Source organism: Alosa sapidissima, chromosome 1, assembly GCF_018492685.1.
Source record: "Alosa sapidissima isolate fAloSap1 chromosome 1, fAloSap1.pri, whole genome shotgun sequence".
NCBI classification, from domain to species: Eukaryota; Metazoa; Chordata; class Actinopteri; order Clupeiformes; family Clupeidae; genus Alosa; species Alosa sapidissima.
In genome coordinates, this window is record NC_055957.1 from 44,800,659 (window position 1) to 44,865,316 (window position 64,658).

At 41.3% G+C, this 64,658-nt stretch overlaps 4 protein-coding genes and 1 long non-coding RNA gene across 11 annotated transcripts in view; 4 read left to right on the top strand and 1 right to left on the bottom strand.

Moving 5' to 3' along the window:
- The window catches only part of LOC121721873 (zonadhesin-like), a 15,395-nt gene extending 4,318 nt beyond the window's left edge, over window positions 1-11,077 (top strand). Inside the window, exons 8-26 of the mRNA XM_042108592.1 lie at window positions 175-374; window positions 639-1,019; window positions 1,364-1,650; window positions 2,562-2,827; window positions 3,453-3,506; window positions 3,607-3,744; window positions 4,152-4,408; window positions 4,936-5,020; window positions 5,148-5,222; window positions 5,340-5,477; window positions 5,719-5,975; window positions 6,067-6,151; window positions 6,378-7,403; window positions 7,598-7,806; window positions 8,160-8,313; window positions 8,575-8,912; window positions 9,636-9,765; window positions 9,978-10,146; window positions 10,700-11,077. Of these exons, the coding sequence (XP_041964526.1) occupies window positions 175-374; window positions 639-1,019; window positions 1,364-1,650; window positions 2,562-2,827; window positions 3,453-3,506; window positions 3,607-3,744; window positions 4,152-4,408; window positions 4,936-5,020; window positions 5,148-5,222; window positions 5,340-5,477; window positions 5,719-5,975; window positions 6,067-6,151; window positions 6,378-7,403; window positions 7,598-7,806; window positions 8,160-8,313; window positions 8,575-8,912; window positions 9,636-9,765; window positions 9,978-10,146; window positions 10,700-10,733 (4,283 nt within the window). The 3' untranslated portion in view covers window positions 10,734-11,077. The remainder of the gene's footprint in view (window positions 1-174; window positions 375-638; window positions 1,020-1,363; window positions 1,651-2,561; window positions 2,828-3,452; window positions 3,507-3,606; window positions 3,745-4,151; window positions 4,409-4,935; window positions 5,021-5,147; window positions 5,223-5,339; window positions 5,478-5,718; window positions 5,976-6,066; window positions 6,152-6,377; window positions 7,404-7,597; window positions 7,807-8,159; window positions 8,314-8,574; window positions 8,913-9,635; window positions 9,766-9,977; window positions 10,147-10,699) is intronic.
- Window positions 11,078-24,042: 12,965 nt separating this feature from the next.
- LOC121710014 lies at window positions 24,043-38,665 on the top strand. Of its 3 annotated transcripts, none has more exons than XM_042093826.1 (10): window positions 24,043-24,404; window positions 28,227-28,277; window positions 28,439-28,620; window positions 28,708-28,772; window positions 28,873-29,030; window positions 35,283-35,474; window positions 36,176-36,307; window positions 36,575-36,645; window positions 36,895-37,185; window positions 37,310-38,665. In XM_042093826.1, exons 1-9 carry the CDS (start codon window positions 24,365-24,367, stop codon window positions 36,982-36,984), a joined length of 981 nt encoding a protein of 326 aa, XP_041949760.1. In that variant the 5' UTR covers window positions 24,043-24,364; the 3' UTR covers window positions 36,985-37,185; window positions 37,310-38,665. The 3 variants fall into 3 exon arrangements, 2 of the variants coding, with proteins under 2 accessions (XP_041949760.1, XP_041949771.1); XM_042093837.1 differs by having other exon boundaries at window positions 24,053-24,404; window positions 35,295-35,474; XR_006032079.1 differs by lacking the exon at window positions 37,310-38,665 and having other exon boundaries at window positions 24,052-24,404; window positions 28,856-29,030; window positions 35,295-35,474; window positions 36,895-37,303.
- A 1,332-nt stretch (window positions 38,666-39,997) lies between these two features.
- On the top strand, window positions 39,998-57,021 carry LOC121710024. The gene is made up of 3 exons (XR_006032081.1): window positions 39,998-40,129; window positions 56,677-56,794; window positions 56,946-57,021. It is a non-coding gene; the product is annotated as an uncharacterized LOC121710024 (long non-coding RNA).
- On the top strand, window positions 41,138-43,731 carry LOC121709990. Of its 2 annotated transcripts, XM_042093763.1 has the most exons (4): window positions 41,138-41,496; window positions 41,722-41,916; window positions 42,027-42,140; window positions 42,575-43,731. In XM_042093763.1, the coding sequence occupies exons 1-4, from the start codon at window positions 41,466-41,468 to the stop codon at window positions 43,714-43,716; spliced, it is 1,482 nt and encodes a 493-aa protein (XP_041949697.1). In that variant the 5' UTR covers window positions 41,138-41,465; the 3' UTR covers window positions 43,717-43,731. The 2 variants fall into 2 exon arrangements, with proteins under 2 accessions (XP_041949697.1, XP_041949707.1); XM_042093773.1 differs by lacking the exon at window positions 41,138-41,496 and having other exon boundaries at window positions 41,877-41,912; window positions 42,024-42,140.
- Window positions 57,022-64,216: 7,195 nt separating the features above from the next.
- LOC121709997 (paired box protein Pax-3-like) overlaps window positions 64,217-64,658 on the bottom strand; it is a 23,873-nt gene continuing 23,431 nt past the window's right edge. For all 4 annotated transcript variants that reach the window (XM_042093795.1, XM_042093814.1, XM_042093786.1 and 1 more), the window contains exon 9: window positions 64,217-64,340. In XM_042093795.1, the coding sequence (XP_041949729.1) occupies window positions 64,306-64,340 (35 nt within the window). In that variant the 3' untranslated portion in view covers window positions 64,217-64,305. The remainder of the gene's footprint in view (window positions 64,341-64,658) is intronic.

The window sequence follows — 64,658 nt, forward strand, 5'->3', positions numbered from 1 at the left end:
GAATTCATCTTTAGTGAGAAATATAACCAAAACATGTGATGACTCTAACAGCTGTGCAGGAACACCTGGCGCTGCATCCTATGCCTCTTCTTCCCTTTGATTATGCATTGATTATGTGTCGACTATACTAAAACCACCCAAGTGAAGGTCCATCTCTCTCCTGTCCCTGTCCAGCTCTGGTGTGTGCTGAGAACAGCCACTATAACGCCTGTGCTAGTGGCTGCCCCGAGGTCTGCTCCAGCATGGACGTGGCAGAGTCCTGCGGAGGGCAGTGTGAGGAGAGGTGCGAGTGTGACCCTGGCTTCATGCTGAGCGCAGGGAGCTGTGTGCCCGCCCAGGACTGTGGCTGCTGGGTGGACGGGGAACACTACGAGGTGAGCCACTGGTCTTTAACACACATGGCTATTGCCAAGACACAGATCATTAACAATCATACGCACAACATCAGTGAGGCTCACTTGTGGTGATGTTGAAAGAAATTGATAGCATGTTCACTGATAGTGATAATAATTAGATGGAGTGATATGGTGAAGGCATCCAGATGAAGACCAACATGGAAAAAAACAAAGCTGAATTGGAAGTTCAAAGGATGTGTTACCGTTGGGTTTATATCTGCCATATCTTATCTTTGTTATTAGAAAGGCATGACGTTCATGGCAGGGCAGTGTGACAGGCTTTGCCAGTGCATGGGCCAGGACAATGTCCTGTGCTCTGCCTCATCCTGCTCCGCCGACCAAGTCTGCAAGGTCAGGTACGGGGTCATGGGCTGCGAGCCATCTGAGCTGGTCACCTGTTACGTCTACGGTGACCCCCATTACATCACCTTCGACGGCAAGGCCTACAACTTCCAGGGCGGCTGCAACTACACGCTGGCAAAGACGTGCGGCCCCACGCCTGTTCAATTTACTGTGACGACCCGCAACCAGAACTCTGTGCGTTCCACCTGGTCAGCACTGGAGTCTGTGGCCCTCGAGTTGGACGGCCTCCACATCGCCATGAGGATGGGCAAAAGAGTTTATGTGAGTCGGCCTTGCAACTCACTATTAAGTGGTTTTATATTGAGACTGTCACAGTGAAACACTAGAAAGTGCTTTTAGAATCTCATAAAAAAGTTTTTTTTGTCTCAAAGTATCATTATTCATTTATGTCTGTGTCAGAGACACTTGAATGTCCTTCAAAAGCCAATAAGGTGGTTAACATCAGCATGAAATATTTTGCCAAGCAGTAGGTCCATGAATATAGCAAGATTGTGTTTCATAGAACTACAAAATTATTTTATAGGTTAAAGTTATTGTAGCACGACTTGCCTCGTCTTTACCTGTTCATCTCTCTCACCTGCTTCTGTGTTGTGTCTGAATGACAGGTAAACGGAGCTGAGGTTTTCCCACCTATGGCACCTAGCGCTGCCATCGACATATCCTTTAATGGAACCTATGTTCACCTGCACACTGACTTTGGACTGTCCCTCCTCTTTGACGGCGAGAACCGTCTCTTCCTCCAAGTGGATGAACGCTACAAGGGGCAGATATGTGGCCTATGTGGCACGTACTCTGGCAGCCAGTTTGATGATTTTGTGACCCCCGACGGAGAGCTCCTCGGCAGGCCAGGCCCGTTTGGGAACAGCTGGAAGGTGGCAGACACCGACTGGACGTGAGTTACTTTATCTGTGTGCATCTCTTCCCTCTTCTACTGTAGCTTGTAAGTTGTTCACAACGGCCATCTAAGGGTATACTTATTGTCAGCGTGCACTTTACTATACTATAGCGTGCACTATACTATATTGCTAAAAAAAAATAAGGGAACACTTCAATCATACCATCCAGTGGATCGGTACTCTGACACTGTTTGGTTCTTAGCATGTGAAACTTTTGAGGTGAGTGTTTTATTTTGCAATAACCGTCAGACATTATGTGAATGTAGTTGGAGAATGGAGAAAAGGGTGGAAGGTTTCAAAAAATGTGTTTTAACAATTGTGGAAAACTGTAAGTGTTCCCTTAATTTTTTTGAGCAGTATATTATAGATGTAACATACCATTATATCTATTCATCTGTATGAAGGTAAACTTATTTTGTATGGTTTAAAAAAAAAAAAAAAAAAAACATTATTTGTTTTCTGGCTGACACTTTTTTTTACTGTATATGATAAGCTGATGTGTTAGGTTTAAAGGTTGTATCAGCGATTTCAGGCCCAAAAAAGGCCCAAACATAAATGATCACATTCATCTAATCTTTACTAACGATCCGCTAGCTGCCCCATAAGCAGGCCTTCAAAAAAACGTGTCTCTGTAGGCAGCCTAGGCTCCGAGATCTGTACACAAAAACAATTGCTAGAAGGGTTGGCAACCTACTTAAAGGCAAAATAAAGTGTTTCAACCAATAACCGATGAGATGCGCGCTTAGGAGAGTTTTAATTGCACGGGAGGGAGGGGTAGGGGAGGGAGTAGCGAGCTAGCTCTCTGTTTTGTTTGAACATCAACAGAAGTGACGTATCCCCGCTATCGCTGATACAACCTTTAACCAAGTGCTCACTTGTACTGGCTGTTTGTTTGTCCATCAAACAGTTGCACAGACGAATCCGCCGTGCAGCCAACCTGCCCCCCCGAGCTGCAGCAGCAGGGTTTCCAGGAGTGTCGTAAGATGTTCGGGGACACTTTCATGGCCTGCCACATGTTCGTGCCCCCACAGATTTATGTGGACAGCTGTGTGTACGACCACTGTGCCACCATCGGGGACCTGGACAAGCTCTGTGCCTCGCTGGAGTCCTATGTGAGAGCCTGCGAGATAAACGGGGTGGCGCTGGGGGACTGGAGTAAAGACACCATCTGTGGTGAGCTGCTACTTCAACTGCATTCAACTTCCATATCGTCACCTTCCTAATAATGGCATAAGTCATTTTTTTTTCAGGTTTTTTGGAAAACACAAAGAAGTTGAATGATGATTTAGGCAAAAAAAAAGTTAAAAAATGACTAAATGCCATTATTTTAGGAAGGTGACGATATTTGGTAACACTTTACTTGACAGTATCGACATAAGCGTGACATGACACTGTCATGAACACATGACACTCTTATTACACATGAACCCTAACCCTAACCCTAACCCTAATCCTAACCTCTAACCCTAACCCTAATCCTAACCCTAACTCTAACTCTAACCCTAACCTCATTCCTAACCTAACTTGTTAACCCGAGACAAAAACCGAATGACACTTAATGACAGAAGCGTTATGTCATAAACGTTCATGACTTGTTTATGACACGTTCATGCCACTGTCGTGTCACTCTTATGTCGAAACTCTCAAGTAAAGTGTAACCCTATATTTTACTGACTTGCCATGAGTATCTCAACATTGTATTAGTCAGAATTCATTCCATTGTACTAACCACTCCTCATTCTTGTCATTATGTGTATAAAAATGATTGACCGCTGTTTTGCTGTGGCTTTCTTTACAGCCACAGCCACAACCATACCAATTACAACAACTCCAACCACCCCATCTCCAGCTCGTAAGCACTCTCACATTTCAATACAACTATTCAAATGATCATGACTGTGAGAAAAGACAGGACTACCCACTCAACTATATTATTTCTGTTTTAATTACAGATTGCCCATTAAACTGCAATTTTGACATTGATGAATGTGGATGGCATCAGCTTGTGCAGGACAGTTTTGATTGGACCAGACACTCAGGCTCCACCCATTCGGACCTCACCGGACCATCCAGTGATCACACAACAGGAAGTAAGCCCCCCATGTGCTATCAACGGCATCCTATGGAAGTTTTTACCTTAATACAAGAGCTTCAAAGTCATTTTGATAGTAAACTAACTTGTAATAGGGAGAATGGTGCCTTTCCAGCACCATTTAAAAATTATCCACAACTGTAGGGTAAACATCATTTGCACTGGATTACTTTAAAAGAGAATTCTGGCATTTTTCACATATCTCTGTTTCTCGAGGTCACCGAATGCTGTCGGTACGAAAACAAATAAATAATAATAATCATAATCATGCCCCCGTGTAGCACTGTAGCTGCCTGGCTGCTCTAGGAGTTGGCTGCAGCAACTCAAGCTTTTCGTGCCCTCAATGACATGCATTCTCCTTTGCTCAATTGTAGTTCAGTTCCTAATTACCTCCTCGCTTCGCAGGTGGCTACTACATGCACCTGGAAGGTGACGACGGGGTCCATGGCGACTCGGCCCGTATGATGAGCCCGGCGTGCACCGTGCCAGGCGACCACTGCCTGCGCTTCTGGTACCACATGTACGGCACGTCCTTCCTTATGGCGCTCAACGTCTACCAGCTGGTTGACAACAAGGCCACAAAGGTCTGGTCCAAACTCAACAACCAGGGCAACTACTGGCAAGAGGCGAAGGTGAACATTAAGGTGTCCGGGCCGTTTCAGGTGAGAGTCCACTCTGAAGAAGTATATGGGAACTGATGACACACTGGCAGGTTACACTTACTGTATCTAGTAGATATGCAAAAGGATAGGATAACAGTCTCCTGTCCTGTACAGCTTATTCTCATCAGTCTGCATTGATTTTGCCAGTCAGTAGTCTGAATGTCTATATTGTTCTTGATATTCTTTATTGCCAAATACTAACATGAATAAACATAGCTTTTTAGATATATCAAAGAATAAACAGTGGTGGTGTTGTTGCTGCTAACACACCAGTTATTTTGCACCATGCCTGATTCCTCTGAGTCAGTCATCTGATGTCTGCCTTGAAATGATTGGTTCTATATTATAATAATGCTCTGTTGGATTGAAAAGGTTCTTCCACATCAGCAGTCTAAAGATAAGATTATCTGTTCCAAACTGCTGCTAGCACTGTTGTCAAGGATTACATTTCATTACATTCCAGCACTGTTTTGTCCAGCAAGAGTTCAAAACCTTATTTTCACAAGGTGCATGTCTGTGCCCTGTAGATCATTGTGGAAGCAATCAGAGGTTCCACTGAGTTGTCTGACGTGGCACTGGATGATGTCTCGATAACATATGGAGGATGTGGAGGTGAGGTCAGAGGTTATGAATGAAACACTCTTCACTAATTTCGATCTCAGTGTAGTTATACTGTAGTTTTTTCTTTACATTTCAGAAAAAATGACCCGTATTTGTAATTTTTTATCTCCAAAAAAAGATTCATCGAGCACAGACATAAACCCTACCACACTGCCCCCTGTGACAAATGGAAACTCAGGAAATCCCCACCCAGGTAAGTTTTGCACATCAGGAATCCTTATGTAGGCTTAATAAGCCATCAGAGTATAGAACATGCCCTCAGCAACATGCAGTACTCATTCAATTCAAATGTGTTTCACGTCTCCCACAGTCTGTGACATCGCCTGTAATTTCGACAATAGCCTCTGTTCATGGCACCAGCTGCCCACTGACAGTTTTGATTGGACATGGCAGAGTGGCTCCACCCCTACTCTGATGACAGGTCCCTCCTCAGATCACACCAGTGGAGGTAACAACATTTACTCACAACTATATTCTACTTTACATAACTTGAATAACACAATCTCATGATTGTCTATGCATATCAATCATGTAAGTATACTATCCCTGTAACCACAGCAAATGAGACCCAGTCACCTTGTCCATTTGAAACAATTCAAATGTCAAAGTGGTTCCAATTCTGGATATGAAGACATGATATGGACTTGCTCTTTAAAGTCATTCCTAAAGGTCAATCATATGCTTTCCAGGTGGCCATTACCTATATGTTGAAGGAGACGGAGTGCATAACGGTGACACAGCTCGCATCCTGAGTGGAGAATGTTCTGATCCGGGTCCCCAGTGTCTTCAGTTCTGGTACCACATGTATGGCACAGCAGACACCATGGGCCTAAGCGTGCATCTTTTGGAGGACCGACTGACACAAGGAGTTTGGACCAAGAGGAACAACCAAGGAGATAAATGGCATAAAGCAGAGATTGACCTGATGACTACGGGCCCATTTCAGGTGACTAAAGCTTTCATGGTCACTACCATGTACAATTGATAATACATAAAAGGTCAAAATATGTTACATATCATTACTTTGTTCACTCTAGATAATTTTAGAGGGACGCAGAGGAACAACCGAACTCTCTGATGTGGCCGTGGACGATATCTCACTTTATCGTGGTTCCTGCGCAGGTATTTAACACCTTACAGAATAAAATTGACAGGGTTCCCATGGGTCATGGAATGTCTGGAATATCATGGAATTTTAATAATGTCTCTTCCACATTTATTCATTGGCAGAAGCATTTATCCAAAGCGACTTACACATCTCAGTTAATGACTGTCAAAAGGAATTATTCAGATCCTTTAATAATCTTGTGTTGCTTCTGTCTGTCTCCTTTTTCATTTCATCACAAAGACTTAGTGAAACCAGTTTCCCCTTCTCCCACTTCAAGTGTAAATATCTCAGCAACTACAGTCATGCTAGAGACAACAGCACCTCCAGTTAATCCAGAAACACCAGCACCACCAGTTAATCCAGAAACGCCAGCACCTCCAGTAAACCCAGAGACACCAGCACCTCCAGTAAATCCAGAAACGGCAGCACCTCCAGTTAACCCAGAAACACCAGCACCTTCAGTTAATCCAGAAACACCAGCACCTCCAGTTAATCCAGAAACACCAGCACCTCCAGTAAATCCAGAAACACCAGCACCTCCAGTTAACCCAGAAACACCAGCACCTCCAGTTAATCCAGAAACACCAGCACCACCAGTTAATCCTGAAACACCAGCACCTCCAGTTAACCCGGAAACACCAGCACCTCCAGTAAATCCAGAAACACCAGCACCTCCAGTTAACCCAGAGACACCAGCACCTCCAGTTAACCCAGAGACACCAGCACCTCCAGTAAATCCAGAGACACCAGCACCTCCAGTTAATCCAGAGACACCAGCACCTCCTACAAGTAATCCAGAAACGCCAGCACCACCAGTTAATCCAGAGACACCAGCACCTCCAGTAAATCCAGAGACACCAGCACCACCAGTTAATCCAGAGACACCAGCACCTCCAATTAACCCAGAGACACCAGCACCTCCAGTAAATCCAGAGACACCAGCACCACCAGTTAATCCAGAGACACCAGCACCTCCAGTAAATCCAGAGACACCAGCACCACCAGTTAATCCAGAGACACCAGCACCACCAGTTAATCCAGAGACACCAGCACCTCCAATTAACCCAGAGACACCAGCACCTCCAGTAAATCCAGAGACACCAGCACCACCAGTTAATCCAGAGACACCAGCACCTCCAGTAAATCCAGAGACACCAGCACCACCAGTTAATCCAGAGACACCAGCACCTCCTCCAGTAAACCCAGAAACCCCAGCTCCCCCAACAGTCAAACCCACCACATCTGCACCAACCACTCCAGAGCCAAGTACGTCTTAACTTCCTGAAATCACGTTCACCCTACCCTTTGCAAATTATACAATGTCGTTCAACTATTTTTTATCATGGCTTGTTTCTGAAAATCTCTTAATGTCACAAACAATTTGACTACAAGCACTAGTTTCTACACAGATCTGTGGATATCAGAGCACACTAATGTCCTTGTGTCCTTATTCTGTGCAGCCCCATCGTGTCCAAAGAATAGCCACTTCACTGACTGCATGCCTGCCTGCCAGCCCACCTGTAAGCACCTGCACGGCTCTCCCCACTGCGACACAAATGAACCATGTGTGGGGGGCTGTGTGTGCAATGACGGCTTTGTGCTCAAGGACAGAGTGTGTGTGCCCATCCGAAAGTGTGGCTGCCAGGACAACAAAGGACAGAACCATTATGTAAGTGACAAATTAGTGATAATTATCCACAATGTGTGTGTTTGTGTGTGTGTGTGTGTGTGTGTGTGTGTGTGTGTGTGTGTGTGTGTGTGTGTGTGTGTGTGTGTCTGTGTGTTTGGACAAAACATTCAGGAGAATGAGGAGACAGGCATAAACAAAATATTACATACAACACATTTTGTTCCATTAGTTGGGATTGCTTTGCCAGCTAAATATGTCTGGGGCTACAAACATTATCATTTTGAGAACTTAGCCATAACTAAATTAATTCACTAAAAAGTCTTAGCTGAACTTATCTTAAATGTCACAATGCTAAGCAGTCACAGCAAACTTGTATTCTGTTGTCATTCCAGTTTGATGAGGTCTGGTACACAGATCACTGTGAGAAGAGGTGTGAGTGTGAGGAGGATGATGGTGAAGGACACATTGAGTGTGACGATGATGAGTGTGACGGAGATGACATCTGCTATATGGATGGAGAGGGAGAATACACGTGCAAGTCCACAGGTAAACATGGGAGGGCAAAGACTGATAGAATACTGATTACAAGTAGCACACATACTGATAGAAATACATGCCTCACTTGTCATCGTGTCTGCATAAACGAATCTGCTGTAAACACATGCATTCAACACATTTTGTGGACTCTTCTGCACTTTATAGGTTAGATAGCTTTTTCAGAGTACATGTTATGGATGAAGCCTGTAGAATCTTTAACCACACAAATGCCACGTTCTCAAAACAACTGTTTGCCATATTTTCTGACAGACTTCAGTGAGTGCACTATTGAGGAAGACCCCGAGTACAGAACGTTCGACGACATGAAGCATGACTTTGAGGGGACCCACTCTTATGTCCTGGTCCAATCAATTGGTCTGCCAAAGAACCTCCCCGACGTCTATGTTGAGGGCATCAACCGAATAAAGAATGATCAGCATGGGGACAGCAGCGAGGAAGACCATGATGATGACCATGACAGCAGAGGAAGAGACGACAGCAGTGAGGAGGATGGCAGCAATGAACATGGAGACAGTGGCTTCCCAAGGGAGCTAAAGATCAGAGTCTACAACCACACTGTGGAGTTTAAGAAGAACAGGAAACTTTATGTAAGTCATACAACATTGGACTGTGCCTTTGGAATGGTCTCAGTGCAGCACTGTTTTGTCTTGACAGATTTTTCACACCAACTACATGTTTTTTACCTAGTGCATGGTTGGGTCATAGGTCACACTGTTCTTGGCGAAGTAATATATTTTTATTTTCCGGTCTTTGTCGGGAATGTTCTTCCGTGAACAGTACTTTCGTGTGTCTGTGATCAAACTTGTGATCTGTGACCTGAATGCCATCGTCTATGTGACTCAGATAAGTGAGATAAGAAGTGTTAGAATGATGCGGTAGTGTTGCAGCAGCAGTTGTGAGGTGATTCTCTGTTAAACTGCAATCACTGCTTACCTGGTACATTGGCCTTCAGTCAACTCTCCAGGTTCTGCCAGGTGTCAATAAAACATGGTACTCTGGACTTTTCTTCACCAGGTGTTACCTTCTAAATATAATTTACTTCTAATACACGTTTGACTAAACTTCAAAATGCAGCTGCAGACAAATAAATGTTACAGGGTCATTCATAAAGTACCTTTAAATAGGCATCTAGAATAAATTACATTCAAACATGGAAAGGTAAAGGAAGCATACTGCCCTCTGCTGGTCTTTCTGATTAACTGTTGTTTTATATGTACATCACCATGCATGAAAAATGCTGTGAGATAAGCACACATAAGCAACTGTGATACTGAATGTGAAGTCTCTCTCTCTCTTTCTCTCTCGTGCAGGTGGATGGTATGAGGTCTCAACCACCAGTATCACCAACCACAGGTCTCAAGGTCCTTCAGCGATCCTCTCGCATCTACCTTAAAACAGACTTTGGATTCTCTGTAGAGTTTAATGGAATTGGCAAAACTGGTAAATAAGATCACAACATTCATATCAGCTATCCATATATAAAGTTATTAGTAATAAAGAAACCTTTCTTGAATTTCCAACAGTGATGCCTTCAAGGGTTAATTCCAAACCACTCACTCTAGTGTATTATAACAACCATTTTTACGCCCTTGAGCTCATTCAGTTTGGACAAAACCGATTGATTGTTTTGTGCTGTCATTGTAATGCTGCAGAGATCATCCTGCCACACACATACAAGAGGAGAGTGGGAGGACTGTGTGGGAACTTTGACGGCAAGAAGAAGAACGACATGATGAAGCCAGATGGCAGCCAGGCCAAACGTGTTAAGGAATTTGGAGAGAGTTGGAGAGTGACAGAGGAGAGGCTGAATATAAGATGGAGGTAAACGGGGCAAATATGCACGCAGACACACACACACACACATGTACACAAAAACATGTCCACAAACACATGTATAAACATAAACATACACAAACTCATGTACACAAACAGAGATGCACGCACGCATGCACGCGCACACACACACACATACACCTGCACATGTGTACACACCTGTCACATTATTCAGACTTGCAACAGGTGCTTAATTTATGGTTTAAATGCTATAATCATTAATAATGTAAGAAAAACCTTTAAGAAATACATATATGTTTATAACTGTACTGATATTAGGCTTCATATCACGGATGTGTAAAACATCTTAACTAACAGCATTGGAAAGCAAATTCAAACACAATCCAAACAAACAAACTTCAGATTCATTTGTTCAAATCCAAATGGTCCACTCCTCACTAGAAGTCCAAATGCAGTGCACAAAGCAAGCTGAGTCATGGTCTTGTGATGCTCCTTCCCTTGTGACCTGAGGAGAGTAGAAATGTGAGGCCATTTTCTGATGCTATTAGTCTTTGATCATATGGGTTTTCTCTTTATCCAGGCGATCAGCAAGGCGTGGTTTGTCTCGACCCTGAGAGAACATCTACAGGCCAATGGCATGGATTTCATACTTCTTTTTCCTTTAACATAAATATAACTTAAGTGTGTCACATATACACTAGTGCTTTCAGTTAAAAATCCAGTTTATTTTTGTTTGTAATATTTCCTTTTAAGATTTCCTTATGTTCCATAGTCTATTGTACATTAGAGTCATTATATACCTTACATTATAGTAGATGTGAGATGCTTTGTATACATTATAAGTATTTTCATCAAATAAAGTGATAATGTCACATGTCTTTACATTTAGTTTCTTAAATGGTGTCTGTATGACTGTTATGTGAACTATTTAACATCATGAATACCAGTGTTTCCCATACATTGACTTATTTGTGGCGGCCCACCACAATATCAACACTGACCACCACACAATGATTTTCCAGGTTGTACTAAATTGTGCTTAAATTTGGTTAGCATCATAACCACGCTGTGCTAATTTGTTAAAAACTGTCGCATTCAAGTTAATTCTGCAAACCAACCACCACAAATGGAATTCCATTCTCTAGGAAATACTTTCTCTAGGAAACACTTGCAGTAGAAAACAATAAACATTAAACAATAAGGGACTGTGAAAATCCGTTGTAATGTGATCCGACCGCAGATGGGTTGACAACAACCCACTGTTGTTTGTGTAAGGCAGACAAGGCTGAGGTGCATGGTGTGCTTACCCACACACTTAACCTCTTGTGTCCTGTTCCGAGTGCAGATAAAGTGGTGATAGCCATCTGCAGAGTGCTGATAATCTGAGCTCCTCTTCATATGCTTACCTCCAATATGTTTTCCAAAGGCAGGGGGGGCGTGGCCTACTGGCTAGCGCTTCAGACTTGTAACTGGAGAGTTGCCGGTTCGAACCCCGACCAGCAGGAAGTGACCGAAGTGCCCTTGAGCAAGGCACCTAACCCTTCACTGCTCCCCGAGCGCCGCTGTTGCAGCAGGCAGCTCACTGCATCGGGATTAGTGTGTGCTTCACCTCACTGTGTGTTCACTGTAGGAACACGGATTGGGATAAATGCAGAGACTAAATTTCCTTCACGGGATCAAAAAAGTATATATACTTATACTTATACTTATACTTAGGTCATCCACAGTGATGAACACTTCAGACATAAGCAATTCACCTTCAAAGCCTTAAAAACGTAAAAAAGTTGCAGTGACTTAAAACACATGTGTTTTGCATGGACGTAAAACTTAAAACCAATCTGCATGAGCTTTCAACTAAGAAAAACAACTAAATAAAACTAAAATAGTTTTTTTTTTTTATCTTGAGTTGTGTGCATTGGCAAAGAAAATGATGAAAAATGATTTCGCAGTGAAATGAGGAGTACCTAGCCACAGGAGTCTTGCTGGTAGAGTTATGCAGCCTGGCCATGCCTACTAGATCTCCTTTCAGGAACATGATAGTCTGGAATATGATAGTTCACCAGCGTTTCCATCGATCGGCAGACTACCTCTCAAATCAGCAACGAGAGGGGATGACGAACCCGAAAGGGCAGAAAATGCAGAAATTGTGCAATTAAAATAAAATTTACAGCATAGCTAGGGCCACATACATTGTTTATTGACTGGCCATGCTGTTTATTGTCAGTTTGTAAAGTTTAGGCGAGGTAGGAAGTAACGTTAGGAATCTCTGATCAATGTGATTGGTTTGGCTGAAGAAATGGTTTCAAAGTTGTATGCCCATCACCATGATAGCTTGTAAACGAATCCCAATCATAAGGGACCACTCTATTAATTTGTGAATGAGTTTGGTTTTCCAGGCTAAACTTTATATGAATAGCTATGGTAAAACAACTTTTTACCATCACTACATGATCTCAACACGGTTACTGTGTGCGATGAAGACCTGCGCGGCCTGCACTGTTCTACTGATGCTGCTCATCCGACAAACTGCACAATGGAACACAGGTAAACACTGCACAACTGCTCTGGCATGTGCACTGTCTTTCTGTAGCCTACAGTCAATACGGTATTATAGCATGAAGATATTTACTTTGGCTTGACAACATCGCAACAGGGTGTTGCTAGCTTGGTGGATGGAATGGGTCTTTTTTCCCAAGTTGTGGACCTTTTTAGTATATATATGTGTGCAACCACTGTCAGACGATCATATTGAGCCAAACATGTAATTCGCTAACAAGATCTTACCCTCTTAACACGGACTCACACCTACAAAACACAATTGGCCAAATGGATCATTTTCTTCTCAAAAACACATTTTGTTAAATATATACTAACTCTTCATTTCAAAACAGAACACATCTTTCTCTGCACACACTAACTTTACCAAAACACTGGAAATCTGACTCAAAATGAAATTATTCTGTCCAAGAATAACACTTGTTTTCACTTGACAAGGTACATGCAGTCAATCAAAGTACACCAGGTTTCAAAATACTGGCTATTGTTAACATTACAAAAACTGCATAGACTTTTATGTTTCAGTTTTACAGGTATTTGCATGCAAAACATGCTATCCACCATTTTTACACTAAATTTCTTGGTTGGGAACTGTATGTCCACATGTAATGTTCACATTCAAAAGCATTCCAGTAAAAAGCAAATCAGTTTTTTTTCCCTATGTAGAAATACTGTTTACAGTATGATAGAACAGAAAAAGTTTTACAGTATTGCTTACAGTGAACAAAATATCCATACAACACACAAGAGCATTCTGAACAAAAAACAACAGCAAAAAGCCCAGATAAAAAGGGGGGAACTAAAAAAAACACAAAATTACTGTATCTAATCTCTGTGATCTTCAGAGTTAGGCCACATGTTTTCATCAACATCGCATCTGATGGGATAAAACCATTTGGTAGCAGAAGCAGAGGTTTTTATACTGTATCTAAGGTTTGGAATATTGTGTTTGCTATTGTGGGATGTTGTGTGTTACAGTAACATTCGTAAATACTACAAAAACAATCCATAGTTTTGTTGGGAGGTATAGCTTGTCTGTTAAGAAAATGTAAGCAGTGTGGAAATGTGTTCACTGACTGCATATTGTGTGAAAATGACATGAAATGTGTGAATGGTACGGCCACAAAAGACTGATGATGTGCTAATTGTGTTTAGAGTTTTGAAAATGTGACAACTGGTTAGACAAATGCTTGTTAGCGACTGAAAAAAACTGTAACTATTGGAGTACCAAAGAGACTGACATACCAGAAGTGTAATTATATTCTGAGCATTGTCAGTGGTATAAAATAATTTTTTGATGTGCTAGTTTGCCCCCTTAGCTTTCACTATAAGCCTATTCAATGTTAATGCAAAAAAACGTCTTGCACAAAACTCCACCAATTAATGTAATTTTGCAAAAGTCTGAACTTGCCGTAAATAAACCCTAGGTTGTTTTTACTCCGGAGTTACACTTTAACCCTTGTAAGGTGTTCGGGTCTGTGGGACCCGTTTTCAATGTTTGCTAAAAGAATGAATGAGCCAATTACAGTGGGGGATGATTAGGGGGCCAGATTGAATTAGCCAGGTTGGAAATTTAGCCAGAACACCAGGGAATCTCCTACTCTTTGCAATAAGTGCCATGGGATCTTTAATGACCACAGTGAGTCAGGACCTCAGTTTAACGTCTCATCTGCAGGACGGCATCTCCTACAGTACAGCGTCCCCGTCACTGCACTGGTAGTCAACAACACTAATAACAAACAAACTGCAAAACAACTGGAATAGGCAAAGTCCCCTGTACAATCTTAGTGACATTGGCCTTTTTTTAGAAAGCTGCTTGTTCCCAACAGTGCTCTGCTGTCCGGGCCGCAACGACTCATGCTTCCGTGCCTCCTGCTATTGTGATGAGCACCGCCTCATTACTAAAGACTGCTGTCCTGACCGCAATCAGACTTGTAATTTCTCTCGTAAGAATACAATATGCACTTCAATATATTGTGGGAATGTCTGTGAGAGTTTCATTAGGAATCTTTAATTATATTAGGATATTATTTAATCATCACTATTCATCATTACTATTTTATAAAATCCTTTCAAAAATTTCAATATAACCCTATATAGAAACTAAATGTATCGCAAAGTGGTACAAAATATGACCGCCGCTCAGTCCTACACATTCAGTCAATTTGTCTCCATCTCCTTCTCCATCACCTACTCTTGCAACTTTTGTGTATGTAAATGAGTATGCGCATGTGTGCGTTTGCTTTTGTGTATGTGTGCTTCTCTGTGTGTTAGTTTTCGCTTGTGAGTGTGTGTATGGGGGTAATGGTGTGTGTGAGTGTGTGTGTGTGTGTGTGTGTGTGTGTGTGTCTGTGTTTATGTGTGTGTGTGTCTGTGTTTATGTGTGTGTGTGTGTTTATGTGTGTGTGTGTGTCTGTGTTTATGTGTGTGTATGTGTGTGTGTGTGTGTCTGTGTTTATGTGTGTGTGTGTGTGTGTGTGTGTGTATGCCTGCATGTGTGTGCATGTATTTTTATGTGTATGAGTGTGTGTGTGGGTGCATGCGTAGTGTACAGTCACTAAATGTAGACACATATGAATTTATTGTACGGACCCCATGAACGGAATTCCACATAACTTGGCATGCATTCAGAGGGTGTCATAATGATCAGATCAAAACAATGGTTCCGTGTCATCTGTGTGGGGCTACATGCCCACCAGGTTTCGTGCACCCCGGACTTTCAGTGTCCCGGGAATCTTTGACACAAAATTACTGAAGAAATAAATCCGGAAGAAAAAAAACTCTGACTAAACCTATATGACCAGCATAAGCAAAAGTTGGTTGCTTTGAAGAGCCTAAAATATAAAACATGTAAACAAACAGCTTTGTTTACTCTTTTTTGTTTACTACATTACCTGTATCCCACGTCTGTTAATTTATAGTTTTCAGTTTTTCTCTACAAAAAAGCCATAGAAGAGTAAGTGTTTCAAAACTTTTGATCAGTACTGTAGTGTACATATACATGATGTACGGGAACTTTTTTGCTTACTACATAACAATTGAAAGAGTAGGTGTTTCAACATAATTCAGGGTTCCTACACATTTTGCATTTCAAAATTCCATACTTTTTCCATACTCAAATTTCCAAACTTCTCGGTAGATTTTTCTGACTATATTCTCGACATTGCGGCCACTTCTGGTTTGGGATAACTCGGTGAAAACAAAGGTATGGACAACTGAAGTGAATTAAAAAATGACACTTAATATTCGTCCATTTAGCTGGGTCATTTTTAGTTGTATCTTAGTTGTATCATAGTTGCATCTTGACGATGGGGACTGACAGTTAAGCTACACAACAGTAGGAATGGTTCATTATGACCTGAGTGAAGTGATTAGTACTGCAAATGCAATAGTCTGGAAACACAAATATTTCTCCATACCTTTGTTTCTTTTTTCCATACTTATCCAGACCTGGAAATTACTAAAATCAAATTCCATACTTTTCCAGGTTTTTTGCGTAGGAACCCTGATAATTGACTGTCGTGTATACTGTATAATACAATTTTATTTGTATAATATATTATTTCTGTTCACAATTTAATTTAAAAACTATACTTGTCCCTGCAGAGAACACTATAACCACTGAACAGCCTATGACTGCACTCACAACTGAAGATAGCACCTCAACAACTCCCCCCCCACACACAGACCCAACAGATGCCACAAGGCTGATCATGAGAGTAAGGGCTTCTACATACTCGACGCACCCGACCGGTAGCGCGACACCGTGACGTCAAAATGACGTAGATCTTGCTGGCACGCCAGGATTTTAGCCAGGTAGCGCGAGGTAGCGCACCACTTATTTTTTTTCAGACGAGCGCGACAAAGCGGAAACAGGAAGATGGACTAGTTCGAGGGCAAGCGAGAGTTGCAGTGTTTTGATACAGTCGTGAATTTTTAATAGTTTGCTGGATAAGTTAACAAAGTTACCAGCGAGAGTTGCAACACATGGAATTAAGAGGAAAGAATAGAAACAATTTATTTTCAAACAAAGGATATCTATTAAGGCCTGAACAAAATCTCTTTCCACTTCAGGAAATTACACAAACTCAGCCAGCTGCTAGCTAGCTAGCCAGCTAACTAAACTGTTTAAATTATTAAAATGTCCCTCGGGATGACTAAAGTATCTATCTATATATCCATCTATCTATCTACCTGTGCGCACACCTTGGAAACTAGATGATAATGATGGTGGTAGTTGTGAATAGTAGCAACCAAAGTCTGAAGTACCATCACAGAGGCTAGCTAATAGCAGAGCCCGTTTACATTCTCTGCAACTAGTGTTTCTTAATGCAGCTTCTTCTGCTGTGTAACGTAGTTAGCGTTAATCTTTTCACAACAGCGACACCTCTGTTCAGGAGAATATTGCAACTAGTGTCGTGACCACGACGCGCGAGTATAAATGGTTACGGCACTTCTGTGACGTCACATTGTCGCGCTACCGGTCGGGTGCATCGAGTATGTGGAACGTTTAAGGGGTGTCCTGCATGCCAACAACAACGAGGAGGCAATACAGAAGTGTGGGCAGCCGTGGCCTGCTGGTTAGCGCTTCGGATATGTAACCGGAGGGTTGCTGGTTCAAACCCCGACCAGTAGGCACGGCTGAAGTGCCCTTGAGCAAGGCACCTAACTGCTCCCCGAGCGCCGCTGTTGTTGCAGGCAGCTCACTGCGCCGGGATTAGTGTGTGCTTCACCTCACTCTGTGTTCACTGTGTGCTGAGTGTGTTTCACTAATTCACGGATTGGGATAAATGCAGAGACCAAATTTCCCTCACGGGATCAAAAGAGTATATAGCTACTACGCAACTTATTCGGTGCATACAGTATAAAGCACAGCTAAAGACACTCTGTCACGAGATGTAAGCAGCAACTCCTCTGCAGGATAAATATCCTTAGGATTTGTATTCAGTTATTAACACTTATTATGACCGCCGAAGCGGTCATATAGGGATTGTCAACGTTTTTTTTTTTTTTTTTTTTTTTTCCGTCATCTACTTCCTGAATTTTTGGTCAACGATACCCGGGACACCGAACCACGGGAGCACATGAAATTTGGTGGGTATGTAGCCCCACTAGACTTTTACGGAAAAATTTTGTTTCGTCCTCGGGGGCCACTCCCCCCCGTGCTGGGCCCCCCGAACCGCAAAAAAAGCAGTTTTTTCTTAATTACCACCTGAACCGTGGCACTGAGGATGAAGAACCTTTTATGGTATGTTGGTCTCAAGGGCCCATAATCACTCATTTGTGATTTGCACCCCCCCAGTAAAAAAATGAAAATGCAATATTATTCTGGTTTAATTGCCCCTATCTTCAGTTAAGATGTTCAGAACTGCACCAAATTTTATGTGTATGATTGACCTAGCATTCTCTGGGGGTATGCCAAGTTTCGTAGAATTTCATCCATGGGGGGGGTCTAAAAAAATTAGGTTATGTGTACATTTAGTGACTGTACACTCATTGGCCTGTAGATGGCAGTGCACACATATACACATGCACACACACACAGGCACCCACATACTATCGGTATTAGAACGGCCGATACATAATTACAAATTCAGTAGGATTAAAAGAAAGCCAAAATAAATATTCATCATCATCATCATGGCTGCATTTCCAGTATTGGCGATAAGTAGTCGTTTGTCCACTAGATGGCGCATCGTTGCAGTGAGACGTAATTTTGTTGGAAGTTAAAAGTGGGTTGGAAAAACAATGGACGCTTCCTACAAGGACTGTAGTTTACCGCAGATAACGTCTAATAAGGATAGGACGATGTTCACATGAAATGTAATTCCCATTTCTACTTGAAGCCGAAATAAATCTGAGGATGTTTATCGGACATGCTTGGTTTTTACTGCAGGTACGTTAATCTTATAATATCAATAAGGACCTAGGTAATGTTACCGTTAGCGTTGGTTGAGTGATGGAGGCCAATTTGATTGATTGCATTTGTAGAAAACTATAAATGCGGTTATACCAAGCAAATTGAAAGCAGCACTGTAATTGTATCTTTCGACTGTCACAAAAATCATTCTGTGCAATGGAAGATTTACCAACGTTACACCGGTCTGATACAGTTTTGCCTATACATGCGTGAGACTGAGACGCCTGTTTATTTTGTTTTAAGTGCGTGCAGGGTGTGAGAGGGGAATCGATGTGCTTTGATTCCAGCTTGGTAGTTGTAGTCTGTGAAATTAAAAAGCACGTGTGTGTGAAGTATCCAAACAATGACACCTTCATTTCATTACGGCTGCTTTAGCAACACACCTTAAGCTACTGTGTAGTGGGTCCCATTTAGAAGTGGCTACTTCATTCGCGCTTTCCTTGACTCATGGAGCTGCGTGAATTTTATTACAACTTTTCGCCACGATATGGCAGTTTAAGTCCGCTTGATACTGTAAGGCGTAAGCCATTGGTTTCCAAAGGAGATTTTATTTGTGTCGCCAGCATAGCCTATTGACAATTTATGTTGTAAATAGGCCTACCTTATAAGCCTACCTGTAGCTTAGGGAAGCTAACAGGCTTGAAGGGATCATCTGACGAAGACACCGATCAAGATTTGGAAGCAGAGATGCTGTTCACCCAAGACTCCCAGGGAAATCTGGTTATAAAGCACTGAGCAAGCTCCAAACAGAGCTGTATGAATAATCTGTGTATTTTAGTACTTGTTTGGATTTTTTAAACCTCTAACATCTAGTTTGTTAGTTACAGTTTTGTCATAGCTCCCTGATGCATTTTGGCATTTAGAATAGCCAGAGCGTGGATATCTCAATCGGAAAATTAAACAATATCGGATGCCTATGGACTAGGCTGGGTGAACCCAGCCTGATCTGCCCGCTATTTATTTTTTGATTTCTTAAAAGATTGAGCTTGGTCTGGTGAAAGCCAGACTAGCCATGGACCTCAGTTACACAATGCAAGGGAACATGAATCAGCCTATATTTGCACGAACAATAACGGACAACAGCTCTTCAACTTTGTCCCGTTAAAATGTGTATGAACAGTCTAGCGACGCATTTCATCAAGGCCCATTTGGACATGTCAGTTAATTGCACCACTGGTTAGATGTAAAACAGCATTTCGTTTCAGACTACTGTTACTTAATTTGTGCATTAATAATAACGTTTTAGACTACTGTTACTTAATTTGTGCATTGACAATAAAGTATTACATGAACTAAGAATGACTAAAATCTTAAGAAGATGAAACATTCACAAAAAATCCATCCATCCAAAAATGACCTTTGTTTTTGATAGCTGTTAAAAAAGGGCATGAGATGTTTTTGTTTATAAATAAGTAAATAAATGAATAAATAAATAAATAAATAAATAACATTATGCTGATACCTTTTGCTTTTCCCAAATACAATGTAGCCTAGGTGTAAGTGACCTTTCATCAATCCATTTGCAATGGATGAACTGTGATGAATTGCCCTACTTGTGATTGTTTAGAGATTTTAAAGGTTTTATAACAATGCTACATCTTCTTTGGCTATTCTACAATCTATTCACCTTTTCAGCATCAGTAGGCTACTTTCTGTGCAGCCGCACACACACACTAAGGCATGCCAAACAAGCATACACAAAAGTTTCAAGAGTGGGGGATGGAGTAAAATATGGAGACAAATTGAAGTGTGATTTATTTTCGCGGAACGGATGTACAGGACTGAGCGGCGGTCATATTTTGTACCGCTATGCGGTACATCTAGTTGGGGTAAGTATTGCTATTAGATTAGATTAGATAGATTGTTGCACACATATCAGGTCTTGTTTTCGATGGTAGCCCCTTGTCAGTCAATAGTGAAAGTAATGTGTACACATGTTTTATCATTGACTATGAGACCACGGTGAAGTTAGTTTCACTTTGCCTATGAGTTCAAATAATAGGTGAGTGCAGATGCATGTAGGCTATACTCTGCTAGTCACAAACAGGTTTTAGTAAAGCAAGGTTTAGTGGAATCCCTGTTCCATATGGTCTCGCGTACAAGCAGAATCCTTGAAATGCGCCGCTGAATATCAAAATACTGACGCGCTGTTTTTAGTTGCGCTGCTTGCTGTTAAAGGGAATGACAGATGTAATTTTCATTGATTTAAGCAATGTTACGCCCATCAGTGGCGTAATGCTTTTTAGATGGTGTAAGACAGCGACAGCCATCATGGGCCAGACCACACCTTATGTCGTTAATTGCCACACCCCTGGGTGCATTGTTTAATAAAAGTGAAGCGCATGGTGCATTTGAGTGTAAGATAGGAAAACGCTTTGCGTCGGGATAAAAATAAGCTTTGCGCTGCGCTTTTGATTGTCAAAATAGAGCCCTAAGGCTTCATCATGGCGCAATGGGGATACTCGCCAGGCAGACAGAGGGCTGCTTGAGCATGGACGATTCCCACACTGTGATGCAAGCTAGCCGCCTTAAAAAAAGGCATTGGTTGAAAAGGGTTCAGTAGGTATGTACACCCAGAGGCGATATCCCACTTGGTGACATCAAATTGCTTTGACTGAAAGAGAACAAAGCAAATCTAATAGACACATTAATGTTGATGGAGGTAGGGAACAAAGTCACACCAAATCGATTATGCAATATTTATTAAGAATCTACTTTGAGTGTTTGTTATGATTGGCTCCATCATGACATATTTTTTTCTATCTCTCAACAGCTGCTTCTTCTTTTAGAGAACACACTGAAGGATCAGTGTAATGACTGCATAGTACGGATTCTGAGGCACGTTTTCACAAATGTTCCTAAAAGTACCAGTTTGTAATTCTAGTCCAATACACTTGGTCAGACTCAGTGACTTGCTCTATACAGTCCACGTGCTGTTTGATCAGTGCAGCTCTGTAAACGGGAACGGAACATAGCTGCTTGACACACACACACACAAGCCAATCAAAGCATTGATTCAGGATCAAAAAAGGTAGAGGTATAATTTGATTGACTGAAGAGATCAAATATGAATAAACCTTCAGCATAGTCACAGGATGCAATGCCAAGTAAGCCCTTAATACACAGAGTATGAACTCATGATATAATTGTGAGATCTATAATGTGATATTTGTGATATCAGCTGTATTCTTAAAGAAGAATAGTCTATATCAGAAATGAATAGTATTGTGGTGTGATATTGTAGGTTTAGGGGGTAGCTGTGCAGCAAGGCATACATGGCCTCATTCTGAGCCATTTACTGATCACATTCACTCCCTCCTGTCTCTCTTCACTGTACTATTTGAACAAAAAATCCTATACATATAATGTACTATACAGCATAATTGCTTAATCTAAGTAAAAAATCATTGTGGCTCAGAAATTCATATTTTTGCCATTTATATTGTATAATTTGTGGCTTCAGAACACATTGCCATTGAACATAACTCTTTGCTGTTCAGACAAAAAACAATTACACAAGATACAGGTTCAGTTCCAATGACTGTAATTTCCGCATTCTTAAAACAGGTCTAAGCAGGTTTAAATTCCCCTGCCCATGTTGTTCATGTCAGTGCATCAATGCATTCATTATATCTCTCAGTGAAACTTAAATGGCAGAGCAAGTCACTCAAGTTTTAAAATAGCCCAAGTTGATTCATGTGATTACTCTTCATGAAGGGACATTGAGGATGGTGTTGCAATAGCAATCTCAGCTTTTCAATAAAACACATGTTTTTAAAAGCACTAACATCTGGATGTTAAAGTTTACTGATATTCAGCTGACACTTTTATCCATGATAAACTCGCAACAGCAGGAATCAAACCAGGATCGACCATGTCTCAGTTGTGTCGATGATGTTATCACTCCTCGACCACGCCCGCACACCCAACACCCAAGACACTCATACACACACACACACAAGGACAAGGATAACTAACAGGTAAGATGTCTTGAGTCTTTTCTATAGCCTGATATCCACTCTCACTACACTTTTGTAAGAGATTTACTTTCATGTATTATGTATTTTTCCAAGCAAAGGTTTTGTGATATTCAAACATTCAAATGAAATCTAATTTTCAAAAAGCATGTAAATATTTTCTCTATTTGCCTATGATACTTGCATGACGAAAACATGCAACCATGCTGAGTAATGTAATGAAAGCATTGTAATTGTGTTAGCAATTTTGCATAAGTGAAACAGTCCTCATATGCATGTTTTCACTGAACAATGTTTGCATTGAAAACATTGACTGCTTTACTAATGTCGTGTACATGTGTACAACAACAATAGCCTAAACTAGATGAAAAAGCTGAAGATCTGGAGAGCATTGAGGCCAAGACAGTGGTCTTTGGTGGAGGGGCCTAAACACTTAAGCAAAGAAACATCATACCAAAAATGTTAAAATGCCTTTATTTCACTGGGCAGAAGCATATTTAAAGGAACCGTATTTAAGAAAAATATTTCAATTAATCATAAAATGGCCCTGATATGTCACTAGACATTAAGAAATCATGTTCATTACAAATACTTATATAACTGACAACAGTAGTCCGGCCAGGATATTGTCATTTAAAAAGTGAAGTTGCAGCCCTCAACTGATGTTGGATGTTGTTTTGTCATGTCATGTTGTGTTTTGGCCTGATGCGCCACCCTCCACCTATCTACTAATCACGAAGTCAGTAGTGTTTCGCCATCCGGGTTGGCAACCTCGAGTCAGGGGGGAGGGGATACACCGCTCTTCAGTATTTTGAAAGTGATTGCAGTACCAGTTTTGGCCACAATCTTACATATAGTTCCTTTAAATCAGTCCCTCGCCCGCCCCTACTGCCTGTAGGAAGAATATCCCACTTGCAAGTTCGGTGTATCCTACCCGCCGACCGAAGCAGGATCAGTTTACAGCACAGAGGCAGGCTAACGAAACGCTAGAGATTGTTGCAAACGTGTGTATAATGGCAGAGCCGGCGAAGAAGCAACGAAAACCCTTGACAGAAGACGCAAAGAAAAGGAAAAGAGCTTCAGACCGAGTGAGGGGGAGTTTCGTAGAGAAAAAGCATCAGGCTTGCCTGGTGTCCCTTTAACAAAACAGGTATGTGATGAGTCAGGGTATATACAGTATATCACATGTTCATCAGGCAGCAGGTGCAAGCATTCAAACAAACAATCTTAACAAATCAACCAATCCCAAACCCCTGGTTTGATGTTTCTTTGCCTAATGAAATGGGATGAAGACCAGGGGAAGTCGTCAAACAAAGCCGAGCTGCTGGAACCTTTGTGTCTAGAGGGGCATGAAGTCTAATAGCAACGTGAAAGACTGACAGAGAGATACACTCAGAGGTTAAAGTGGGGGGGGGGGGGGGGGGGGGGGGAGGAATGCAGTTCCGCCACCTCAGATAAATTAATAATAAATATATTCTTTCATACCAACGATATAGTGCGATGATATTGTTAAAATAAATGGTGAGTTCATTTTTCGCGTGTACAGGGGTGACCAAGAAGCTAGGCATTCTTGTTCAGTATTCTTGTTCAGTATTGCTACACCACGATATACTCAATATGTTGTCCAACGGTGAGTCATTTTTCCCTGTTTACACTGGATTTTAGGGTTCGCCCACCTGCCAGATCCCACTTTAACCACTGGATACACTGATATTAAATCATCTGGAGACGCTTTAACCCTACAACCCTTATTGTAACTGTGACGTTTCTTTCAAAGGAAACAAGGGCCAAAATGAAGGTGGTCTTTCTCCTGGGACTCCTCCCACTGATAGGTAAGTTGGAGAAGCCCATGAAGTCTTCACAGCAGTGAAATATTCTGACCTGCACCTGCATAATCTGTGGAAGTGCTTTACCTTGGTTATGGAAGTGCTTTACCTAGCTTTATGTTTTTATTATTCAGGGTCCAAATAAGAATCATCCAACAAGTAGACATGTAGTGATTCTCCCCTCAGATGTATGGGATGACAGTGGATATTATCCACAAGAGGGTGCACTTATGTATTTGTCTTACACTTCCTAGCACAAATCTGTTCATTTCCATGATGATGATAACCCTATAGATAGATAATGTCAACTCAAGTTTTGAATAAAACACAACCTTATTATATTCAATAGTCATTCCAATTGAGCATTCCATTTATATGATTGAATTACGTAGGTAAGTGTATACTGTGAAAAAAGGAAGAAAGGGTTTATCAAAGTTACTAAACCACAAAACATGAAATTACACAAACTTCAATGTCTCTAAAACACAATGTTGAACTCATATTTTGCCACAGCAATTAATTTATCCAACAGAATTATGTAAGATGAATGTGAAGCACCAGGAAGTGGCTCTGTACCAGGACTGAACCAGGAAGCCAGGAAACCATATTTACAATGTGTTGTATCCACCACACAAAGGGCCATATTATGTAATTAGACAAATCTTATTTATTTTTGCATACCAGATTTACCGGTATCCACTGTTACTTCAAATGGAATAGGCCTAACTCTCTCCTTATAAAAGTTGACTTCTCTTTATAATATACTGTTTAAAAACCTGGCCAGGTATTGAGCTCTTTTAGCTCTGTTTCTCTAACCATCTTTATAGTTCGCTAGCTATCTTGATGACTATGGGCGTAAGTCAGTGATCCAGGGCAAGTATTAGCTGAAACAGACAATAGGTCCAGAACTGTCACTCACCTTTTCGCACTCACTCGCACCCACTTGTCCTGTTCTGGCCCTATGGCTGGCTCTCTGAGAATCACATGTTTGCTTTTTACATGGGAAGCGGGAAGAAAGGAGGAAGAATGAATGAATGAACATGGATAGAATGCGATCTGCGCTTCTGATAACCTCCTTATCACGTCACACACTGGATTTATCCTCTTCTTTACGCTGACATAAGGGAATATTTTTCCGCGTATCCATCAGATGATTTTGAGGAGGTGAGATCTATCCTTTTTCCTTTTTTTTGCTTGCGGAGTTTAAAGGAGAAGTTCAGTGTGATATTGACCTAAAGTAGCAGCAACTGGAGTCCATGCATTTCCACGGAATTATTTTTGGAATCTGATCACTTATCATACCTGTTCATTCTTACTCGTCGCTCGACTTATCGTGACTAAATTCAAGATGCCGGCAAACGGTAAACTTCCTGAATGTCTGTATAACTCGTCTTGTAAATAAACTACCAGTGCTATGTCTCGTTTTAAATGTCAGGGCCCTCGGAAGTCTACAAATGAAGTGTGGAGCTACTTTGAGCCTCGTAAATGGTGTAAAACAGTGATTTATTTGCATGGCTAGTCTGATGCCCGAGGCATCCCCAACAACCTGTTGGTAGCATCGGCTAAGTAGCGCCAGGTTTCGGAGTGCAGGGGACAAGCCGAGATGAGCTATGAGACAAAAGTTTACACTCGGTATCATGTTTCAACACACTTTAGGTCAATATCACATCGAACTTCTTTTTTAAAAGTGTCTTGCCATACCCTCGGATTTATGGATTATTATTGCCGTGGATTATTTTCATTTTGAGACTGATTGAAGATACAGAGGTTTTTTTGTTACTTTTCCCGCTTTGTTTCCTCCTTTTTTGTTGTGCCGCGTCGGCGGTGTTTGGACAATTATAGACTATGGCCTGTGGGCTTATCTCTCTCTCTCTCTCTCTTTCACTTTCTCCCCCATGATGAAAGCACATCACCCTCACAAAAGCCCTTCAATAAATCTAAGCATGCTAGAGATTCTGTTCTGTTCTCCCTGTCGGGACTTATTTTCTGATAATTACCGGCGGACAATACATTATCCCTTACATAAAGCTTAGTTTTAAATGAAACACAACCTTATATTCAAATAGTCATTCCAATTGAGCATTCCAGAATCTTATTGAATCACATTGAAGCATACTGTGAAAAAAGGAAGAAATGGGGCAGCCGTGGCCTACTGGTTAGCGCTTCGGACTTGTAATCGGAGGGTTGCTGGTTCGAACCCCGACCAGTAGGCATGGCTGAAGTGCCCTTGAGCAAGGCACCTAACCCTTCACTGCTCCCCGAGCGCCGCTGTTGTTGCAGGCAGCTCACTGCGCCGGGATTAGTGTGTGCTTCACCCTCACTGTGTGTTCACTGTGTGCTGAGTGTGTTTCACTAATTCACGGATTGGGATAAATGCAGAGACCAAATTTCCCTCACAGGATCAAAAGAGTACATATACTTATACTTATACTGAAAGGGTTTGTCAAAGTTACTAAACCACAAAACATGAATACACAAACTCCAATTTCTCTTTAAAACACAATGTTGAACTATCATACTTTGCCACAGCAATTAATTTATCAGACAGAATTATGTAAGACAATGTGAAGCACCTAGGTACTGAACCAGAAAGACAAATTATCATATTCCATTGTGTTCCCATAAGCCTTTGCAAGAACATGGAGATAATCACACAACTATCAGTGTTGCCAAAAGTTTTCACATATCTTAATGAGGGTTATGCTAGGAGATTAGTAGAATTTTGGAGCAGGGTTGTATCTTATGTAATGCTTTCAGATGAACAATGCTTTGTTCCACCATGAGTATGTGGAACATGCTCAAGACATCAGTGGTTTCATAGCACAGGTCTCACACCACAATGAATGCTTCAGAATGCTGCAGTGTTATTCAGAATAGTTTAGGTCAAGACTGCACCTTGAAGGTGTCATCTCAACAAAATTCTACATTAGAAGTAATACTGCAGCCTGCATTTTTAAGTACAACATTTGAATGCCTACTCTCATTGCATGCATCCACCTATATAACATGATGATGTTGAAATTATATGAATATCCCTGTAAACTAAGGCCTAGTCCACACGTACCAAAACGATCTTTTTTTCCTCCGTCTTCCCTGGAACCGTATCAAGAATATTTGCGTCAAAACGGATCCATCTCAACACGACTCAACACGTTACTTCATACCCCAGGCCTATAGGTGGCACTGTTTCTTTACAGAAATTGACCAAAGTTTGTGCTTTACAAACAGACAGAATAGGCTATGACGAAATGGCTAGTGCAAGGAAACCAGAATTGTTTGTGTGGACTGATGGTGAACTGTCAACTGTAGTCAACTGTAAAACTAATAAACTTTATTTTACGGTTTGTGAAGGGTGCAGTCCCGTCCTTTATTTGGCTAACACAGGTAGGCCTACTGGTAGGCCTACTAATCACCTTTACTTTCTTTGGTTGTAGTACCAAATAGTCCGTGATTCACATTAGTTTTGGCTATCACCGCAATTATGCTACTAAACGCAAGGCTTACCCAAGTTCTAGGCTATTCTGTCGCCACATTTATAATATTGCTATAAAACCTTCGTTAGTAACAGTCGATATGTTTGCCTGCATCAAATCGCGCATTTGCATTCAGTGTGCTACCATCGGCAATTTAAACAATTTCCTTGGAATCACTTGCACAAATTGAGTAATCATATTATGAATCAATTTTGTAATCCAAAAGAGACGTTCTGCATTAATTTTAGAAATTTCATTTATGTGCAACCAATGTGCACATTGAAATCCAATGAGTTATTTTTTTGTTCTGATACATTGACAAACACTTTGTTGTTGTTTTTTTTATAATCTGTAGGGCTTTTCAAAGAAGTTCACACACAAATAACACAATCAAGCGGTTCCTCAGGTGAGTGATCTAGCTGGTAGATGAAAAATCACAGTCTAAGTCACAGAATAAGAAATGTAAGACATGCAATTCCATAAATACCAAAAGCCAAAGCTATTGCCAAAAGGCAGGCTCCTTACCATTAAAAAGTTAAAGTGTTTCTCTTTGGTGTATATGTTAAGCCTTCTCAACAAACACAGCCCCTCAAACTACACCAGTTCCACAGACTGCTCCAGTCACAGAAGCATCCGTCCCACAGCCTGAGGTCAAGCTGGAATTCAAACTGGAGATGACATTCACACCAGAGCTTAAAAACACCTCTTCACCAAAATTTGTACAGTTGGCTTCTCAAGTGGCCTTAGCGGTACAACCATCACTATGACATTTTTTTTACTTCTTCAATTAAAAGTAACCTGCATAACCTATACAAAATGGCACACTTTGATTTCAGCTTGATAGCATATATTCAGTAGTATTTGGATCCAGTTTCATCCATGCAGAAATCAAAAGCTTCAGGTAGAGTGTAACAGATCAATTATCATACAATACATAGGCCTAATCATATTTGTTTTCAGACTTTCATTTCTTTACTAAAATAGATATTTCATCTTCTCAGACAGGGGTCGGTCATTGTGGATTCAGTACTGATTTTCAATGATGTAAACTCTGTTCCTGAAACTGGAAAAGTGACTGACACCTTGGTACTAGCTGCTTCCTCCAACAATTCACACTTTGCTCATCTTCACCTCAATGTGAGCAGTATAAAAGTTGAACGTAAGGATTTTGTTTGACCATATCAAACTTATTATTTTCTTCATTGCTAACAATTTGCTATGCTGTGTTGTCCCCTATAGTCAATTGACCGATCCCAAGCCCCTCCTCCCATTGTCAGTCCCATAGTTACTGTTGCTAAGTCGGACAAGTTTGCAGGAAAGTGTGCGAGAACGCGTGTTCAACATGGGTACGCAGCACCATTTAGCAGAGAGTAACAGTGTATGCTAGATTTCTGGGCGTCAAGTAATATTGATATATTCAAAAAACAGAGGCCAGAAAGGCCTTCAGTATTCGGAAGGACACATTCACAATGTCTGCTGTTATCAACGAGGTGGAACACCACAAATTGAGGACAAACCAATCTGGTGTTACGGATCTTAATGGGATGCATGTTAACTGGGGATAAACAATTAGCACGTTATCACAAGCAGGTAGTTTACCTTATTTGCTGCAGATGTGACTGATTCAATAAACAGGTATGTGCAAACATATGGTGTTGACGTGTCCATAACAAAATCTAACCATATTTCGAGGATTAATTAAAGACGGGTCCAAGTGCTGCAGATCTAAGTTCCCACGCAACTTGGGAGAGTGGCTAGCCTGTTAAGCAGCTCATGTTGGGGAGGTGGAGAGATAGCTTCGCTTCGGTAGGCCGATAGCCTACTTATTATTTTGAATGGCTGCTTTAGAAGGAAGAGTTCAAATAAACATGATACAAATGTAGGCTATTGAAAAGAAACCACTAGATCTACCCGAGTTTACCCATACAACGCACGACATATCTGCAGTTTGCAGACGTGATTTGTCTTGCACAAGACTTCATCAGTGCCCGCTTATGCTATACTTAATTTAAATGTGGGCAATGTTGTAGGCCTAATATTGGCGATTTCGAGACTGCATAGCCTATACAGCAAGGTTTTCAATCGGCACATGATTTGATCTTTAGAAATTGGCTATCTCTCGTTCAGCCATCAATGATGCATCGCAGTAGTCTATTCCGTTTGTTGAAAAAATGGTCATTAGCTTATTTCTGTGAACAGTCTTCTATCCCAAGTTAAACATGGCAAGGTAGCCTATGCCTAAAAGCTGAAAGTATTCTTATTGTGTGTAAGGCGATACGTGATTGAAGGTGTAGCCTATTTGCGCGTACTTCCAATTGTATGAGTGTGAGTTCAGTTCCTGCAAGGTAGGTATAATTTTTTGCGTAGGCTTATGTTGTCGTTTCAACAGTGGAAACCAGGTTTAGTTATGTTTTTGTATGTAGTTATGAACACAAAAAAGGGAACATTTTCGTACACACTCAGATTTCTTTACTGAAAAGTAGCAGCCTATCCAAAGTTAGGCCTATGTCTGTCAACGTTTCACACGGTCAGGATATCGGATGTCACTTCTACAAGTATCCCAGGCATATTTTTGAACCTTTTTGAGCTCTTTAGTTATTTAGTTACTTAGGCTACTCGCAAAAGAAGCATTAGCATTCACATAACCGGCGTATTGTATGCTACAGAATGGACACTATAAAATTCAAAATTGACCGAGGTTGACCGAGGTCCTCCGACGTCCTCATTGTGACATAGTAAAAGGGGGCGGGGCTTGGGATCGGTCAATTCTTAAAGGTGCGATTTGTAGGATTGTTACCTAACGTTCTGTTGGCCAAAATCAAAACACTGGTGAACGTTCTCAAGACTACCAGACGCGAGCCTCTTATGGGTTGCCAGATGTAATGAAGACTTAGCTAACGTTAGTTGACCTGTAGCTGCTTTAACGTTTCTCCAACCATGACCCAGCTACACATTACGGAAACAGTGAAAACAAAAAATACCTGTCCAACGTAACATATGTAGCTGAAGTTAGCGATGCAGATGAAGTTTAGCATAGGCTACCTGTTGTGGAGAAATATGGCCAGCTCTGCGTCAGACTTGATATTCTTCGTTTGACGAAGACGTCACCATCTCAGGAAGCTCCTCCGATGTCCACTTAATTTGTTTCTTGTTTTAATTTGGGAAATTTGCCTGCCTCTTATAGGCGTTCATGACTAGGCCTACAACTGACAGCTGTTGACAGTTGGCCTTTGCTAATTTGGCAACCCAAATAGGAGGACGCGCTAGCCCATTATTAATACGCTATTCTAGAATGAATCGTTCAAAACATAAACGAAAATTCCAAGAGATTCCGCCCCGTAACTGATTTTTTTCATGGGTTTTACGGGGTTTCACGGGTTAGAGTAATGTTGTCAAATAAGCCATTACTTCAATTCATCGTGTTTCCTCACTCTCTGACAACATATGGTGATCATTTTTGGAATGGTTACAGTTTATTTTCCATTATTTCCTACATACTGGAAATTTAAAGCAGTGCTCGAATTACGTGGGAGCCAGAGGAAGCCGAGCTCCCTTAGAGTGAGGACTGGCTCCCATGAAAGCAACAAAGTCAAAAATCTGAGGGGGTCTCTCATATCTGAAGGCAAGCGCGCCGGAAGCACCGGTGCAGGGGGTGCACTTTTTGGGAGTAAAAAAAAAGGGCAGTTGTTGACCACAACACCGACACGGCATCGCATTGATTAGAGCAGTGGTTCCCAAATGGGGGTACGTGAAAGGTACTCCAGGGGGTAGGCCTACGTGAAATTGTAACCCTTCGAAGCCGATTGATGCAAAGTGCGTCAATAAACACACCCTTTCTTCTCTGTTACATTGCTCCGCAACTGTTCATAGCAGCGAGAAGCCTTTATCCTGTGACAGAGCAGAAGTGGGGCTTTCCAACGAGACCACGCACTTGTCTGTACGTTAAAGTATGAAGATTAAAAAAAAAATCATTAAGACATTAAATCATATTTACAGTCTCTGCGTTCACCTGGCCACCCATTACTCTCGTTTGAATTACTCGCGAACCCGTGAACGCATAGATATGGCAAGCATATCAGATGAAAGAGGAGACACCGGGCTATCCATTGGTACCAAGTATGTCGATCCTTCTGGCTTATGAAAACAGACAAAGTGACTGCAAAATAATAACGTCATGTACAAAAACCAACTGCACACCCATTACTCTCGTTTGAATTACTCGCGGACCTGTCATCGGATAGATATGCCACGCATGTCAGATGAAAGAGGAGACAGAGCTATCATTTGATACCAAGTACATCCTTCTGGGTTATAAAACAGACGAAGTGACAGCAAAATAATAACTTCATATAGCTCGACTTACCTCACGTTTTCTCTGTTTTTGTGACAAAGCATGTTTATAATCCAACGCTATTGAGTGTTTCTCTATGGCAAAGAATGTTCATAATCCGGTTTTGAGGTCCTAGCAAATTCCTGCATGGTATTCAATTCAAGCCTCACATTGCATCCCAATTTGTTCGACAAAGAAACACCTTTTTTGCCTTTACTTTGTTGATGGCAATGCAGTTAAAAGTTGTAGAGAATCATGAGTGCAGACAGGCACACACATAAACTCTGGTCAGGTCAGATCAGTTCGTGTTACAAGTATGGAGCGCAGAAAGGTCATTTTTAATCACTAATTAATGTATAACATGATTACAGTCAAACACAAAGGGAACAGGCACAATTGGGTAACTAATTCTAGTGTCGTTTTCTTACAGGGATAAACAGTGACAGGTTAGCCTACTATGCTAACCTTCAAAATGTAGCAAGTAGGTTACGTGCAGATCTTTTCATCACAGTCATTAACAAGGCTTGGCTGCGTGCACAGGACAGAACATGGAGATTGTGATCATTATTATTGTAGGCTATAGACTACCTCCTTTATTCCTTGAATGGAAATTCAGGTTATGCTGGTGTGTCTGTGTCTGTCAATATCAGACGCAGTTTGTTTTAGCAGATTATTCATTTAGAACTTCTAGCCTAGACTAAATCACTCTGCGTAAAAAGACGCTACTTGCAGTCCAATCAGCTTGAATGAAACCACAGCACCTAACCACGCACCTACTGTAACATAATGACAATTTTTGTTATACTTTTTAAAAATTATTATTAGACTATCTTATATCGTAACAGGAGCGTGCGGTCAATATGGGCAGGTGGGGCAGCGAACTACCTGAAGCATCCTCCACAAAAACTAGTTCCTCAGTAAATCATTGCTTCAAGTCTACTTTTAATAATGTGATTGTCACATTTAATTATCTATAGTTTCAGTAGGCTTTCCAACTATTTTTGGTCTATTGACATCAACTTTTGGATGATGGTGGCGATTCTCGTTGAGTTTAATGTGTCATGCAATGGCAGGGCACCTCGACGATCGCATTCCTCAATATACTTATCGCATAACCCTGGCGGCTTCCATAAGGATTGCAATCTGCGCTAAAAGACGCCTGTATGGTCGTAAAGTAGTCTGCCCCATGGTCATATTCTAGAACCAAATTATTCCGCCAGTAGGCCTATCGTTTCATTTCAAGATGCAGAAATGGCGAGTAGTGTTGCACCTGTTAACCAGGTTGAGTTTCTGTTATTAAAAAAAACAATTTGAGAGGTTGAAATTAGAAGATACGTTAGCTAACCCTGGTGTCTTCCTCGGTTTAGTAGCTAGTGGATTTAATAGCATCTTTTGACAGCGCAAAAACGAGAAGGCAACGGTGTTTAAAGGTATGCCACCCAAAAATACGAAGCTTTTTTATTGCAGTCTAGGCAAAATAATTAGCCATACAAACTGGCAACTGGTGACCAGGCTTTCAAATGTGGATTTTAATGTGTAAAATAGCATTAGCTGTTAGGATATTACCCAGGATATTGTCACAGCTAACCTAGCTTCTGTAATCTTTCAACCAAAGTTAGGAGTCATGTTGAATAAGGGTGTGCCGCACGGACAGTCACATAGGCTATAAGTCACCATCACTGACTGTTAGGATAATGGGGCTACCAATCTTGCAGTCGCAATAAACAATGGATCCGAGACATTTTCCTGTTCCTATATTTTGTCTTTTATTTTATCTAATGACATAGCAAACAGGATTAATTGAATCCACTATCCTTGCACTTGCGAAACTATTTTTCAGCATTCACGTTCCTCTTAAAGTGACAGGCACTCAATTAGATTTACACACCAAATGTGATGATATAGACAAGTGTAGCCTAATAATTTCAATATCAATATGATGTAATCAAATTACTAAATGTGTTTAGCTATTAGTAATCATGCAGATCATAAAATACTATAAATAATTATCAACATAAATTTATAGTTTATATGAATTCCAAAATATGAAAAAGAAACCTATGACAACCATCACTTTCTATGTGTGTGTGTGTGGAGGGTCAATCAAATTCTATGATTGCCACTGATGTGAATGATCTCACAAATCACACAAACCAAATCAAATTTAAAAAAATCGCAATAGTATCGAAATCGAGATTCTTCACTTGCTATTGGTATTGAAACAATAATGTTGGTATCGTGACAACAGGAGTTGTGGATGTGTCCCCACCAAAGCTGAGACCAACCCTACGTCCTTGATGTACATTAGCCTATAATACTAGAACATAGTTTGGCTGCAATGGCTTTATTAATTTGCATTTTCCCTATGTATAAATTAAAGACTACATGCGTTATTGTGTTTGACACTGAGGATAGCCTATCTGAGACGGTGGTCTGGTTCAAATGAGTTACGTTATGAAAATGAGAATGGCACTCCGACTTACTCGTTTAGTCTATTTCTTTGTATTGTGAAATTGAAATGAAATATGGACTATTGCTATCAATAATATGTTGAAATTAATGAAAAGGAATCCATTTCTATGAAAAATCTCTGTCTGCTGTGTGCGTGTGTCAAGTTATAGCCTAGGCCTACTGTGCGCATATACTGCGCAAAAGTGCCACTGGCGCCTAGGCTATTTAATTGTATTGCCTTTAGGCTATGCGCAGGATGTGCCAACTTTTTATGAGATAGAGAGACCCCCTTAAAGACAAAAAGATAATTCGAGCCCTGTCTTAAAGCCATTTGAATTTAAATCAGATGAACATGAGTATGCTGCACAAGGAAGTCAGTACTCAAATGTTCGTAAGAGTACTCTTGAGTGTGCGTAGATTCTATTCTAAGAACAAATCCCAGATAACAAAACATTGGTGAATGTCAGAATCTTTGTGGTTCAAATTTAGATAAAAAATCTTTGTAAGAACAGTTGATGAATGAGGCTCAGTTTTTTTCTATTTCTGTATATGTACAAGCTTCTCAAGTGCATTATCTTCAGCATCAACCTCAATATTACAAACAACCTCAACATCAGTTATAACTAACAGTCTCTACCTTAGGCTCCATCACAACACCAGCACAGCCATCAAAGTCAGCAGCAGTCACAGCACCCCCTCAGACTTCCCCTTCAACATCACATTCTACAGTGTTCTATCCATCCGCATCCACAACAATGAGAACAACAGAGGCTTCATCAACAGTCTTACTCTCCTCTACACCAGCAGTCACAACTCTACCTGGTTAGTCCAACCATGTGGAAAACATATTTGCTTTTTTGTTGTCTATAAATGGTGACTTCTCCTCTTGTAGTACTCCTAATTAGAACAACACTAACAACAACAACATCAAAAAATGTGTCTAGTAATAAAAAGAGAATGCAGTTTCAGGTATTTTGGTGACTCTGCACTCCCCCTATAGAGTCACAGAATATAATATATATATAATATTGACCCCTTCCCCCTGGACACCTTACATTTGTTTTGGAGTCAAAGGAGTAGCAACAGGCGAAGACAATCTCCAAAGAGCTATATCTAAGAAAATGTTTTACGATTCTCGCAAGATGTCTCGGCGGCACCATCAAGTTTGTTTTTCCATCAAAATGACTTTGCAGCTCTTATATTTATAGGTAAAAGTTACATAGGATGCCTTTAAAGGATTTTAGTAAAGATTTTCTCTTTGTAATCAGTCCTACTAGAACTGCTTTATATAATCAATGCACTTAAAAGAGGCTGCAACCACCACAAGATCATCCATTAATGTTTTCTTAACAGTGAGCAATCTGGTGTGGGCATGGACATTGTGATCACTATTTCACAGGATTCTTTTTCTAGGATGCAGTCATGGTTGTTTAAAATGCTGTCTGACGAATGTTTTCTTATACTCCTGCAGTTTAATACTTCTGCAGTCAAAGCTTTTCTTTTCCTCTCCTCTGCATCATTAGGGAGCTGCTCCTCCCCAACATCGCTCTGCTGTCTGGGCCTAAACAACACATGCTACCGTAACGGCTGCTTTTGTGATGAGGCCTGCGTCACAGACTGCTGTTCTGACTACAATCAGACTTGTAGTTCACTTCGTAAGAATACAATACCCACTTCAATCCATTATGGGAATTGGCATCCCTCAGAAATATTTAATCACATTAGGAACACTTGACCCCTGTTTCACCATGGCATGCAGTTTCACTGGGTCTTTACCAGTCACTCAAACTCTTACCAACTATTACAAGTTATTTTAGTCTATGATTGACTGAGAGTAGGTCTAGTACAATGTACCGTAGGTTTCAATTTGATCAGTGTCAGGAGTCACACATCCATTTCCACATTTCCAAATACCCCCTTAGATCCCTCCAGAGTCATCGTGAAAGTGAGAGGCAACCTGAACACACACAGGGGAGAGGCGGCTTTCCAGGAAGTGAGTTACATCATGCCATGCTTATTCACCCAAAAATGCTTAAAGGTCATTATAATAAAGTACTGTAGACTGTATTGCTTTTAGATACTGAATGTTAAATGACATATTAAGTTACAGTACATCCGTTAAAAATAGGGCCAGAGTCGGTATCTCCAAATACAAAAATGTTCTTCAAAATGTCAATAATATGTGTGTTGTTAATTGTTAATGCACTGAGGGTTTTCATTGTGATATATTCTCTCTCCACAGCTGGACATTTTTCTAGTGAACAAACTGAAGGAGCTCTGCAGTAACTGTGAAGTACTGATTCTGAACAAAACAATCACGAAGGTTCCTTGAGTGATGGACGTTCAACAGAAGACCGAGCGATACAGCCTTTACACTCCTGCTTGGCCTTTCCATTTCAGTCACTTATGCTTTCTAATACTTCTACTACTTCCATTTATTCAGTCATTTCCTTGTATTTAGTTATCACAATTAATTAGTGAACTGACAGTTTTGGGTGGGGAGCAGTGGAGTCATTTGGCAACAACTTGTTTATCCACAGTTGGTCCTTCTTCTAAAGAACATGTGAAATGTGTAGGGACTGCACAGCCCTGATGAGGGTTAGACTTCTAAACAGTCACAATAAGTGGGCCTATGCACTGGTTTATCACTTGTGAAGTCATTATGGAAAAGTAATCAACAAAACAGAATTTCATTTCACCCCCAAATTTCAAATGCCTCCCAAAAGGAACACTTGATAACTGTTTAATTATCTGTCTATATTGAGATTTGAATTTACACCATTTCTCAATACAACACACAAATTGCATTACTACTGTTTCACCACTAGAGAGCAGCACACACTTGAGGGGAAGTTACTGGTGCAAAGTTACAACCCTGTTGAGGGTGAAAAAGCTGAACAAGAACCCTAAACCACCTTGCAAAGTAACCTATAACTAACCTGTTTGATGTTGAGTATATAGCCTACTCTGCACTTCTGGTCAGGCTCATGTGTGAGGCCATATGTATAGCGTGCAGAGCAGATCATCATTCCTTACAGTATGAGAGGTGAGATGCTGTGCAGAGGGAACAGATAAGGAAGTCTAACTCACTCAACCTGTGTGCCTGTATGTGTGTGTTGTCCTTGAGCACTTCTGTTTGTAATATTATGTTCTGCACTGTTTGTTGTGTTAAAATCACATTGATGTTCTCCAAGAGCATATTATCACCAAACTGGACGTTCAACAAATAGCTGAAATGAGGAGTGCATGACATCAGTCATAGTATCTTATCACTCACCTTCACATAGCATCTCACTTTCCATGAGTTCTCTGACGTGTTGATCATTGTTCGTTCTGTTGAACTGTTTGTTTTAGAAAAGGCACAGGAAAGAGCAGGTAAACACTGAACTTTTCTACAGAATCGACCAGTATGTTCCAGAATTTGCATTCTTGATCTATGGTAAACAGAGCAGAATAACCAACATACATTTGATTGGGTGAAATCCAACATTCCATCAGGTATTAGAATATTATGTTGAGTAGTTGGCTATTCTACCTTGATTTGTTTCCTTTTTTGGGTGTCACTTTGGGTTAAAAAGCGTCAGCCAAATGTAATGTAATGTAATCGCTGAGTAAACGTGTGGTGAATCATTCGTACTCCATTATAGAATAGCCGTCATCACCATGGACTTAAACAAAGAAATGCTTGTTGAGAAATTTAGCTTTTAACACCAGTTTGTGCTCTGTATTTCAAAACTAATATCACTTTACTAGTGACTTTGTCTGTTGACTTGGCTGATGTGTCCCGACACATGATATCACGTCCTAGTTATTATATTAAACTGTCAAGTGTCAACATGATTAAAACCAAAGAAATGTGCCTTTTAGCAGTGTTTGCTCTGTATTTCAAAACTATCACTTTACTATCTGTTGACTTGGCCTATGTGTATTGATCATGGTCCAGAAACATGATATCATATATGTCTTATTATATTTAACTGTCAACATGATGTTTATTAAAGCTATTAAAACCACATTACCCAGTAGGGGACTTGAAAAAAAAAATCATTATTTCCTGAAAACACCCTGTAGTGTCAACAAATCCTATGAGAAGTTAGAAACTATTATCCAAAAAAACATCCTGGTTAGTATGACCGGACAACTTCCTCATCTACTCCCTCTGCATAGCATCTCTCCACTCTTAAGGAATGATGGTCTGCTCTACGTACACTGCTCTTCTACTGCTGGTCATTCTGCAAACAGCATCAGAGAGCCCAGGTAAACACTAGACAACAGCTGCTGCTACTGAGCATGTTCTATTACTAGTTACTACTCTAGCAAGAGGGGGGAAAATCACCTTACGTTGACTGAGAAAAGACCTCAAACACAGTCAGTTTATAGCTGCATGGAGAAACATGGTTGGGAAAATATTTTCTGAAATCTTGTCTAAATGTTACTTATCATTCTGGCGTTTTACAGTAAAGCTACATGCTGTCAACCATTTTGCAGTACTTTTCCACTACATTGTTCTGAACCATAACAAGCTGTATGTCTAGAAAGTAAGCGCACTTTGTATATGTTCAAATACTTTATACAGTATAAGTGCAAATATATATGCTAATCTAATTGTGGTTGTCTCTGAAAAGAAGCTAATCATTAAGAGCCCTATTTTGACGGTCTGAAATACATGGTCTGAAGCGTATGGTTTAAGCGCATTTAAGACGTGTCCAGTCAAAATTTTCTATTTTGGCGGCTTAATAAATTCGCCAGACGACACACATTGGTCAAAAAGGTTGTTCTTATTTTTCTTGATTAGTCATTGTGTTTCAAAATAGCTGTGCTTCACATGTGCCTTTCAAGCAACTAGGAGCAAGACTTGCGTCGCACTTGGCACCACTATGGGCGAGGTGTAAGAAATGGCCCTAAGACTCCACATTCTTCAAATGTATATTATATTATATTATATTTGTATATTATTTATTTTTGCCTGGGACTTGTTGCTAAGGGCTGCTTACATTTAGTGACAGGGCACCTTCAAAATAGTTATGCTTTACATGAGCCTTAAAGGATTTCAATTAAAGTTATTTCACTGTGAAACCAGTCTGTTAGAATTGTTTCATGTGATCAGTAATGGAGGCTGAAAACCACTACAAAATAATCCATCCATGTTTCCTTAACACTGAGCAATGTGGTGTGTGTATGGGTATTACCATGACAGTGAGGTCTTTTCTCAGTTTTTCTTTTTAGGAATGCAGTGATGGTAGGTTAAAGAACTGTAGTTTTTAAAAAATATATAGGCAAATAAAACAAAAATACTGCAATTTTTCAACTGTTTTGTTTTCTTTCCTGCCCCTTTTTTTAGCGAGCTGCTCCTTCCCAACATCGCTCTGCTGTCCGGGCTGTAACGACTCAGCAACCGTAATGGCTGCTTTTGTGACGAGTACTGGCTCATTCCCAGAACTGCTGTTCTGACTACAATCAGACTTGTAATTCTTCTTGTAAGAATACAATATGCACTTCAATATATTGTGGGAATGTCTGGGAGTGTTTCATTAATCATCACTATTTTATAAAAACCCTTTACAAAAAATCCAATGTAGTGTCAACTGAAGGCACTCAAATTCTGCTAATTATTAGTAATTGTCTGTTAATTTATAACAACTAGTTACATATAATATATGGAAACAGAAATTGTTGTTGTTAGGATAAGAATAATATCATTCTTATTTGTATAATATATTATTTATGTACAGTTTCACAAACTTTACTTGTCTCTGCAAGATAACTTCAACCAACCTGACTCTGCCAGATGGATTGCTTCGCATTTGCTCTGCATATCCATTTGGAAACTTTCCGTTGGAGAACGTTTGGGAAGGGGCGAAAATATTGGTTAGCTGATTGGATAAACCATCTGTCTATCACCACCTATGTTGGTGACAGATGGGCCAATCAACCAATCAGATCAACGAAGCGTTCTTCTAATGCCATCTTTTAACATACAAGTTAGGTTAACGTTTTTAAACTTACCATTTGTATGTGACATGAACCTCATCAACAACAATCCCCACCAAGTTTTCATGGTAGGCTACACTTCTGAAGAAAGCATATTCCTTCTCGTTAAGTAACTAAGATTCAGGGCTACCAACAGGGGCGGACTGGGACCAAAAATCGGCCCTGGCATATTTGGCCCAAGCGGCCCTCAAATCGGTCGGGCACACCTAATTAAATACAAAACCTTTGCATTACCCTTAAATATGCATATATTTTCAACTGTCATGGAGCACTGAAAGTGATAGGCCTCATTTGCTATCACTCTAACTGATCAGAGGTAGCCATGGAGTACATGATCTCCATATTCAAGTAGCCTAGGCTATACAAGCAATTATTAAAGAAGAGTTTCTGCTTGAATTCAAAGTATCATTTCAAATTATTCAATAGGCTACATTTAAAGGTCACATTCACTGAGAAACCGTTTAATACTTGTTACTTTCAAAATACTTTATAAAAGATCGCTAATGTGTCGTCATCATGACGTATTCCCAGTGGTGAACGCAAAGCATTTTGGGAATCCGCGGCACAAACAACAAGTAGGAAAACGCGCCAGACTTGATTGCTGGGAAGTGTTCAAGATGCCGTCTACCTGCTGTGTTATAAACTGTAATAGTCGTTCTCATGATAGAAGTGGAGTAAAGCTTAAGAACGGAATTTCCTATTATCGTTTTCCAGCGTGGAAAAATAATAGTACAAGCCATGTTTCAGAGGTGACAAAAAGGCGACGAATGGCATGGATAGCAGCAGTAAGGAGGCCCAAGATTCGATAACAGTCCGCCACACATGATGGTGTGTTCAAAGCATTTTCACAAAGGTAAGTTACTTATTCTCTGTAAATGTTATGTTGTGGGCAAATAACCAGCGTTTTTTTTTTACTTAACCAGACCATTAGATTTGACATTAGGCCAATGTTAACTAGCATGAAATGGCTAGAAAATTAGCTTTCCAATGTGCTAGCGTAAAACGTAACCTTAACCTTAATCAGTTTTAAATGTTGTACATGTAGGTACATAGCAATTTATTTGGTGACTGTTTGCAGGCAAACCTGCTTATGAAATGATTGAGTGTGATCCTGACTGGGCCCCTTCCCTGTACCTCGGCCATACTGAGGTCAAAGTTACTAACACAGACCGGTTCAAGCGGCTTAGGAGAAGAGCGACGAGGTCACAACAACCGCAACCCCCCCACAATGGTCCTGAGGCTGAGTTCGATATTGCTGCACCTTTATACCCAGGTAAATCTTAAAATAATACAATATATGTTATCCCCTGTGTATAGCTAATCTGGATTCCTTTGGAATAGTGGTTGTGATATGACAACATTTATTTTTATTGTTACTGTCAGACAACACTACATCTGCAACTGAGATGGAAGGTCTCGTGAATCCACCCCCATCTCCGGGCACTGTCCACACCGGTCCTGAGACTGAGCTGAATGAACCAGCACATTTGTTCCCAGGTAAATATTGGTAACAGACGCAAGTAGATTCAATATATTTTATGTCCAATGGTGTTTCTATCTAGACAACGGATTGAACCTAAGTGTAAGTACCTTTCACACAGAGTTGTAGCTTTTCTGACTCAAAGGCCAATCATTCTAGGAGGTCATTAGGCATTTGGCATGCTAATGTAACAGTCTTGAAATACTCAGCAGCTATCAGTAACAAAAGTATGGTGTGAAAGTCACACCCCTGGGCCGTTCTTCAAAACTGTCATTTGGATCAAAGTAATCCAGATTCATAAATCCCATGTCTTGATGTGTGGAATCAATGATTTCTTTTAAACTGGTCCCTGATCACAGATGCAGAAACATGGAATTTTCAAATCGGGGCCCTGGGCATCAGGCAAGTACAGAGATTGACAATTTATTTTTCTTATTGTTATTACAATCAGACTACTCTGCACCTGTGGCTGAGATAGAAGGACAAGAGACTCAGCCCCTACCACCAGCCCCAGACAATGCATGCAGAGAGGAAGATATGGAGACTGAAACATCAGGGGATGCTGGTGCTCCAATGGGGAATGCAGATGAACAGCAAAAGTGCACCAAGTGTGCCCTTAGAACCAAAGAAATAATCCGTTTGCAGGAGGAGAATCGAAAACTGAAGGGAGCGCTCTCCAAAAAGGCCCTGGATGAGAATTTTCTCAAAAACAATGATTTAAAGGTGAAGTACTACACTGGCCTTCCATCTTTCAGTCTGTTGATGGGTGTGCTGATGCAAATCATTCCCAGTCTACCAAAAACAAAAGAAAGAAAACTCTCCCATTTTCAAATGCTCCTCCTGACCCTTATGCGCTTAAGACTTGATCTGCCTGTCGAACATGTTGCACACCTCTTCGACATTAGCCGACATACCGCATACAATCTGTTCTTTGAGACCATCAATGTACTGCATGCACACCTCAGTCCTTTGGTGTACTGGCCAAAGCGACATTGTATACAGGCAAGCATGCCACATCAGTATGTAGAAATGTTTGGGAATCGTGTTACTGTCATTATTGACTGCTTTGAGCTTTTCATTGAAAGGGCACAAAATTTACGTGCAAAGGCACAGACATATTCAAACTACAAAAGCAGGTACACAATGAAATATCTCATCGGCATAACACCACAAGGTACTATCTCTTTCATTTCCAAAGGGTGGGGGGGGCGTGCCAGTGATAAGCAGATCACCGAGAACAGTGGCTTTCTTCAGAAGCTCTCGTCTGGAGACCTTGTGTTAGCGGACCGTGGATTTGATATTAAAGAAAGTGTTGCCCTTGTGGGCGCTACACTGAAAATACCTGCCTTCACCAGGGGCCACAGCCAACTTAATGCAAAAGATGTGGAAGAGACCAGGAAGTTAGCTCATGTTAGGATCCACGTGGAGCGAGTGATAGGGTGTATGCGCTCTAAGTTCAACATATTAAATGACACAATACGCCTTGGATTTGTGGTGCCTTGTGAGGGGGAGGATAAGACTTTGTTGGATAAAATTGTGGTTGTGTGCTGTGCTTTGACCAATATGTGTCCAAGTATTGTTGGGCGGTGCTAGCGTAGTGGTTAAGGAGCTGGGCTAGCGTGTAGTAGCCTAAAAGTTGTCGGTTCAATTCCCGGCTTCCACCGTTGTGCCCTTAAGCAAGGCACTTAACCCCAAGTTGCTCCGGGGACAATGTAATCCCTTGTATTTGACATATGTAAGTCACTTTGGTCAAAAGGTGTCTGCTAAATGTAATGTAATGTAATGTAATGTTGTGAAGCCGTCATGTTAGAATTATACACCATGCTCACATCTAATGTAAATATGCACATGTAAATATATATATACATATATAAATATGTTTTGTTTTCCAAAAGATTTTGTAATGTCACTAAACATGTAATGATTTTTAGCCATCTCTGTAAATAAAATGCACAAAGACTGAATTGAATTCTGCCTCCTTTATCTGTATTAAGAAAGAATTGTGCTCAGTGTTCTTTGGTTGCAAACACAATTGCATAACTTAAAGTAGTAACAACCAACCAACTTGTGCAAGCATCGCATTGCCATGACTCTTCTCTGGCTGGTGCGCTGCTGAGTCCTACGCAACCTAAATTGAACCACTGTATAGGACAGTTCTGATTATCACAAGCAACCATGTCATCAAACTCTTCAGGCTGTCTGCAAAAGCACCACAAGATTCAAGATTCAATAATTTATTGGCATGAAACTCGAACACACAGGATCACCGTTGACATAGGCAGATTAAAAGGGGGACACTGCTCACAACATACCTGGATGACAGGTCAGGTTACCACAACAGTCTTTTCACATGCCCTTCTTTTGGGCTGGGGGGTGTTACCTGGCTGCAGTGTGGCCAATGGTGTTTTGATTGTCTTTTTTCGTGCTCGTTTTTTGTTTTTGTCTGTGGGCTGTGAATCAACTAATGGCACAGGTAGGTCAGCTGAAGGGGGGGTGCTGGTAGGGGCTGGTGGGACAACCTTGTGCTTGGGTGTTTTACCTGGCTGTAATGTGGCCAATGTTTTTCTGACTGTGCTCTTCTGTGCTCGTTTTTTGGGTTTGTCTGTGGGCTGGGAATCGGCTGGAGGCACAGGTAGCTCAGCTGAAGGCACAGGGGGGTGGGGGTTGAGTGTAGTGACGGGCTACAAGCTCAGGTAGGACAACCTTGTAAAAAAAAGTCTGTGCTGTTGGCAAAAGTGTCTCCCATAGTTCTACGTCAGGCATGACACGCACAGTTGCAAGGCTTTTGGTCGTCCAAACAACAAAGTCACAGAACTGTGACTCGGTGACAAAGATCTGAGTTTGTACCTGTTTGTAGTACTTGTGGGTCTGCTTCAACTCCATCCTTCCTTCTGTGAACTGCAGACAAAACTCCTTGTCAGTACATGCCTGTAGAATGTTATGGTGCTTGTGCTTAAAAGGGCATTTAATCTCCACACATCCTTTCCCGCAACATGCACAATGCACAAGTGCGTCAGGAGTTGCGCCTATTTCAGGGAAAGAAGGGTTGATTATAAATCCACAGTCTTCCACTTTCATGTCCCTGTGCCGCAGCTCCGTCTGTGTGATGTAGGAGACCCTTGCCGTAGCCTCTTTTTCTCTCCCCCATTTAATGGCCTCTGGGCCATTGTCAGTCTGTCTCAGTGAAGGTTTCTGTGGATAGCACACCTTTTGCACAGTTGACTTTGCTGGTCTGGTTATGGAGGTGGAGACAACAGCGTGTATGATGGAGGCGGTTATCCTTCCAGCCCGTGTGCTGTGCCATATGTCAGACTTGTGCTGCTGTCTTGTGTTCTTTTCCAGTGCAGCTGCCTCTGTGGCTGTCACTGCCACAAGGTGTGTCAGGCCCTCACAGTGTTGAAGCAGGACCGACAAGTCACAGCCATCCATTTGTGGGTCGCGAGGACGCAGCAGTGACTTGGGCAGGACACATGGCTGAATGGGGTCAACATAGAGGTGGCAGAATTCCTCCATTACAGAGCACAGTCCGGACCTGTGTGCATGCATGAGTTCTGTGAGGGGTTTTAAATCAGCAAGTGTCTTCTGCGGTAAACATGTGCCACCTGAGCGGGTCCGGATCTTGGGTGCTGTGCTGGTGTCTCCACACACTGACCGATCAAGTGCCTTTTTTCGGGCAGAGCTTGTTGTAAAGTCAATAGTATGGCCAGGCACTCCCTGCACTTTGGTTATATTGGAGGGCAACACCCAGTACGCTTCAACATCTGTTGGAGTCACATTTCCCCGCAGACGCACAGTTGTATCGATCTTGTACAGGAGGGCTGCCACATGTGCGCACTTCTCTGCCACACCAGCCATACAAGTGCAGTGAGCGCTCTCCACTTCCCCACATGCTGTAAGTATGACCCATGGCTGTAGGGGCTTCTGGCTGAGTCGCATGGAGTGATTCACCTAAGACCATAACATCATTATTAATAGCTTGTAGAGAAATACAAAGCAGTACTAGCAAGACACAAGAGCTATTTGATGCATGCAGCCAATCAGGGTACAATGTGGTTGAAAGTGGGCTGGGGATGGATGGGCTTACCTGCATACTACACTGTTTTGTCCACAACACCAGTAAACTCACTCCCTTCAACACACTGCCCCCAGCCCCCACATGTAAACCATTCATCACCTTTACATTATTCATCCCTCCCCTCTATCTTAATGCAGCCCATTATCATAATATCATAATCATACAGTCAGACACCCGCCAAAAGGCTCATGCACCAGTAGCTCCAACAACAGTGTTTTACTAGAAATCGCTTTTATTAAGAGCAGTAAACGAGTCATTTTTTTCACAATTTACCATTTAACATATGCATGATGTGTTTGTCTTAGTAAGTTACGTTGGTTTGTTGAATTCTGACTGCATGCAGTTAGATGAGTGAGAACGAGGAGTGTGGTGCTTAAAACATTAGCATAAGCTTACCTTTGAACGGGCGACAGTTTTCTGCCCCACTTTTACCATCTCCAGGTCCTGGACCCACCCATCTGTAAAAAAGACCTGGGCCTGCTGCAGCGACTTGAAGTTACTGAAAACTTCGTGCGTGTACGCACTAACACTTAATATCATGTAGTTGTATATATATGGGTGCTGGAAGTTGGGCAGCAGGTTGACGTTCCCTGACCAGTCGCTATGCTCATAAGGATCCAGTCCTTTGATTCCCTTTATTTTTTCGTCATACCTCGTCTTTGCATTATGATTTAGTTTAAGGCGGTATGGTCCGACAATGTTTTCTTTAGCCCGCTGCATTTTGTAGGATTGTATTCTGATATCACGCTATTTTTTTTATTATTATTTTCATGCTACAACACTGGTCTGTTATGCTAGCCCATGTAAACGAGCCAAACATTCCCATAATTATTTGCGTTCTGATGACGTTGCCGTCCATTTGGTCACATGTCTTAGCGATCTCTATCATAGACATAATATACATAGACGCCGCATCGACCGCTGCTCCCTACTAGCGCTGACGAGATTTGGAGCCGCCATCTTGGACCGGTCATCCACTCCACTCAGTGTAATCTGTTTGGCCGGTGCAATGAGCTGTCAGCACACTTAATTAATCATATCTCACTGAATACCGAACAGATTTTCACGCGGTTTTTTTTGCTGCAAAGGTCATACATGTAGCTATGATACAGGCCACATTGTTCGAAAATACAAAATACAACCAATAGTACGGTAATGTTAAATCTTACTTGTGAAAAGTAAATCCCCCGAGTATGGTCCGCCGATTTGAGCAGGAACATGCTGCACAGTGCTGTCATCTTGTGTTTTCTGCTGCAACGCAATGAGGAGTATGACCGGTCCAAGATGGCGGCTGCATTTCTTGTTTCCAGCAGCCAATGCGGCGTCTATGTATATTATGTCTATGATCTCTATCATAGACATAATATACATAGACGCCGCATTGGCTGCTGGAAACAAGAAATGCGGCCGCCATCTTGGACCGGTCATACTCCTCGTTGCGTTGCAGCAGAAGACACAAGATGACAGCACTGTGCAGCATGTTCCTTCTCAAATCGGCGGACCATACTCGGGGGATTTACTTTTCATAAGTAAGATTTAACATAACCGTACTATTGGTTGTATTTTGTGAATAGAATATTACCAGAGAGCTGAGAAGGAGCAATCTGTGATATTACTGTATGAAAATCGTAGCCATCTAGCTAGGCTATGTTTACTCGGTGTTCACCCGGCTATGAACTGAGACTTGATAAGTCATATTCCATAACACTGACTTAGATTACAACTGACACAAGAAGGCTATTGTAGAAATAAATCATACTAGATTTGGCCGGCGAATTTTACACAAGTGGCATAGACTAACCTATTGGGCAATCGCTAGCTGCTACTTGTAGCCTAAGTGTGTTGGTGTGTAGCCTCACTATTTCCTGAATAAAGTAACTTTTCAATAGCTCAACTTCTTTATTTATCAAGTAGCTTAGCCAGACAAGCTACACTTTTCTTGTCATGTGAAATTAGCACAATTTAAAGTAGCTTCCTATGTAGTGAACTAGCCTACTGCTGTGTTTGTGTTAGGCTACTAATACATTTGACTGGGTTGTAGTTTTGTGTAGTGTTTTATTCATGGCAGAGTAACTGATAGTTTAGCTCACTAAAATTTCGAAGTAGCTTGCCCAACACTGTATTATTCACATGTCATTTACCCTAACAAGAATAAGATGCCTCTCAAATTCCTTTTCATTCATTTATTTATTATTTTGTATCTCTCCAGAACAACTGCCTTGTTCAAGAAGACTGTGAATGAACTGAACGGTCTCCTCACACCCCTGGAACTGAGGAAGGTGCTCTTCATTGCAGTACTGCAGGGCATCTGCTACACTGTGACTGAATGTTTGATTTATGAGCTCCACCTTCATCACCTGCATTCGCCACTCTGTGTCCTATTTTCCCATCGTCTGGTTGACTCAGTGCTTTGAGCGGCTTGTCATGTCACATATCAAAGCCATTCTCCCCCCCACCCTGGACCCCTTCCAGTTTGCATACCGAGCCAAGCGGTCTACAGAGGATGCAATCTGCTCTGCCCTCCACCCAGCCCTCACCCACCTGGAAAAAAGAGACTCATATGTGAGATTGCTGTTTATAGACTTCAGTTCTGCATTCAACACCATAATACCACAACAACTCATCTGCAAACTTGACAAACTGGGACTCAGTACCTACCTCTGCAACTGGCTACTGGACTTCCTCTGTCAGAGGCCCCAAGTAGTACGTGTTGGCAACAATACCTCAAGCAGCATCACACTGAGCACAGGGGCCCCCCAAGGCTGCGTGCTCAGTCCGCTGCTCTTCACCCTGCTGACGCATGACTGCACTGCAACCTACAGCAACAATCACATAGTGAAATTTGCTGACGACACAACTCTGGTGGGTCTCATCACCAAGGGCGACGAGACTAAATACAGGTTGGAGGTCGACCATCTGACCACGTGGTGCAGGGACAACAACCTCCTGCTGAACGTCAGCAAGACCAAAGAGATTGTTGTTGACTTCCGGAGAGGTCACACCCAACACCTGCCACTGACCATCGACGGTGCTGTGGTGGAGAGAGCGAGCAGCACCAAATTCCTGGGGGTGCACATCAGTGAAGACCTCTCCTGGACCACCAACACTGCATCACTGGCGAAGAGAGCTCAGCGCCGCCTGTACTTCCTGCGGAAACTCAGGCGAGCAAGTGCTCCACCAGCCATCATGACCACATTCTACCGAGGCACCATTGAGAGCATCCTCTCCAGCTGTATCGCTGTGTGGGGCGGAAGCTGCACTGAATACAACAGGAAAGCCCTGCAGCGCATAGTGAACACAGCTGGAAGGATCATTGGTGCTTCACTCCCCTCCCTGAAGGACATTTACACCACCCACCTCACCCGCAAGGCGACCAAAATTGTGAGTGATGCAAGTCACCCCGCTCACAATCTGTTTGATCTACTGCCCTCTGGGAAGAGGTACAGAAGCCTGCGCTCCCGCACTACCAGACTCACCAACAGCTTCATACACCAAGCTGTAAGGATGCTGAACTCTCTCCCTCCTCTCCCCCCTCCACCCTCAGCTACATAACATCCTGGACATTGGACCCACAATGGCCGCCTGCACTACTCCACTTGCACACTTGTACACTTTACAACTTGGTGTTGTTGTCCTGAAAACACAACACTTCTGCTGCTCTTACATAACTTGCACCACTATGCCACTTTCTTTATTACTTAGGTCAAACAGAACTACCCAAGCCTTTTATTGGCCTGACTTTGCACTAGTATTTTATTGACAATTTCAACCAAATTTTGCTGCTCTTATTTTTTCATTATTATATGTGCCCTCTTATTTACTTATTTACTTACTTTTTTGTTTACTTGAATGTTATGTTTGTCTGTGGACTTAAATTGGAAAAATATGTCTTGTCTTCACCGTGGGATAGTGAGAAACGTAATTTCGATCTCTTTGTATGTCTGGAACATGTGAAGAAATTGACAATAAAGCTGACTTTGACTTTGACCTTTGACTTTGACTCAGTCCTCTTTTATGGAGTTTACCCAGTTTACTATGCCATCTTATTTGCCCACCTGCTGTCTGAAGCACTTTTGTTCTCAGCCAAAGTGTACCCAAGCAATTTTAGCAAGGTGGGAACATACAAAATGACATGCACCAGTTGTCGAAATCATAGAACCAACTGCATGACGGTAACTCTGTCTTACTGAGCCTGTGAAGACACTCCCTGATTCTTTACTGATTGCAATGAACGGGTTGATCTTAGCAGTTTCTAAAATGTTTCTTAATTCCTTTTTATTTAATCTCTTCATTGGGGCTGGAACCTTTCTGTGAACTGTAAATAACAGATGCTGTTGATGAACCCATTGACACTGTACAAGTGACAAGTCACCTTTTTGTCTTGAATTGATGAACTGTTACACTTACTATGCCAAACCAATGTCTGTTTTTAAGGATCAGAAACAAACCTACAAACTTGCACTTTACAATATTTATGGAACTTGTCTAACAAATGCTGTTGATATTGAACCCAGTTACTCCATTTCCTTTATGCCACACCAATGTCTGTTCATCACTTTATTTTTGATGGCACTGAACTGAAAATGTTAATGGATTTTTTTCTGTAAATTTAACTCATTAAAACTTGTATCAAACCAGTTTTTGTCTATGCTGTCAAACGTGGATTAATTATGTTCCCAGTTTTTATATTGGATGTCATCACTTTATAATATATCATATATCAGAATATTCTATTACTGTTAAGCCCACTATGAATATTAAAATACACACAACCATGTTTCCTGTATCATACAGCTTTTCTACTGGGAGGTTTACAACTTATTCTGAGTCAATTTACCCAAGTTTGTCACTAAACCACATAGGCCTACTTGGAATACCCCTCAGATGTCTGAATGGCACTGATCTCACTTAAATGTTTATGGAACCTTTCTGTGGACTGTGAATAATGCTGTCGATGGAACTTTTCTGTCAACTGTGAACTATATTTAACTCATTAAACTTGTATCAAACTAGTTTTGTCTATGCTGTCAAACATGGATTATGTTCCCAGTTTTGATATCGGACGTCAGGTCACTTTATATCATATATCAGAATATTCTATTACTGTTAAACCCACTATGAATATTAAAATACGCTAAATCATGTGTCCTGTATCATAGCTACATGTATGACCTTTGCAGCAAAAAAAACCGCGTGAGAATCTGTTCGGTATTCAGTGAGATATGATTAATTAAGTGCGCTGACAGCTCATCTCACCGGCCAAACAGATTACACTGAGTGGAGTGGATGACCGGTCCAAGATGGCGGCTCCAAATCTCGTCAGCGCTAGTAAGGAGTAGCGGTCGATGCGGCGTCTATGTATATTATGTCTATGATCTCTATAGCTCACTCCAAGTTGCATATGCATGCTGCACGTGAAAATGATCTTCTACCCCCATTGCCCGCATTAGCCAATGAAAGAAAATACACTGAAAAACAAGCGAATCAGAAAGAGCCCTTCCCAATGAGGCCGAAGGGAAACTGATTATTCATGGCCTCGCCCACCTTGGCTTGTGACCGCCTACAGGAAGACTGGATGATTTTGCGGCTAGGGGATTGTCTCTCTGCAGCTAGTAGGAGCTAACAGCAAGTTGCCAACATGGCGGGAAAAAAAATCGTGCCTGTTTTATTTTTTTGGCAATAACACATCAATGTTGCATGTCTTGCCTTAGAAACATGAGTTGAGAAAGAAATGGTTCGGATTTATCGTTGGAACACCACCACCGAAGTAGTGCAACATTAGTTCTGTGTTCCAATCATCTCGACCACACTCACTGCCTTAGAAAGTGGTTTTGCATCGATGTTCTGAAAACCTGGTTCTGTACCGTCATGACGATCGACCACCAGCTCACAGGCTGTAAGTACAAACAAACTTTTCCACCTAACGTCTGTTACAAAATAGCATGTTCATATTCTTCACGTTAGCATGCATGAAAAGGTTACAAGCTAGGCTTAGGCTAGCCTATATTACAGGAAGCTACACCAGGCACGTAACTGAAGTGTTCTGTTCGCGACGTGTAAAATCAGAGAATGCCTAATAGGAAGGGCTCTGGTAAAATCCATTAGAGGAATGGTCTATTTTCCCGAACGTAGCCTACAGGCCACTAACACGCCAGGTGTAGCTACTTCCATTGATTAGGCCTATTGGAAGCTAATTGTTGCAGTACATAAAGCGAACGGAATGCTTCAGTTACGTGCCTGGTGTAGCTACACTCATAAGAAACTGACCACACCACCCAGAGATTTAGCTTCTTGAACCTATAATCTTCTAACCTAAGCGTTAAACCACAAATAATAATATTAGCAACAATATTTTATGCTCAACTAAGTACAGGTATTGTTCTAGTCTAAACAGGGAAAATCAAAAACACAATACCCCTGCACTATTAGGCTAAGTTGCTATCACTAGAGCTCAGGTATTTACACTTCAGTCTAATTTATGTCTTCTTGCCATTATTACATTGACATACAATGATGTTTTGTTTGATTACTTGCTGTTTACTTAGTGTTTTGTATGTCTTCCAGAGCACATCCTCATGTCAGGCTACACAGCTTTCTAGCCTACATTAGGTCATCACGTTAGAAGCAAAGGTTTGTGATCTAACTTTTATTGTTGTGCTAGTTAGTTTCTAGAAGTCTTTTTCTAGTAGGCTAATACAGGTTCTTATGTGCTCGTCAATGTTTTGGAAAGTCAATTCATGGGTTTCTTCAGGTCACTTTCCACAGGTGTATAAAATCAAGCACCTCGATTATGAACGCAGACTGCATGGTGCTTGATTAATACACCTGTGTAAATGGACCTGATGAAACCCATGAATTGCATAACAGATAGAATTGATATTACGGAATGTCTTCTTGTGGGTGTGCTACTTAGTACATCATACACCTTACCACAGTCACTAAAATATTTTTGTTTCCATTGTGCCAGTACAGTTTTGTGAGATAGTGAATGTCCTGTGTACTATTAGTATCTTGTAACTTGACAGTAATACACATTTATTTACTTTAGGTACCCAAACAGAATACTTCATGAAAAGTATGAGTATTGATACAAGCACTTCGGATACACCATGGGCATGGGGGCCTGCTACCTCTACTGCCATCAAGCCTGTTCATCCAAGGCCAGCTAGAAGACCTCGGGTTGATCAAGAGGAGGAGGAGGATGAAAGCGACATCTCCACAATAACACCTGATGGCTCCACCTATGGCCCAGCGCAATCAAAGAGCAATGTAATAAAATCATCACAGCCAACGAATGTGTTTTGTGTGTTGTCCCTTCGGATCCCCAGGACAATACAAGCCGAAACAACAACTCAGACCTTTTTCCCTAAATATTCCCAGCACTATTTTACAAAGGATCTGTAGGCCAGATGTCTGCAAAAAGAGGACATTGTTAATTCTGTGCATAGTTTGGATGTTCTTGTTTTGTGTTTGCATTATTTTAATAGACTGCAATATTACTATTTGTCAGTGTTTCACGGACCACCTAGCAAAAAAAACAAAAAACAGTAGACCTACTTCAACAGTATATCACACAATAGGCCTTCTTACTGAACCACCTTGCTTATTATCTTTGCACCTTGCTTATGGTGTCAGAGGATTCGTATGATTTAAACTGGCATAGGTTACATCAGTGTTCCAGAACTGTTTGGATTTACATACAAGTTGGTTCAATATTGCAAACAACTCATCTATTATATTTTACCACATCTACTTGTGGAACACTTGAGAGAGCTTGCGGACCACACTTTGAGTACCACTGCTGTATGTAAATATAATAAAGTTGTTTATAGACAATTGACCTGTTTTGTATGTTTGTTTTAGGAGTTTCATCAGTTTTTGTCCCTTTTAAGCTAAAGGTTTATCTTACCTTTCATATCTTCTGTCTCAAGAGGGCCATAGTCGTCATAGTCGAATGTTTAGTGCATTTTGAAGGGAGTACATTATGCTAAGGCAGACTGGTTCTAATCCTGGGTACAGGGTCATACAGACAACAGGGGTACTGGTGTTGCACATTTTTCTAACCACATGACCCTGACGAAAAAGTAGTATAGGAATCTTATAGTATTTGGGACAAAATATTATAGTAATCTTATAGGAATAATTGGGACATACTGTAGAAGTACTACTAATAACTCTATAATATCCTGTAACCGCTATAGTTTTTCTATAGTAGTCTTATAGGACCTATAGTATGTCCAAATACTATAGTATTCCTATAAGATTACTGTAATATTTAGTCCCAAAATACTATAAGATTCCTATAGTAGGCTACTTTTTCTGTCATACGTGACAGAAAACAACTTGAGTAGGCTAACCTCTGCCAATGTCAGGCTATCAAAGCCATAGTTCTCATTACCGGAGAAGTCTTGCAGCACACATTCTCTGCTTCTGTAGGCATTCTGGTACAATTCCAGCAAAATATAGCTAGGTAGGCGTGTTTGCATTTAGATCTATCTATATATTGGGCTATGACCAAGTGGTCTTTCAATGATAGTATCATGGAATTCAAACCATAACTATCTAGCTATTCCGATAGCATTAGCAGGCTAGGTCAGTGGCTAAACTGCATTTAGGGTGCTTACCTGTGTTGTGAAGTAAAATATCTACTAGGAAGATTGCAAAGACTTTTGACTGTGTAAAGAAATAGGTCTTTATTTTAAAACGTTTCCAACTGTTTATTACTTGAAAGCAAGATGACGATTGTCACAAACGTTTACCTCTTTTAGGAGAAATTTTAAGCTGACAGGCAATTGTTACCATTCTATTAAACCAACGTTCACCGACAAACGGTCAGGAAGCGGTTCTTCTTCCTACTCGAATACTAGGATCAAACACATGAAGTTGTATCTCCGAAGACATTTTGTGCAACAGTTTTGACTCGAGTTTTAGCCAGGTTTTAGCACTGTAAAGTTGAATATGGAGCATAGCACAGGCAGAATCGGATGAGGACGCACTGGAGGAAGCGTCACAGTACTGTTAGCCAATCAGAGGTGAATTCATTAGCATGTCATTAATATTCATGACTAGAGGCGAAATCCAGTCGTTCCTCCCCGCCCACCTTCCCCACCAAACTAGAACAGCATGAAACAGACGCAGGACAGCATTTTTTCCACCAAAACCGGCTCACAGGGCATTCATCAACACTACAGACCACTGCAAAATTGATGAAAAAACGATGAGATGAGACCTTTAAACTATACAATGCTCAACTGACAGCAGCACCAAACAGTTACTGAATTTGCCTACGTGTAAAGAGCTAAATTACCTAGATTGTAGTTGAAGTTAATCACTGTAAGACAACTGAAACAACACAAAATAAATAGGGCTGTTGCTGGAAATATTTAATTCCTGTAGGCTATACCAGTGGTTTTCAAAGTGGGGGCCGCGAGCGGGTGCCAGGGGGGCCTCAGGAAGTTGGAAGGAAAAATAAAAGAAACAAATAAATACATTTGAAAAATGTAAAATATACCTTTTACTATGAGGGTTGTTATACAATGCCATTAGAATAATTTGTTGCATATCTGAACATTATATTTTTCATGATAATGACTGGGAATAATAGTAAAGTGATAGCTCTCATATAGCAGAAAGCCCCAAATGCAATTTTTACACACTGTGTGCTCTATCGCGAAGTGCTTGTGGCTAAAATAATTATTAGGATTAGCTTAATGTATTTTTACATTTGCCGTAGTATTGTCGATGGGTTTAATAACACATCAAGGGGGTCCTTGGCCAGAACCTAGTGGTATTTGGGGGGCCTTGTCGTGGAAAAGTTTGGGAACCCCTGGCCTATACTACATTGCTGGTACATTTTGGAACATTATAGCTACATTAAATAATTATCTTTAATGTCTTCCAGTAGCCTATCGTATAGGTTACCGTATATTAGTTGGCTTGTGCATGAATATGACTTGATGTTTTGTAGCCTACATTTCCGTCAGTCTACAGTCTTTTAGCCCATCTTTACCATGATAATTACCCTTCCAAGATGCTCTACTTATGAAAAAAATGTCTCCATTTTCATAATGGAGACATTGATAAAGGGCTAAGCCCGAAACGTTTGTTTCCCAGTTTTTTGTCTGTAGACTTGTTGAAAAAACCTCGGCTCTCAATACAAATTTGTATTAGAATCAAGCCCTTGAGTGCGCCTCTGCTTTTTTTCTACTGACTACAATCAGACCTGCAATTCCTCTCGTAAGAATACAATATGCACTTCAATATATTATGGGAATGTCTGGGTCCTGGGAGAGTTTCATTAGGAATATTTAATTATATTAGGCTATATTTAATTGTCACTAGTCATCATTACTATTTTATAAAACCCTTTAAAAAAGTCATCTGAAGGCACTCAAATTCTACTAATTATTAGTAATCGTCTGTTAGTTTATGACAACTTAGGCTATAGAGCTAATATATGGAAACAAAAATTGTTTCAGCTAACCACTTCTGCAATCACAACTGAAGACCGCACCTCAACAACTTCCCCACTTACCAGCAGTAAGTCACCAACATCCCGTTCAAACAGTGTAACGACTGAAGAACAGAAGCAAAAAGGTAACAGGAAGAAGTACAGTGGCTTACACTTTGATTAATTTGAGTGATGTGGTCTTGGAATTGCTTCAGTAATGTTCAAGTGTTACTGATATCACAAGAAAATCACAGAAGCTGACTCACACATCCATTTCCACTGAAATGCCTCCATTAGATCCCACCAGAGTCATCATGAAAGTGAGGGGCAACCTGAACACACACAGGGGAGAGGAGACCGTAGGCCTTGCAGAGAGTGAGTTACAGGCCATGCTTATCAGTGCATCCCTAAAATATGCTTCATTATAAAAATGAGTGCAACACATTTTAACATTAAATACTGTAGTAAATTGAATATTAGATATCAATTTAAAAAGAGGCTCATGCCAAGTCTCTATCTCCAAGTACACAAAGATGAAACATGATTATACAAATATGTATACAATGCATGGGTGTATTGCAGGCTATGATGTTGCCTTCTTCCTCATCAAATAATGAGTGATAAAGAATATGAAATGGAGATTAGCCTCTTAGACTCTTGTAATCACTATCAGTGTATGACAGAATTATTATCCATCCATAGGTCATATTAGAGTAATTACAGCTATTTACAGTATATTAGGGTAATATTGATTGTTGGATAAATTTACATCATGACATTTTTTCTCTCCACAGCTGGGCGTTTCTCTGGAGCACACGTTTAAAGAGCACTGTGTGGACTGCACCGTAGGGCTACAGATTCTGAGCCACAAGGCGATCACTAATGATTCTTAAGGGATGCCTGTTATAAACATTCAGCAGGGTCTGAAAAGCACAACCTTTTTGAACTAACATAAATATCTTTATATATCATATCAGTGCAGTAAGCTGTTTTTTCTTATAATACTAATTCAATAAACAGTATTAAATTGATGTCGACTAACGACTTACTTAGGTCTACAAGGTCTATTTATTGAGTGAATAAAAAGTCATATATCCAAAGGAATTGTGGCTATTCAATTGTTGGACTAGCAACACTAGGCCTATACATTTCTCACTAGGTGGTAGCAACGAGCTTCTGCGTGACTTGACTTTCTAGAATAAAGGCAGGCCTAGACTTTTAAGTGTTTAGTTAGAAAGAAAACATCATAATAAGAATTGGACTGGAACATTGAAGACAAGCCGCCGTTACAGATAGATAGATAGATAGATAGATACTTTATTGATCCCCAGGAGAAATTCAAGTAACATAAGAGAGGGGATGTTAAATGAACAGCCTATAGATTGGCCAATTTTCTTAACAACAAAAAAAAAATGATACACTTTTCTAGTCAAAGTGAATTTATTGTAGGCTAGGCTACTACTACCCGAATTATTTTTGCATGTCCAACCATTTGATTTCACATTTTTGATTGCCTAAAGTAAAACAAAATAAATTAGAAACAGGAGCTGAACATCTCACTCACCTAAGCTCGTTAGGCGGATCCCTTGATCTTTAGCCTAATATTCGGCAGGCGAACAAACGTTCCTAGATATAGGCTACCATGGTCAAAAGAGGCTATGGATTCATTTCCATTGTGGTCTGAGATAGCACTCGATATCGCCATGGGGCTCGCCATCACTTCAAAGACACGCGGAAGGATAGATCAAATTAGGATAGGTCGGGCTCATGAACTCAGGATGCTCCTTTTGACCCAGGAAATTTGGTGTCCTCGTGTCTGGCTGGAAACCTAGCAGTCACTTCAAGAAGCTGATCGTAACATTCCCAAATTTGACATGAGGATTTAAAACTAGAATGACGACTCTGTGCCTTCTTTATTCTTGGGCCTAGGCTACTCACTTTCTGAAAGCGATTTTGGTCTGAATGAGACCTTAAACTCTTTTTTGGCCTTCAAATAGGGAATGGACACATGTTGTACCGATGAGATCTTGTAACATATTTTTGATTAGTTAAAAAATGACTCAATGTGTTTTGGCTCTCGTTCAAATCGCAGGGACGCACTGGCTCCAGGATGGCCCCTTTTCCCGGGCAACCGTCAGCTGATGGATTTGCCCACAACTGATTTACTGCAAAGCTTCCATAAAACGGGATAGCCCACTCACTAGGACTATCTCATGTCAAGAGAGTAGGCTACATAGAGGCGCTAGTAAAAGTAGTAGATCTGAAAAGCTCCAGGTTGTTCGCCCGTTACTTCACATTATGCAGTTAGGTTTCTGCTCTCCGCGTTTCCCTACGACACCGCAAGCTGTAGGCTATGTCGTGATAATCAAAAAAGTATGTCCTCATTAAAGGTCTCCCCTGGTCCTGCTAGATGCAATTTACGTTAATTCTGGAGACCGATAAAGTCGAAGGCTCACTTTTCCCTCATCTCGTTCTGGTTTGAAACAAAGATCATATGGGGTCAACTAGAGGTTGAATTCAGACGAGCTATTGCTATCCGACTGTAGACTTGGCCCATTGATGATTTCTGGATTCTACAACAGTGAAATTGTTCAACTCCCTTTAAAATGGCGATTACAACCACTAGGACTACCAATGAGAGACCAAACAGGGATGTAGGCACGTGTTAGTTTCCCCTTCATGTTGTTTCTCCTCGGTTTTACTTAACAGGATTTATAATGGGCCTATGATCATTAGTAGCTTAATAATTATGTACATTTAAAAAATGCCCCTCCTTAAAATAATATGATATCTGTAAATATGCCTTTAATCAGCTAAATGCATAAAATAGGCCTATCACGCTAAGGAACAAGCAACATTAAATTACTGCAGAATCCTGATAAAAGATCAAATCGAACATCCTTCATGTCTCTGTATCTTAATCCAGTCCAGCATTTGGCTCTGGGAGGTGTTTGCAATGGAGTTAATTTGCTCACTCTCCTGCATGTGTCTCTGATGATATCAACCTTCTGTTGTTCCACTCCATTAATCTGTCCACTTCTGCCATCAGACACAAACAGGTTTCATTTGCTCTCATACTGTATTTGTCTTTGAGTTTCTCATTTTCAAAAAAAAAGATGATGGGGGGAAGCATACATTTGTAATTTTTTTCATTCTTTAAAAACAAAAAAAACCCAGAGAAATCACTTGCAGAACTCAAACTTATTTTTTTCTACCCCTGGCTCCTTGACTGTCAAAACATCTCTTGTGCTCAGAGGCTGTTCTCCTCTTCAAAGTAAAACTTCTCCTCCGAGGAACCTGGGTTAAATTTCGGGGCCGCCGGGTCCGCTCCCAGGAACTCCTCATAGGGCTCCTTCTTCGCCTTGTCCTTGTGCAGGAAGCTCCTGAACAGGGCAAGTGCCAGGAAGGAGTAGAAGAACATGACAAAGAGGATGTAGAAGTAAGCATTGTCGTAGGAATCCCTTGCCAGGGTCAAGACGGTGGCCTGGGCTGAGACAGGTGTCGTCGCCGTGCCGTTGGACTGTGGATCCTCGCTGCCCCTCTCCAGGATGACCTGTCTGCATCGAGAGAGCAAGGCCAGCAGGATTGTCTGGTTCATGGTGAGAGCTCTGAAAATTTCCCACTCGACGCTGCTCAACACAAAACACTCCACTAAGTACAGAAAGCACCAATGTGATGTGCAGTTGTTGTTGTTGCCCATGCAAAGTAGGGAGACATGGGCACCACACAGGTCTTGGTGATGTGTGGGAGCAGCAGGCAGGGAGAAGTTAATGTCTGTGTGCCACTTTGGGAATGGAATGTGCTCTCCGGTGCTGCCACTCAACAACACCCAAGATAAAGAAACATTTCCCAGATAAAGCCACTCGCAGCCTGCCCTGAATATGTCATGTGTTGTTGTTTTGTAAATTCAGTGTAGTTTAACATGAGTGACATATGCTGGGAAGGTTTTTTTTTCTGAAAATTGTAAAAAATCCTTTTCTTTATTTGTTAATTTTTGTCAGATTTGTAAAAGTGCCAGAAACTACTAAAACAAAACCCAGCTGATGAGATCCCCTTCAACTTTCATGTAAGTGAGCACACACAAACACACATTATCCCTGCCTCTAGTCTACCCCCACCCTGACTACTACCCCAAACACACATCCACTCACTCATTCACTTCTCTCATCCTTTCTCTTTCTCTCTGCCTCCCTTGTATAATGTTCCCTTTCAGAAGCCCGACCTTTCTCCTGCATGCCCGTCTGTCCCTCACTGCACTGGACACTGGAGTAGGAAGCCCCCTAGTAACTCTCGGACTGTCAGCTCTGGTCAAGTAGTCTGGAGATTTCAAAGAGCGCCGGGGTCAAAAGTTAAGTTGTCTCCAATGTGTGGTAGCCTGAGTGACATTCGGCTCCGACCTGGGAAGAGAGATCCTCCCCATTCCGTCACTCACTGTTCTGAGGTCAGTGCTTGAAGGAACTTACAGCACTAAACCTTAGAACAAGAACGATCACATACTGTATATGTCTGCTTCCTGTTTTATTGTATATAATGTTTCAAAGTCAGTTTATATATCACCTGTAAAAAGTAGAGTATTAGATTCAGTTTGCATGCAAAAGCTTATAAAGAGAAAGTGAGAAGAGATGGATGAAAAAAGGAGGGAGAGACAGAGCGAGAGAAGAGTGACGCGACCAGATGCACCAGATACCTGATTCCAAGAGACAAAGCACAGGAGTGGGCGATCAGGGAAAACATACATCAATAATGTCATCCAGAAGAGGGAGAGGAGGGGGGGTGAAACGCCAAGCAACTGTTTGGGGTGTTTTTCTTTCTGTGAAGGACCTCGTCGTTTTTTAAAGTGGATCCCCGTGAACTGCAGCAAGTGTACCGCTGTGAGGAATGCCGGCGATCTCTCCACAAGCTCTGCGTTCGTATCGTTTACACACGGCTGCTTTAGTCATTAAGCATTTTAAGGGTTCCCTGGAGAGCAGGAATTTGTCAAGAAAGAGTGTTTATGAAATAGGATATATTTATGAAGGGCTATAAAAAAAGAGCCTTTAAAGTGCAGAGGGGCTCTGAGAAGTGGAGGGTTGAACTTGATAGGCATTGTCCTCGGTCATGCCAGTTGCCAACCAAATCTTAATGAGATCACAATGAAAGGCCTATTTCATACACAATTTGTTTTGGATCGACATTAGGATAACACAGATTGCTGGATGTCTCCTTGGAAAGGGATCCTCCTACAGCTAAACCAGTTCAGTCTGTTGGGATTCTGCCACTCACTCACAAACACAAGGCTAGAAATATGTAGAGAAAGAAAAAGAGAAGGAGTAGGGAAGGAAACAAAAATTAATCAAAAGAATAGAATGAAAGGAAAAGAAGAAGGAAAGGACACAATACAAGACTCAAAAGAATAGAATGTGAAAAAATATTTTGCTTTCTTTTTCCTGTGTGTGTGTGTGTGTGTGTGTGTGTGTGTGTGTGTGTGTGTGTGTGTGTGTGTGTGTGTGTGTGTGTGTGTGTGTGAACTGTGACCCACCCTTTTATAAGTAAAGACACATAAAATAACTGGGAAAAAAATACTTGTACAAGCTTTTGTGTGTTTTTTTTATTTTTCATTTTCATTATAAATAGTAAATACTGCTGCATTTAAACAAGACATTTTACACCAACAATTGTACGCAGTCATTGATGGAAGGAAGGGTTGTATATGCACTGTATATAAAAAAACACAAGGTAAAAAATAAATGTGTATTTTTGTGTAATGCTTTAAGACTTGCACACAGCGAGACACTGAGTGCTGTTCAGCTGGAGCACACTGAAGAGAGAGGCGTTGCCCTAACAGAATGTAAAGAATAAATACACACTTAAACAGGACTCAACACATAACGACAGATTGGCACAGACAGAAAAAAAACCTGCAAATGCAAATGCATTATCACTGGATTGGAACAAACATTCATTTATTTTTGTTTTTCTTACTGTTTTGTTTATGGACTTTTCCATTGTCAACCTAACATGGATGTTGTTGTCATTTGTTTTCAAAAGAATATCAAAATAAAAGGCATGTATGCAAGTACATTTTAAGACATGATTTTACTTTGAATACTGCTCATCTGAGGTATATATGTATTGCACTTTCTTTGGGTTTCAGTACACTATGTCAATCAAAGTTTCTCTCTCTCGCTCTCTCTCAGTCTGTGTCTCTCTCTCTCTCTCTCTTGAGAATGTGAAAAAATATTTTGCATTCTTTTTCCTCTCTCTCTCTCTCTCTCTCTCTATCTCTCTCTCTCTCTCTCTCTCTCTCTCTCTATCTCTCTCTACAGCTAGTGGGTGGCCACACCTTGAAGTCACCTAATTGTAGTTTGCTATTATCTCCTGTCTTAGTCTATCTGTTCTTCAGTCACATACCCATGGTAATGGTCTGTGCAGCTGAGAAACACACACACACACACACACACACACACACACACACACACACACACACACACACACACACACACACAGACTCACACATACACACATACAAATACAAACACGCAAACACACACACAAACAGACACACACACACACAGACACACAAACAATCATTTGAACACACTGAGTTTCTCAACATGCATGCTGCACAAAGCTGTAAGTGGAGTTATATGAAATGCCATTAGACTGGTGAGTGCCTTCCCTGGTGCTCAGTAGATGTGTGTAGCAGTGCTCACAAGGCCATCTATCCGCTCTACTGTGTCCACTTACTCATTCACTCATTCATTCATTCACTCACTCATACTCCTTTCATTTTGTTTGGGTCCCTTGAGAAGATTTCAGATTAATGTGAATAAACAGTATTGGAACACATGCATGTTTTCACATTCTCAGCGGATTACAATTAAAATATGAAGTACATTTATGCTGGTGGGGATTCAAAAAAAAAAAAAAAAAAGATTTCAGCCCATAGTTGTGGAGGAATAAGAAAACGAAAGAGAGAAATGTCTGTGACGTGGTGTTGAACACTCCTAGAGCATCTCTGCCAGTCCATGTTAAGAGTCCGTCATCACCATGGGAACAGCTGGCCCCCTGGATGAGGTTCTGTGCCATTGTGTTCTGTTATCGTGGTTGGCCCCATAAGCTCATTGAAGGAAAAAAAGCACAGTTTACAAAATCTGGTCCCACTTGTTTCCCTGCCATTCATTAGAAATTAAACACAGAAGTTTCTTTTTTTTTCTTCTCTCTTGCTCTGTCTTTTTGTGAACAGTCCTTTTTGTCTTTTTTGTCCTTTCTTCAAGCATGGAGAACGAGGCATGCCTCTCCCTCTCTCCCTCCCTTCCTCCCTCTCTCCCTCTCGCTCAGAAAGCATGACGTGGAGAGAGCGTGGCGAGTGCCAGGTAACTGGAGAGGCTGGCCTTTTGGTCCTGATTATCTGAATGCTCTCCTCTTTCACCCGATCAGGGCCACTTCACCCCTCCGCCCCCCGCCCGCCCCCTCCCTCACCTCCCTAAGCCCCCTCCATTTCCAAAAACAACCCCCCCCCCCCCCCCCCCTCTCTCCTCGGTGTTGTCCCCCTGTTGGGATACGTGTGTGTATTGGTGGGGGCTGGGAGGTGAGGGGTGGGGGCCAGTGGTGGTCGGGAGGCTGGATTAGTCGGGTGTAAGAGTCCAGCATCAGAGCATCCAGTGAACTCCTCCACTCAGCCGATGTTGGGCTTCAAATAATGAAAGGCACCTGAAAGAGAAGCAGAGAAGAGAGAGAGAGAGAGAGAGAGGTCTTTAGTGAGGAGGGTTATGACAGCATCTCTTCATGCAGGGGGATCTTGTCAGAGTGGGGTTCTCTCTGGCATGAAATACACGCTCTCATGGAGGTATGGAGAGAGAGCGAGAGAGAGAGAGAGTACAAGGGAGGGAGAGAGGGAAAAGGAACAGATTTTCTGGGCGTTCCTGACTTTTTTTGGAGAGTTGGCTAGCACTCGGTGGATCAGGGCCAGTGATCAATAACAACTCTGGGGCTGACCTCTGCCAGATACACATGGTTCCAATCGCCGGC

Bases quoted from the DNA above. Each gene is read 5' to 3' on its own strand.
- LOC121710014 (XM_042093826.1), top strand. From the start codon at position 24,365: ATGAAGGTGGTCTTTCTCCTGGGACTCCTCCCACTGATAG. The intron at 24,405-28,226 runs GTAAGTTGGAGA...TATAATCTGTAG, and splicing joins GGGACTCCTCCCACTGATAG to GGCTTTTCAAAGAAGTTCAC. The intron at 29,031-35,282 runs GTAAGGATTTTG...TATAACTAACAG, and splicing joins GAGCAGTATAAAAGTTGAAC to TCTCTACCTTAGGCTCCATC.
- LOC121709990 (XM_042093763.1), top strand. From the start codon at position 41,466: ATGATGGTGTGTTCAAAGCATTTTCACAAAG. The intron at 41,497-41,721 runs GTAAGTTACTTA...GACTGTTTGCAG, and splicing joins TTCAAAGCATTTTCACAAAG to GCAAACCTGCTTATGAAATG. The intron at 41,917-42,026 runs GTAAATCTTAAA...TGTTACTGTCAG, and splicing joins TGCTGCACCTTTATACCCAG to ACAACACTACATCTGCAACT.